The 72,089-nt window shown below is 36.8% G+C and overlaps 6 protein-coding genes across 7 annotated transcripts in view; 3 read left to right on the top strand and 3 right to left on the bottom strand.

Annotated features, from left to right (window-relative positions):
- The window catches only part of LOC140156533 (uncharacterized), a 22,627-nt gene extending 22,486 nt beyond the window's left edge, over window positions 1–141 (bottom strand). Inside the window, exon 1 of the mRNA XM_072179474.1 lies at window positions 1–141. This exon is cut by the window's left edge and continues 131 nt beyond it. The gene's annotated coding sequence lies outside the window, so the exon portion shown is untranslated.
- A 5,211-nt stretch (window positions 142–5,352) lies between these two features.
- Window positions 5,353–11,124, top strand: LOC140156600 (tubulin beta-4B chain-like). Its single transcript, XM_072179537.1, has 3 exons — window positions 5,353–5,541; window positions 8,682–9,017; window positions 9,717–11,124. Exons 1-3 carry the CDS (start codon window positions 5,485–5,487, stop codon window positions 10,674–10,676), a joined length of 1,353 nt encoding a protein of 450 aa, XP_072035638.1. The 5' UTR covers window positions 5,353–5,484; the 3' UTR covers window positions 10,677–11,124.
- A 6,601-nt stretch (window positions 11,125–17,725) lies between these two features.
- LOC140156209 (interleukin-1 receptor-associated kinase 1-binding protein 1-like) lies at window positions 17,726–22,976 on the top strand. The gene is made up of 3 exons (XM_072179214.1): window positions 17,726–18,153; window positions 20,969–21,165; window positions 22,349–22,976. The coding sequence occupies exons 1-3, from the start codon at window positions 17,884–17,886 to the stop codon at window positions 22,629–22,631; spliced, it is 750 nt and encodes a 249-aa protein (XP_072035315.1). The 5' UTR covers window positions 17,726–17,883; the 3' UTR covers window positions 22,632–22,976.
- Window positions 22,977–28,628: 5,652 nt separating this feature from the next.
- Window positions 28,629–48,997, bottom strand: LOC140156598 (pyridine nucleotide-disulfide oxidoreductase domain-containing protein 1-like). Of its 2 annotated transcripts, XM_072179536.1 has the most exons (5): window positions 48,894–48,997; window positions 33,956–34,196; window positions 32,081–32,558; window positions 31,445–31,578; window positions 28,629–30,656 (listed from the first exon to the last, which is right to left on the bottom strand). In XM_072179536.1, exons 2-5 carry the CDS (start codon window positions 34,163–34,165, stop codon window positions 29,940–29,942), a joined length of 1,539 nt encoding a protein of 512 aa, XP_072035637.1. In that variant the 5' UTR covers window positions 34,166–34,196; window positions 48,894–48,997; the 3' UTR covers window positions 28,629–29,939. The 2 variants fall into 2 exon arrangements, with proteins under 2 accessions (XP_072035637.1, XP_072035636.1); XM_072179535.1 differs by lacking the exons at window positions 28,629–30,656; window positions 31,445–31,578; window positions 32,081–32,558; window positions 33,956–34,196 and adding an exon at window positions 41,009–45,134.
- A 239-nt stretch (window positions 48,998–49,236) lies between these two features.
- LOC140156597 (uncharacterized) lies at window positions 49,237–55,483 on the top strand. The gene is made up of 5 exons (XM_072179534.1): window positions 49,237–49,418; window positions 51,140–51,348; window positions 53,001–53,182; window positions 54,407–54,558; window positions 55,240–55,483. The coding sequence occupies exons 1-5, from the start codon at window positions 49,341–49,343 to the stop codon at window positions 55,357–55,359; spliced, it is 741 nt and encodes a 246-aa protein (XP_072035635.1). The 5' UTR covers window positions 49,237–49,340; the 3' UTR covers window positions 55,360–55,483.
- An 8,325-nt stretch (window positions 55,484–63,808) lies between these two features.
- LOC140156596 (novel acetylcholine receptor chaperone-like) lies at window positions 63,809–67,837 on the bottom strand. Its single transcript, XM_072179533.1, has 3 exons — window positions 67,600–67,837; window positions 65,685–66,149; window positions 63,809–64,540 (listed from the first exon to the last, which is right to left on the bottom strand). Exons 1-2 carry the CDS (start codon window positions 67,708–67,710, stop codon window positions 65,817–65,819), a joined length of 444 nt encoding a protein of 147 aa, XP_072035634.1. The 5' UTR covers window positions 67,711–67,837; the 3' UTR covers window positions 63,809–64,540; window positions 65,685–65,816.
- Window positions 67,838–72,089: the final 4,252 nt, after the last annotated feature.

Genomic DNA, 72,089 nt, shown 5'->3' with positions numbered 1-72,089 from the left:
TTGATTTTTATCTATGATGGAGCACGTCTCATCATTCCCGTTATTTCCCTTTTGTGGTTGGCAATGTCTTCCATTTTTCATGCAAACAACAAAACAAAATATTTACAGATCGCATACATTTCTTCTTTGAACCTTAAGCAGATGTACAGATGATTACAAAACCCATACATTCCTGCTGTTGAACCCCAACCATGGGCACATATCAAATGTAATTGTCTCGTTTTTATGCTTACAGAACCCATACATTTCGTTTGTTGAACCCTGGCAATGGGCGCATATCAAACATGTCAAATGTAATTGCCTCATTTCTAAGATTGCAGAGCCCATTCCTTTAGGGGCTGTGCAATAATTATGAGCCCCCCCGGGGGGTAAAATTTCCAAACGGCTCGCCAAAAATCGCTTGCCCCCCCACTCTCGGCCTGCCAAAAATTCTTTGCCCCCCCCTCTCGCACATGTTGCGCATGCCAAATTTTTGGGATCCCAATTTGCAAACCTTAAATGGTCTATATACCTGATGCGAGCGCAGCGAGCAGGAAAATTTGCATATTTAAGCGTTTCCGTACTGTTTTCCTAAGCCTTTTTAGAGCGTTTTATTAAAAAGCGCCCCATGAATGTGTGCCAAAAATCGCTTGCCCCCCCTCTCAGCTTGCCAAAATTGCTTGCCCCCCTTTTGGCTCGCCAAAAATTTCTTGCCCCCCCCAATTTTACCCTCCCCCAGGGCTCATAATTATTGCACAGCCCCTTACGAGTGGGGCATATCAATGTATTGGTCTCATTTCTTAGATTACAGAACCCTTACATTTCTGTGGTGAAACCACAGATGGTGAAACCCTAACAATGGGCACATATTAAATACAATCATCTCATTTTGATTTCATATTTCTGGTAGACAGGTGTAATGTTACAATTTAAACACTATATATACATGATTGTCTCATTTCTATGAATACAAGTGTATTTCTTCTGTTGAACTGTAACCATGTTAACCATCCGCAAATATCAAACGTAATTGTATAATTTCTACATCTTGTTCTGCAAAGTATTACCTCGAGTATTACATGATAACCAGAATTAGTGGTATGGTTAGGATAAGTTTAGGGTTTAGCATAGAATTTGGGTTATGATTATGCTTTATGTAAGTATAATTTAATAAACTCCTTCATATATTCTGTTGCATATCAATGGATAACTACAATACTCTCCTTTACAATGGTACCCCATTTGAAACAATGACATTTTTCACGGCTGAGTACACGCCTTGTGAATGTAGTGAGGTCTCAAACAGAATTTGCCAAATTGGGAAATTGGGCATTATTCTGTGCAGCAAGCTGCAATCCCATATCTTCACAATCTGGGACCTAATGCAATCCTCCAAGATGACACCGCTCGCCCCACAGAGCCACGGTAGTCAACGACTACCTACAGATTATGGGAGTAGAACCAAATGGCCTGCCATCAGGCCAGACCAGGGGGCCAGACCTCAACCTGATTGAACACTTGTCGGACCAGCTTGATCGTGCTGTACGTGCCAGAGAAGCCTATATGCAACCACATTGAATGACTTGCGACGAATCCTTGTTGAAGGATGCCAGGTCGGTGAGCAGCATGAGGAGAAGGTGCCTGACTATTGTGGCTGCCTGTGGTTTTTCCACCCGCTATTGAGGTTAGTGGCTAGCGTTTTTTGAGCACAGAATAATGGTCAATTTGGCAGCTTCTGTTTATGACCCCACTACATTCACAAGGCGTGCACTCAGCCGTGAAAAATGTTATTGTTTCAAGTGGGGTGTCACTGTAAAGGGGAGTATTGTAGCTATCCATTAATATGCAACACAATATGATTATGTCACAAATAATTTGAGATACAGATGCTTGAAAAAACTTTCCAAACTTTTGTTGAGGAGTTTATATTGGTGTTCACTACCCAAAAAGTTAAATATAATCTCCTTACTTACGTTTCATTAGGTAGCCTTAGTTCCATCAAGTGAATCACGATCTTGGGTGAACAGGTGTACAATGTTACAAACCACTAATATATGTAATTGTCTCATTTCTATGATTACACATATATTTCTTCTGTTGAACTCTAACCATGGGCAAATATCAAACGTATTGTCTAATTTAGTATACATTTTTTCCGGAACATATTACATTATGCTTACAGTATAAAGATAATAATTAGGGGTATAGTTAGGATATGTAAATAGGGTTATGGTTAAGGCTAGATTTGGGCTACATGTTAGTATTATTGTTCATGTTAGTATTTAACAACAAGTTCAATAGTATAACCTCTTTACTTACGGTATCAAGTAGCCTTTAATTGGTTACATCAAGTGAATCACAATCTCGGGTGAACAGTTTGAACAAACCACTCTACATATGCAATATACACATGATACACGTATTGCTCGATTTTTTCAATTTATATATAGTTCAGACAAAATCGCACGGATCACAAATTTTGAGTTTTATTTCCTTATATTGTGGTTATTTACATTTCTTTGGTAAATCCCCAAAACGTGACAATACAACGTCGAATGATCAAAATTTAGTGGTAGTTAAATTTTTGTGAATTCTATTCTGCGTACTACAATTATTGTAAACTAAAAATATTGGAGTCATGAATACAACCAGTTTTGTTTTATCCATTAACACCATAAACGTTCAGTAATGTGTGAAAGATATTACTAATACTGATTTGTTTTAAATTTACAATATTTTGTGCAGATTGAATTATTTTTACTGGTTTCGAAATGGTATGGATAAGGTCAATATCAGGTTAGCATTGGTTAGCAAACAGAGAGTCCACAGTAGTACTGTAGAACGACACTCTTTGTCATCGAAATGCTTTGTCATGAATTGCTGAACCAGAACATGAATTTGCGATTTCACATGTCCCAGATTTTTACCATGCTAAAGCGCCACTGCGCACAAACAGTATACAAAAGCCATTTCTTAAAGACACTAAAACTAAATAAATTAGTCGATTTCCCTAACTAACAGTAATTTAAATGAAAAAGAGAGCTTTTCAAAAGTAACTAATATTGGCATTGACTTTTCCCTCGAAGCACGCAGATATTGAAAATAGTGGAGTGAGCGTTCATCTGTCAGGCTGTAATGAGGCGTAACAAAGGCAGCGGAAATCGCCTCAAATGAGGAAATATCCAAATTTGTCACTTTTGAAACGCTACCTGTTGATTTAAAAGGGCATTTCGGGATCCACAGCCTCATCCGTCCACTTTTCTCAAAAAAAAAAAAAGTTGAGAATTTTATACTACTGGAAACCTCTGGGTACATAATGTTTATGTACCAAATATTTCTTGATGATTAATTCTTTTAGCAAAAATATCGTCAGTTTTAAATTTCGTTCTGGTATACCAGAACGAAATTACAATACTGGCCTATGGAACAGTGTAATACACATAATCATGCCTAACTCACAAACGCAAAAATTGTGGGGAAAATGTCATAAAAAGAGGATGCTAGGATCACGAAATCCTCCTTTAAAATACGTATAGCTTAGTGGAACAAAGTCACATTGTGCCAAATGAGGTATCCAAGTAGGCAAACAACTCCATAATCTATCGACTACTTCATTTTGTAAATTAGCATCATTGAAAAATGAATTTTATTTCAAGTATTCTGATATTTTTTGTATGCAGTATTGTATCAAAGACATCTCAATGCGCTTTACAATTTACACTACCACTATTCAACTACTACACAAATCATAAAACTAGAACTTTAAAACTTCACATTTGAATAGAGTACAACTGCTGGGAAGACACTAGACAAAGTAACTGGCTTATTTATATACAGCGTTTAAACAATTATTTTGGAAACAATATTAAAATACATTTTACGTGTTTATTATTCTGATTTTAACTCAAGATACAAATATTCAAAATTAATTTATCACTGAAATTGGAAATGATACGAAATTTCGTAATGAATATTTTTAAGTGTCTGTTAACCGAAAGTGTCAAAACTAGCAACTGTTTACAGGTGCATTTTCAAGCTAATAAGTTGTCCATACAAGTTCGTCTTTTGCCGTCAATATATATTTGTATATCTTGTCTACATCCATTTCATTTTAATTAAGATATGCACCACTCAACCATGCAGCTGCCCAGAAACCACACACTTACATAATATGTAATATTTAATATTCTTAATAGCACCAATATAAAAATAAATAATTCAATAACGTCCTTGTATATAAAATAAATGTACAGCTTACTTCAGTTGCAATTCAGTCTCGACCAAGCCCACATTAAGCATAAATGCTTGTTAGGTAAGGTGTCATTTGAGATGTTTGTACTTTGTCTGAATCCTTATGACTGAGCAGAGGAGTACTTTGAGAAGCAAAATTCATTTAAATTTGAGACGCCAAAATAAACTGAAACATGATTATAGATAAAATAAAACCAAATAAATAAATAAATAAATAAATAAATAAATAAATAAATAAATAAATAAATAAATAAATAAATAAATAAATAAATAAATAAATAAATAAATAAATAAATAAATAAATAACATAAATAAAAATTAATGTACCGCGTTAAGGATCCGGATGACAATATCATTTGAAATGGTGGCTATCATGTTTTGTACTGCGTAAGACATTTTAAAAATGCATGGTAAACGTAAATACAGGCTTTGGGTTTTCAAAGACGAAATCTTTTTCTTTTTAAGCACAATATAAATATGTGCTGCATTGTATGGTTTGCTACTGACTATATACAAATTACAACTTTTACATCATATTCGATCTTAATTAATTCTCTATTAATTTGTTAGATTTAGATCCTTAAGTTGTACAACTTTGCGAACTAAACAAGTAGTTTAACAGAGTAAAGTTTCCATTTAGGGCCTATTGTTAATATTGTAAATAGGTGGCCAATCTATTATCTATACTGCTGCGTCAGAAATCACAATGTTCCAACAAATCCGAAGGTCGACTATACCCCACTTTCCCCTACTTATGTGATTTCAGAATGTAATAAGGATTTTTTTCGTTGATGAGTACAAATTATAAAAAACAAAGTATTCAACAGCCTTCAACATTACTCGAACAAATGCCTGCTAATAGCTTTCTGGTGAAATGGTCTCGTTACCATGGAAGCCGTAAATACGGTGATAATATGCAAAATAGAGTCCACTATATAAACACTGTCCACTTTTCGTACAGAAATGGAGAATGATACAAAGAAGTCCAAATGGTATGATATTATGCCTTACGATAATTACATTTTCCTCGCAATTGATGTTGACATTCATGATCGATCAATGTCTAAAAATAAATCGCGGAAGGATATGTCGGAAGGATATTATTAGTTGCTAACGGAAACCAGGTATCGTCAAAAGATACCATTTTCTTAATTTCACAAACACAATACACGATAAATATACCAGTCGAGGAACATTTTGCTGATTGGTAGATAATATTCTGCGGAACTCGTGTGGTCATTATTTTCTAGCAAAATGCGTGAAATTGTACATGTGCAAGCAGGGCAATGTGGGAATCAGATCGGAGCTAAGGTAAGAATATTTGAATTTAGATTAAAATTCATCATATTCGTTTGTTTTATAACCATTGTTTCTCAATATGATTGATAATAGTTATTGTTATATAATATTATGAATGAGGTAGTAAATACTGTTAGATCGTTCATTTGAATATGCATGTCTAATGAGCAGCCTGTTGAACAGTAACTTAGCCAGGATTTTAGTGTGAAGGGGCAAAGCCAAATTTTCGTACCAATTTGTCATTTTTTTCCATTTTTTGTCATTTTAAGGACACTTTACTCTTTGCCGTCCCCCCATTTTATACTTGAAAATTCATGAGGGTGTGTGGGTGTGTGTGGGGGGGGGGGGGGGCATTTGAAGCCGCCCCTTACCTACGCCCCTGCTGTTGAACGTATTATTGAAAGTATTTGGTCTTCCTTTTGTTGTTATTGCCTATTGGTACTGGTGTGTGTATTTTTAATGTTTTTTTCCCCTATTTATGCATAAGTTACTCAAATGTAACGAGTCATTGTTATGAGTATGATTCATACACTCAGCTGCGAAATCTAATAAAAATATACTGGCTGATGGCTGAAACAATATAAGTCATAGATGCGTAGCGCATTTACATTGCAATTCAATGTTTTCTGTTGTAAACGGTAAATACAAACCAGTTGTAAAATGTTACGATATAAAATATTTGCTGTCGCTCCCACTGCCATCCATGTATAACACTAAATCACGAGCAGCTACTGAAGATAGTACTTCGTTTTTCGTTTGGTTTTCTTTTTCTTTATTTTTGTTTATTTATTTATTTATTATTTATTATTTATTTATTTATTTATTGATTGATTGATTGATTTATTTATTTATTTATTTATTTATTTATTTATTTATTTATAAATTTATGAAGTAGTGCACTAAACCAAATATTGTATCATTTAGCTCTAGTTGTTAAAAGTATTGAGTACTATATTTATTTATATTTATTTATTTGATTATTTTACCCAATTATCGATTTATTTATTTGTAGTTTTATATTTTTCACTTGTTTATTTTTCGTTCACATTTTTTAATATGCTTTTTTTCTATTCAACTTTCATTTATATCGTTTATTTATTATCATTCTGCTAATTGTACTTCTTTACATAAAATTATAATTTGTTGTTTTGTTTTCCTCTTTATTTGAATTATTATAATATATTTACAATGCATGTAAGTGTAAGAGACAAAGGAATTGGATGTATATCCAATTCGTAAATGTGTTCCAATTGAATGAATCTGACTTATTGCACTCTTGTCTACCACATGCTAATTAGTCTGCTCTCGCTAATCAACATAAATAAGCAGGATACTTTACTTCGATTACTAAAGTTAAGATCTCAAGGTTGACAGTTCTGCTCATTTTAACAGATTAACATTATAATGTTCCATAAAGTGACTAACCGATACATCTTTAACGCTTTTAACTGAATTCGATATATTGATGGTTTGTCGACAAACTATATGAAGCGAACATAACATTTTGGCTACAGCTGTAGCCGGCCAGGAGTCATGACAAATTTATCATCCACTGTAATTTGTTCTGCTTCATAGCCCATTGCAAAGCTACAACCTGTATTGCCATGACTCAGTTACTCCGATCATTCAGGGCTTCGTAAATTAATTTATCAGAAAACATAGCGTTAAGGGGTATGATAGTGATAGTGACCAGTGTGTAACAAATCAAAACAAAATTTTGTGGGATAGGCTTTTACGACTGGAGTTCATAACAATTGATTTGCACAGCTTTGACTTCTTCAGGACAAAGTACCTTGCCTATTGGTGGCTCTGAAAAGAGACGTTCACTAAAGGCTGTCTCTTGTCAGCAGATACTCGCCTATCTACTGATGTAAAAAATGTAAAAGGGGTTTGGTGGCTCTGAAAAGAGCTGTTCACTGAAGACTGCCCTTTGTCAACAGCGAACAAGGAGACCCCGCCTATCTGCTAATGTTAAAGGTTTGGTGGCTCCGAAAAAGAGATAGACGATGTCTGCTTGTTCTCTGTTGACAAGGGGCAGTCCTCGGTGAATGGCTCTTTTCCGAGCCATCAAATCTTTAACATTAGCAAATTGGCGAGGTCTGCTTGTTCTCTGTTGACAAGAGTCAGTCTTCAGTGAACGACTCTTTTCAGAGCTACCAAACCTTTTACATCAGCAGATACGCGAGATCGGCTTGCTCTCTGTTGACAGTATTTAGTGAACGGCTCTTTTCAGAGCCACCAGTAGGCAAAGAGCGGTCTACGTGTCTCATTCTTAGATACGCTGTCCTGAAGAAGTCAGAGCTACTCTTGACGAAAGCTTGACAGTTCTAAACTTGTCCGACGGCGAATCCGCTAAAAAACTTACCAATTTCGATTTTGTTGGGCGACAAACATCGGTATATGTTCTCTTACCAGATATAAAAGTCATAAAGATAGGGGCGGTCTATATACGGTATCTTAGCAGGACGTGCATGAGTCAATAATCACAGAGGAAACATAAATAAGAAAAATATGGTAATTATAAATAAGCTCAGGCAAACTGGCACTATAATAAAGGAGAGAAGAAATCAGAACCGTTCGGATTCGAAACAGTGCGCACATACGATGACAAAAGTACATGTATATAAAAGTTCGATCGTAAACATATAACATATATTTTATTATGACATGTACTGACCCAAAGCATTTCTTATGTAAGTCATGTTTACATTTCAACAGGGGATAACCTGAAAAATCGCTATGAGACGCCTCAAGTTTACTAAATATTATAGTAATACTACTAATAGGTTTTGCTCTTTCGTGGTACTTTCGTATCCAACCATAGAACCACTTTATAAATAACATACAAAATTAATGAAAATGGTCTGTTTCACGCTAAGTTGTCTTTTGAATTTTCAAACTGATTTGTGATTTGTCTAAAAGATTTTAAAACAACTTGTTGAAGGCTTGAAATGTGGTTGCAAAATACAACAGGTTCATATAATCTTAATCTTCCTAAATAAAATTTAACTTCAAAAGCACTTTCAAGGTATATACGGCAGTAATATAGTAATAGTCGCTGCCAAGCATGCACTGCAGCAAAACACTATAAAGAGTAAGTATACTTTGAACATTTTTGAAAGCCAATTTTGTAATACTTTTTCTTTGTACAGTTCTGGGAAGTGATATGTGATGAACACGGCATCGATCCAACAGGTACCTACCATGGTGACTCTGATCTCCAACTGGAAAGGTCCAATGTTTACTTCAACGAAGCTTCAGGTGGCAAATATGTGCCTCGAGCAGTGCTCGTGGATCTGGAACCAGGGACCATGGACTCTGTCCGTTCTGGACCGTATGGTCAGTCTTTCCGGCCAGATAACTTCGTGTTTGGTCAAAGTGGAGCTGGGAATAACTGGGCTAAAGGTCATTATACTGAAGGAGCTGAATTGGTAGATTCTGTCCTTGATGTGATACGAAAAGAAGCCGAAGGATGCGATTGTCTTCAGGTATGCAAGCAATGGAAAGGGAAAGGTATTCGAAATCTCATTTAAATAGGCAATTCGGGTCCATAACCCCACTGCTCTCAAACAAAGTTGAGATTTGTATACCATTGGAAACCTCTGGCTACATAATGTTTATATACAAAACATTTCTTGCAGATTATTTCGTTTAGCAAAGATATTGTCAAATTAGTATTATATTCTGTTAGTATACCTGCAGAACGAAATTAAACACAGTGGCATGTGGAGAAGGGTAATAGTATACACAATAATCATACACAACTCGCAAACGCGAAATCGGAATCAACCGAATTTGATAAATATGCTTTTTTTCATGGATATCTATAATACTGATAAATGCCATAAAAAGAGGTTGCTAGAATCATAAAAGACCCCTTTAATGTGGGATGCGGTTGATCTGTCATCTGGAGTAGAGTACAACATGTTATCAACACAGTGTATTCCGTATTCTAAACATGAATGTCAAAAATCACATTTGTATGCCTATAGTTGCATGTTCTATTATTTAATAATAGAACATGCAACTATAGGCATACAAATATTTCCTTCACTTGTATCAATTATATTAACAAATAAAAAATTCAAATCAAACATTAATAACGTTACATGTTACTTCTACGTTTTACTCTTCCGTGCAAACACTCTTAAGTCCTAATGTTCTTTATCATCATCTTTTCCCCACAGGGATTCCAATTGACTCATTCTCTTGGAGGCGGTACAGGTTCTGGTATGGGTACTTTACTCATCAGCAAGATTCGTGAGGAATACCCAGACCGTATTATGACCACCTTCAGCGTCGTTCCATCTCCCAAAGTATCTGATACAGTTGTGGAGCCATACAATGCTACGCTGTCTGTCCATCAACTCGTAGAGAATACAGATGAAACCTTCTGCATTGATAACGAAGCTCTCTATGACATCTGCTTCCGTACATTGAAGTTAACTACACCCACTTATGGTGATCTCAACCACCTTGTGTCAGCCACCATGAGTGGAGTCACTACCTGTCTTAGGTTCCCAGGTCAGCTCAATGCCGATTTGCGTAAACTAGCTGTCAACATGGTCCCATTCCCGCGTTTGCATTTCTTTGTTCCAGGATTCGCACCCTTGACAAGTCGCGGTAGTCAGCAATATCGGGCTTTATCGGTACCTGAATTGACGCAGCAACTGTTTGACGCCAAGAATATGATGGCTGCGTGTGATCCGCGTCACGGGCGTTACCTGACGGTAGCTGTAATATTCCGTGGCAGAATGTCCATGAAAGAAGTTGATGAGCAAATGCTGAATGTTCAAAACAAGAACAGCAGTTACTTCGTGGAATGGATCCCCAACAACGTGAAGACCGCTGTCTGCGACATCCCGCCTCGTGGACTCAAAATGTCATCCACGTTTATTGGAAACAGCACAGCCATTCAAGAGCTCTTCAAACGCATCTCTGAGCAGTTTACCGCCATGTTCCGTCGTAAGGCTTTCTTGCATTGGTATACTGGTGAAGGCATGGATGAGATGGAGTTCACTGAGGCTGAGAGTAACATGAATGATCTGGTATCTGAGTATCAGCAGTATCAAGAAGCTACTGCGGAAGATGACGGCGAATATGAAGAAGAAGAAGAAGAAGACGAACAACAAGGGTATGAAGATTAAGCTTAATTATGGTGGAATTATGGAACTATTGTTAAAAATACCACTATTTTAATTTTATTTTTTAATATACTAAAGTGCAATACATTTTTTTTGTTCAATAAAATCAATGTTGATGTTTACACATTTCTATTGCGGACTAAAGCAGGTGCATGATGGGTAATGGTAACAACTATATGATATAAAACTCTGCAAACAACTTTAACGTCACAAATCATACGAACCTCTAGGTATGCAATGGAAGACTTTTTTTTATATATTTTGGTCGGTGACATATTTATCCCAGCAAAGTCATCACGACCATCATCATTATGTCACCTCTGACGACGACGTCATGACTCAACGAAAAATTGGAATATCAGCTTTATGTAACTTTTTGTACAGTATTTTCACGTTAGTCAAGCAGCAAGACAAATCGCGTGCGCTTTTTGTGATAAAGGTCCAGAGTCAGATTGTGGGATAGGCTTTTACGACGGGAATTCATAACAATTAGTAGGTTTTTAGCGGGTTCGCTTGACAGGTCTAAACTTGTCCGACGGCGAACCCGATAAAAACCCACTAATTGTCCAGAGTCAGCTTTAACATCATAAACTGACTTCAACATGCTCAAAGAATAGGAAAAACTTTGATGGCATAACTCAACAGATATAGGCCTAAATCGAAAAGTAAGCGAAAGCTGCATATGTACAAACTTGAAAACAGTTAATGAGGATTTATTTATTAATATTAAAATCATTGTCACTGAAAACAGTTTTCGTTTGCCCAGACATGAGGTAGAAAGGAGTGGGTCGGTAGGTCTGGGTGGTTTTTTTTGTCTTAGATCGTGTTGCAACAAGTGGGGTAAGAGAAAAAATACGACATTCGGCTTATACATTTTGTACTTGTATCAAACTTAAATGTATTTCAACTTTACCATAAAGTTTAATCTCTTTGGCAACAAATTCTTGATAAAGATTCGGTATAAATCACTTCAAAGTGAGTACTTACCTATAACCATTATGATCCACAGCACCACAAAGAATGAAAGCATACAAAAAGTTTGTTGTTTTAATAGCACTAGGAAATAATCATGATAATCATCTCCCTCTTTGATGTAAAACAAGAAATGCTTTACATTCTTTTAGCACAAAAAAACAAACGAACCTTGGTTCTCTGTATTGATGTTGATTGATGGTAAAATATTGTTGGGAGGGCAAAATGGGAAAAATGAAAGCTGTGGTTGCCAGGAATATTAACTTTCAAGTGTCATTTGGAAACATCATTTACTTTCTTTCTAAATCAAAAAAGAAAAACTGAGAAAATGTTTGATGTTTAAAATTTTTTTTTTTGAGTCGGTCGTGCCTTGGCAAACAAACACTTATTTTTTTTTTGCCTAATACAATACTAACGTTAGCTATCATAGGCGGCCTATGACTGTGAATAATAATATTAACTCATGAAGTTACTTCCACTATTGTGGAAGGTATCATTAAAGTCGTAAGAGTATTTTGGACTGGAACGTACAATGTGTTAGGAAAGATATTGTGAAACAGAAAAAAGGCGCGGCAGAAATATAAATCCTACAGCTTCAATTTCTCCTGAGATTAGATCAAAGTCATAATATATAACTTAAATATTAGTGTGTGTATTAATCATATTATTAATTTGTAATGTTGTAATAAAATCGATACGTAATTTCGATATGTCGTGTCTCTTATTTTTTTTGCAAATAATAATATGAAAACATTGTAAAGTCTTATTCAGATTCCCTTTTACAAATTAAGCGTACTGCTAGCCGTCCAGCGCGTATTATTTGCACAAGGTCCAATGCACACGCTTGACGTCGCGCGCGTATACGCGATGATTTGACAGCTTAAAAGCTGTCAAATGAAATCTGAATAAGACTTTACATTACACATATCAATGCTAAATAAGGTGGTGCCATTTTCAGTAGCCTTGAAAATATCTAGAAACTTTTTATCAGTGCAATAAAATATTATACAACACTTACAGGTTTGTTTGGCTATTTTTTGCCTGAGCAGGAATAAGTTCGACGCTTTTGTATTCCGAGGTTGCGATGTGTGTATTATATCGGGATGTGGTGGGGTTGGGGAGGGGGGGTGGGTGCGTGCAGAGGCCACAATCCGTCTTGAAAAGTGTGGGGTGACTGCACTTTGGCTCGACATTTGAAAGGGGCGTGAATTCATTTTTGGATACGCCCCTATTATAATTAGGTAATACTCGACTCACACACATTCCCTATATTAATATGTATACATGTACCACATGTAGTCAATCTGTCTGCTTTATCTGTATTGTGCCCCTTCTTAAGCAAATACGGTAGTTAAACACGATTTCATCAAACATTATAACAATAGCTCTTTTACAGTGTGCAATCATCCCGGGCAATAATTGGGCAATAATAGAGGATGTGCGTGAAATTATTGATTGGCTCCATACAAAGAAATTGAACCGGTGTCCTTCACCGTATAAATCATGGCACAATGCAGTGCATTCAATCAAACGTTGTCGTCAACCTATTTGATCGTATTTGTGCATTTGTTGTGTGTGTGAGACGAGCTGTCGCGGTAGATTGCAATAGCTTGTAATCATGCTTTTGTTGAATGAATTTGAGTACTCCGCCATATTTACGGTATGATACGTCATAATCTAGGTGATTATTTGCATTGGATATCTTGAATACGCTGGTGAGGTTGTGTAATAATCGGATTAATGCCATAACAGTAGGTGAATACAAGTTTTGAATATATCGCGTTGCAAAGCCCCATTCAGTGATCCCAGCGAAAGTGAAAAAAAAATCAAATTGTTACTTTTATAAAAAAATTTAATGACAAAAATTGGCACAAAACCCAAGAAAACGGCAGTATTGACGAAGTTGAAGCCCCATTCAAATACATGTAGCTAATTTATATATACTGTCAGTATATAAATTACAGATTCACGTAAATGCATTATTTTTGTCTTAAATAGGCCTACACGGCTTAGGGCTGAACCACTAGCAGAAGACACCAAGTTGATGTTTTATGACCTTTGACATTCTTTTGTGGCGAGTGACATGGTCAGTTCAATTCACGCCGAGTGTCCTTGACAGGTTTAACTCTGCTTCGGTGGTCATGAAAGAATTCAAAAGATAACCTCTGCCCCAACAATCCCAAGCAATTGTCTGAAACTGCTCTTCGGATGATGTATCATAAGAACTCAGTCGTCAAATGATGATAGTCATATACACCTATCCGACTTCGCCATTACTGCGGTGTCCCCGATGTAAAACTGCGGTGTCCCGAGGTCGGGGGTTCCATCCATTATTTATTGTGTGCTATACAGAATTGTACCCGGGAATTGTACACAACAGTGATATTCAATACACAATCATGAGTATTGAATTACGAATTAAATCTCCCGCTCTGGTACATCTGTGTTGCCGTCAATAGAGGGCCAAATGCAGTAAACGCTTCTCGGATTGGTGTATAATGACCAAAAGTTTATTACTGACTATATCATTGAAGACTGAGTTCCGCAGTCTTGTACAAAATCTGAATTTTGATGATTTTTACGATCGTCCGGATGAAAAAAAATCACTGAATGGGCCGTTAGTTCCCTCCTCTCCTTACACTGGCAATATGGATCAAAGAAAAATAAAGAAAAAAATAAAGAAAACAAGAACAAAAAAGACAAAGAAAAGAAACAATAAAAGAAAAACAAATATGAAAAGTTCGAACAATATTTGGTTTATAAAATTAATGTGACCGTGATGAGGCTCGAACGCACCACCTTCCGATTTAAAGTTCGAAGCGCTAGTGTACCAAATTCTGATGCCTTACCAAGTGAGCTGTGCTCCTGAGATACGAAATAAAAATTAAATAATACACTGTATACCTGCTTGTGTCGGTAATTGATTTGCTCAAATTCCATAATGGTACAGTGCAACAGAGCAAAAATGCCCAAAATTTAAAAGCTATATAATTTATGACCACTATTAATACACTACACATAAAAATACTAATACAAGGGAATTTCAACGTAAGAATCCAAACAATTAAGTACCAACATGCACAGCTTTGTCCTTATATCACATTTGGGTTTTAACAAAATGTTATCAAACCTCTACTGTGATTGGCAGCTGCACAAGGCATCTCTTTGATAGCTGATTATGGCCATCCATTCAGCAAGTGGCTACTAACTGACCTTGACAGGCTTGAATGAGCACTGTCATCTGCTACAAAACCATCACACTCTAGGACCTGGTCACTCCATAATGCTACAGCTACAGGGAGCACAGTACTTTGACAATGGAGTGAAAGACTATTATTATTGATTAGGCGCGGATTTTAAAAGTACAGCTCCTATGCGTGTATAGCAAAAAATTGGAATAGAATGTTTGGAATCATGTAACTAAAGTACTAAATGCATTCTGCAAAATGCGCTCTGACCAATTTATAAAGCATTTCATTAGCTTTAATTTGACATATTGTTTGACATATTTGGAATTATGGTAAATCATTAAATAAAATATTTATTAATTAATCAATTATGTCAATTAATTAAAATTTAATGAAAATATGCATATTTTCTCTGACAGAATTGTAGGATTTGACAAGAGCCATCTTTCTTGTAAGTTTGATTCTTATAACATACCGGTATCGTATTGCGTCCCGTTATAGTTGCAGAAAAAAATACGCGTGCAGGACACACATACGCACACACCCCACACACACCCCCCCAGAGGATCGTACCGTTTTACAATCTTATAACATTCATTGGCGCTAGTAGTAGTAAATTTCAATTTTCTTTGCTTTACCTCACTTGTTCTGCTCAAAATTAAAAGGGGACATATCTAGCTGACAGTAAAAATTTTATGGCAATTATGTTTAACTATTTGCTTAAACAGCACAAAACAGATAAAGCAGACAAATTTACTATACATAGGCCTATACATGTATGGTATCATGCCAGGGACTGTTTAAGAATATAACATTAGATTTATGATATTTACTTCGAGGACTGTTATTTATCAAAAATGTGAAAAATATCAAATTTTAATAATTTGTCATAAAATTTGTATTATATCGTGAATTTCAAACAATGAAATTCATTTGATATCAGAAAGACATTCTTCGTATTCAGAATGCAATTCGATATGTCTGATGTGCTCTCATATCCCACAAAAATACTATCGAAACGCTCAAAACGCTCATTCCAGATCCCTTAATTTGGTTAATTTTCTTTTCTTGTTTTCTTTCTTTATTTTTCTTTGATTTATATTGCCAGGGTAAGGAGAGGGAACTTAAGGCCCATTCAGTGATTTTTTTGATTTTTTTCATCCCGACGATCGTAAAAATCATCAAAATTCAGATTTTGGATACTAGACTGCGGAACTCAGTCTTCAATGATAGTCAGTAATTTTTATATTTTGGACATTATTATGACTATCATTTGAGGACTGAGTTCTTATGATCCGAGGAGCAGTTTCAGACAATTGCTTGGGATTATTGGGGCAGAGGTTATCTTTTGAATTCTTTCATGACCACTGAAGCATAGTCAAACCTGTCAAGGACACTCGGCGTGAATTGAAAGACCATGTCACTCGCCACAAAAGAATGTCAAAGGTCATAAAACACCACTTTTGTGTCTTCTGCTATCTAAAGGCCTATGGCTGATTTTGTACCTTTCGTCATTGTCATAGATGTGCTAACATACTAGTAGCTTGCTAGTGCAGTGGTTCAGCCGAAAACCGTGTGTCTAAGACAAAAAATAATGCATTTACTTGAGTCCGTAATTTATATACCGGTACTGACGGTATATAAATTAGCTACATGTATTTGAATGGGGCTTCAACTTCGTCAATACTGTCGTTTTCCTGTTTTGTTTTTTTGCCATTTGTTTTTCATCAAAAACTTTATAAACGTAACAATTTGATTTTTTTTTTTTTTTTCGCTGGGATCACTGAATGGGACTTTATAGCGCGGATTATTCAAAACTTGTTTTTACCTACTGCTATATAGTATTAATCCGATTATTACATAACTTTTCCAGCGTATTTAAGACATAGGTTATGTAGGGATAAACTGTACATGGGTATAGAGGCCCTGCATGCTTTTATCGATTGGCTCCAAACAAAGGATTTGAACCGGTGTCCTTCACCGTAATCACGGCGCAGTAGCCTACAGTCCATTCAATCAAATGTTGTCAGTGTGCGAGACGAACGATGTATAAATCTGGAGGTCACATCATCACTTATCAAGCTTATTGTAAAAAGTTTGTCCAATGCATATACTGTGTGTATTGTTCCCGGGTATTGTCAATACAGTCAAGCAAACAGGTATTATATTTTGAAAAGGCCGCTATAGTATATTCACAGGGGTGTCTTGAATGGCCAATCATATGGGACATAATCAAATTGCAGATCAAAAATCTCAATCTTTTTGAGAAAAGTGGGGGGGCGGGTGAGGCTGTGGATCACCAAATACCCAGGCTTTAATTAAGTAAAACACTCATCCGGATCAAGAGAAATGTCAGTCCTTTTAAGGTCATATGGTGAATTCCGAAAACATGGACATTTTTGATATTTTAATCGTTATTTATGCTTACTCCAATAGAATTGCATAAAAATTTCAATTACCTTAGATCGACCTAGTTTTTGACTGTATATTTGCTCAAACTGTTTTTCAAACTGTTCCAAATCAACTTATAATGATTTTGTAACAATCACCTTCCCCACCTCCCTCATAAAAGAAAATCAACATTTGGGAGCCTCGCCGTTTGAGTTTTAGAGCCAAAAGAGTGAAAAGACCAAACGTGCGAAGTCTGCAAACTACTAAAATCCAATACACAATGTACTATGTAAATGTAAATACTTAGTTGAGGAACTACGACAGTACTCAAACAAACGGACAAGAGCGTTTCTCTTATTTGTAAAGTGTTTCCTAATATAGCCGAATAATGACTGGATAAAAACATTTTTGACAGAAAAAAAGGGTAATTTTTATTAGAAGGTGGTATGAAACAAACTCGGTTACAATATGTAATTTGAAAGTTTAAAAGAAATTCTATAATTATTAAATTATACAAGTCTAATATTTCTAGAAACACCAGGCGCGCTATTTTTAGAATCAAAACACGAAAACCTGAGAATTAGAGTTTGCTGGTGATGGAAGCTTAAATATTAATCATGTTTTTTGTATAAATCGACCTGTAGAACATCATTTTAATCATGTCATTCCACCCTTCCCATGTTTTGGCTTCTACCGGAACTCAGTGTACTGACAATAAGGACAAGATATCTACGAATCGGGCAAATTTGTCAGTGCCTAAATTGCGAGAAATTCAAGTGTGGGCTACGGGAGAGGCCGTGTTAACACCGGACAGAGCTAGTGTACGAATTGTGGTATCAAGCAAGAAAGAACAGGCCGGTGAAGCAAAAAGCAGTGTTGCTAGAAGATTAGATTACATTGTGCAGACGTTGCACACACACAGTGTTAAGGTAAAATGAAAATTACTTAGAATATATAGAGCAGCGGCCAGGGCATCAATCCGAAGTTCGCGGCGAATCTTTTCCTTCTTAAAGGTCCGTGACCCGATCGACAGCATCATCCCCCCGATATTTTTCATTGTTGATGAGGTTTTGGTATCACATGATAGATACTATTTTTCTCATTACTATCCTGAAATTTGAGTTGACGCTCCAAGTCGATGTATTTCCGGAGAAATCATGAATCACAGCGGTTTTTACAGGTTACCAGTTTGTAAATACTAAAACTTCGTCGGAATTGTGGGGACGGAATTATTGCGAATCATCAGTCTCCTCAACAGCTACTTTGGTTTCGCGTCATACACATTCTGTGAAAAAAGCGAACCACACTAACTGCTGAGGAGACGGTACGCCGTATATAATTATACAATTCCAAGTCAAGATGGACGATGTGGACGATTTAGCTCAATCGACTAGCGCGTTGTGTTTTACCCGAAAGATTCCCGGTTCAAAATACGGTATCGGAAGTTTTTTTTTCCTCTCCATTGTTAACCCAAAGTTTTTTATATTCATTTGAAATGTACATATTGCAAGGGGAAATATATTTTGTTTCCTTTTTTTCTGAAACGGAACGAAAAAAACAAATATTTTCCGTTCAATACGGGCCGGGCATTGTACAGCATTGTCGTCATACGAACGGGAATTGTTGTTGTTGCTTGCCTGCCCATAATGCACTTCACGTATACCAAGTTATTGGATTGCAAATTTGGCTATTTATTCACATTTACGCTGAAAATGCTCTCGTTTTTCACAAAGCAGCATAAAGGGGCAATATTTGATATTATTATGTAATTTTAAAGACAATCCATATCCAAAACCAATAGGGTTACCCCCTTTAAGTTTAGACCACCCTCGCTATTCTCTTGGTCGGGCTGACGTTACAAAGGGGAAATAGCCTTGTAAAACCAGTGTGCGCATGTGCAGTTCCCCTTTCTCGAGCTGGTTATGCGCACGCTTGTGCAAAGGCCAAAGCTAAAGGGACGAAGGGGACAATTATGTTCCCGGATGTCCGACTGAGTGAATATTATAGGGACTAAAATAATTATTACTTTTGCATCAAGGTTTACTTTTGCATCAAGGTTAAACAGTTGCCAAACACTTTGAAGTCAAGGTTTAATGTATTGGAAGGCATGAAGGAGGGCTGGCTTCGATAAATGAGGGAAATTATGGGGATGGGGTAAAAAACAAGATTAAAACAACTTTTGAAAATAGGTGAAAATGGCTATTCTGCTGGGAAGTTTTTGTCTCAAAAAATAGTTAAAAAATTATCGGAAAAGCAAGAAACATACCTTCATAAAAATCAGCATCACTTCCGTCACATAAAAAGATGATCAGATGAGTGGAAAGTGGCAAAGAATAATGTGAAAAGAGGGAATTTTTTAAAGAAAAATACATCATGTTTTATGAGAAATTCGCCATCTTTATGCAAAATTGCGTCATGCAGTAAAGTACTGTCAAACACGCTTGAAAATGCTTGATACGCGAGTGTAAATCACTGTCAAAGTGAGCGTACATCAAGCGCTCGTGCGACGCGAAAGTTTTGGAGTTTGCATCACCGGTTTTGCATTCAGCTTTTTTACATCAAAAGTTGCGATAAAAACATGGATTTTGGAACAAAATAAAGCTTGTTTGATGAAATTAAAGGTATGTTTGTATAGCTAAGAACATGTTTAACCTTGATGCGAAAGTTAAATTTGATAAATTCGTAATTTTAACCTTATATATCTCGGGTGGTCTAAAAGAAAAGAATCAAAAGATCTCCCTGAAATTAATTGTCAGTCGTTGGAAAATGTTACAAAATGGGTGCCAAATGAAAGCATTTGGTGGACACTTTTTAAAAATTTTTTACAATATTAAATTTTTGTATTAAAAATGTTTAGAAAAATTGAAAAATGTATAAATGTTCAATGAAGGCCCAATTGCATGATTGAAGCAGAAGTTCTAGTCACGTGCCTGTACTTTTTGTCAAGGGAGGGGAGCAAAGAAAACAAAATTACCCAGTGAGCATTATTAGAAATTTAAAAAAATCTTTATGCAAATCGCACCACAATATCTGTGATCGCAATTAAATTACCATCATGAATGTTTTTCCCCAATTTCCCTCATTCAAAGACTTTCCAACATGTCATGCCGTAAAACCTTGTCTATATCATATAGCCTCTATAGAAAAATTATCAAATTCGTGGACATCGTGGAACATTCAACTACGCTTGTTACTCCGCGACTAATCATGCTAACTACACGCGCGTACAACGCTACTCTACGCGTCCATATTAGCGAGGCTATAGATCTGCGTACAACTGCTTACTACGCACAGCCACGCAAAGAGTATGTTCCACGATGTCCACGAATTTGATAATTTTTCTACATGTATAGTGTTTTTGATGAACAGTAAATTAATCCGAGACAGCCGTAAACAAGCCAATCAATAGATTGGTCTTACAATAGTATTGTTTGCATGCTTGTATCGGTAATTAATTTGCTCAAAGTCCATAATATAATTTTGTCGATGGATGGCGTCTGGATTAATTTAGCTTTCATCAAAAGCACTCTACTTGTAGACGAAGTTTTACAGTACCGGTACCTGTATTTTAAACGTTTTTGGCAAGAAAATGCTGATACAAAAATTAATTTAACTAGTCTACATGTAGATTCAAAAAACTAAGTACATATAGCCTTAGAACAGTTTAATTGAATGCCACTAATTTATTGTTTTGCATTTCAATTTTTTAATGTTAAATTGCTTTATAATTTGTGTGCCACGCAGGAAGGTGACGTGACAATTACCAAGTTCATCCAGCGGCTAGAGGGCGTTTACAACATGGAAGCAGAAGTGGGTGTGGTCTTTGTAGACTTTGACAAGTGTCAGGCTGTGTGTAATTTTCTGGTGGAAAAGCTTGATGAATCAGTGCTGGTGTCACAACCAAATTACTTTCATAGCTCTCATGGTCTAGAAGGGGTTAGGTAGGTTTAAATGACATAGGTTTACGAATTGGGGGGGGGGGGGCTCAGCTCCCTCAATAATTTTTGTGCGGGGGCTGGAGTACCTTTCAGCCCTCCCCACAATAATCCTAGGTGAAGTTAAAAATTGTGATAAAATAAAGGGAAAATGGTGTATATTTTGCCAAATTTTCTGACTGCAAGGGGACAAACCCACCTCGCACACACACCCCAGTGTGCCCCACAATCTTCCTAAGCATGCGCCAATGCATGTCCAGCATTATATAATTTTAGAGGATATTACTACAATTCAGTGGAATTCTCATTACCAGTCCAGTACTTATATCAACACCAAATACCATGCTCTAAAAGGCTTTTGTTACTACATGAAAATTGCACCCACCTTTTGAATAATAATTGAAAAGCATGATGTTGAAAATTAACTGAAGGGTGGACTTCGACTTGCATCATGGACTGAATGTGACGAATTATGCACATGACATCCACAGTCACATTCCTTCTTTGAAGCTGCATGTATTTTGTTTTTTTATCACAGGCGTGTCACAAGCGGGGGGCCCTTACAGCTTTGCTCACTCTGATTTCTGGGATCGTAACTTTTTTTGGGTGCCCCATTTTGTGTTACCTAACCTCTAAACACCAAGGCAGATGCTATCATTTTACTCATATCCGGTATAAAACCCAATAGGTTTTGCTGTGAACACAGTGAACAGGAATTTGTCATTTTATCTATTACCGATTCTATTTCTATTTTAAAAACAACTTAAGGGGGTACTACACCCCTGCCCAATTTTGTGCTTATTTTTACATTTTTCTCAAAAATTATAGCGCATTGGTGACAAGTAAGATGTATATTATAGGGGCAAGGACTACAACTGCTGCACTGGAAATTTTATTTCAGCATAGACAACAGTTGTGGAGTTACAGTCAAAAATGAGGGATCAATAAATCAATAACTACTTGCCTTGAGTTGCTGAATTTTCAGTGCAGTAGTTGTAGTCCTTGCCTCTATAATATACATATCTTACTTGTCACCATTGCGCTATAATTTTTGAAAAAAAAAAAAAAATAGGCACAAAATTGGCCAGGGGTGTAGTACCTCCTTAAGTTTTAGATCATTCCAAAGTATAACATTTATTTGGCACATGCTTAATGTTGTTGTATTCCAACTCTTTTCTGTTTTCTACAGGAGACAAGCATGTCTCAATGCAGTACAGAATGCCAGACAAAAAGCCCTGGAGGTTGCCAGACTTCTACGTCAGGGTCTCGGAAGACCCCTCACCATACGAGAAGACCAGTCACATGAGTGGGAAGGACCTACCCCATCGCAGCAAGACTCGGCGGCAGGCAATGAGGGGCCCATGACATTACAACAAAAAATTGCCAATGCCACTGTGACTGTTAGTGCAAAAGTATTCGCTAGTTTTGAACTTGTTTCTCGAGATAAGAGCAAACAACAGCAAAGAACTTGATGAAAAATGAATGCCCTGCTATGTATATATCAGGCATGAGAATGTTCCTGCCCAAGCAGGAATTCCTCAGTGCTTTTTTGTTGTCAAAATTTCCGCATTTTTATTTATTTTTAGCCCGTTTTGGAAAGTTTTGCCACATTTTACGCACTATTTCCTGCTTTTTCAGAATTTTCCTGTTTTGTTATGGAAATCTATTCTCATGCCTGATATATGATTTTAAGTATTTTTATTATTTAAAGAAATTATATTTATTTTAATATCATGACGATGTGATGCAATTAAGCTAAGCAAGCTAGATATTGATCACATATTCAATTTTGACTTTCCTTAAGGGATGGGGTATGAGCGTTTGACAGTATTTATTGTGGGACATTAGAGCACATCAGACATATCAAATTGCATTCTGAATACGAAGAATGTCCTTCTGATATCAAATAATTTTGATTTTTTGAAATTCCCAATGTAATATACGTTTTATGGCAAATGATTAGAAATTGATATTTTTGATATTTAACACAGTGTTCTTAATTAACCGGTTAATTATAAATGGCGGTTAATTAACCGGTTAATTAACCGGTTAATTAAAGTTAATTAACCGGTAAGATTGCTTAATTATGGTTGGAAATATAAATCCGAGCTTGGAATTCAATATGCCATCATACTGAAGAACATTGTGCAAGCATTTAACATGAGCAGATGAAGTGTGCTTGTCCACCTTTAGCTTTAAAACATTCCATTTTAAAATTTTAAAATTATTTTCATATAAACTTGTAACGTCAGTTCACCCGGTTAAAAAAAATTCATTCATTGACACAGGTGCACAATGACACTGTAAGTCTGTAACTCACATAAATTTTTTATTTTATCAACTTTTTATTTATTGGTTGAAACAATCCTGGGCAAAAATGGTATAATCTGCTCACTCTGCTGTGGATTTTTGGGTACTTGTACAACAGGTGGTGGGGTGGCGTTCTGCCTGGTTGAATGTGTACGGGGATGTGCCACAGTTTTGGAATACCTTTTCAGCAATTTTGGTATATCTATGGGTAAGGTGCAAAAAGCGCCGAAAATGTGCGCATTTTGGGTCATATCAATTTGTAAGTGCTCTTTAGCAATGTCATATTTCATTGAACCGTATGACAAAACAGGCAAAACTAGTAACTTTTTGCACAAGATTTAGAGAATTGGCCATTGTATGACAAAAAATTTGAAGAATATTGTAAGGAACACTTGAAGTTTTGACTTTTAAAACCTACAATTTGGTCAAAAAATGTGCTTGGATAGGTAGTTTTCAACAGATTTACAACATTCGCCTTGCTATAACAAACATTGAATTGTGTTATCTGTTGACCTAAATGGGGAAAAGAAGACAAAAAGTAAAATTGAAAAAAAAAATATTAATAATGCAAATCCAAACTTTTTGGGGAGAGAATTCATGCATTTTGGAAAAAAAGGGCAAATTACGCATTTTAGAAAACTGGCGCGCGTATTTTGCTCTCAAAAAATCGCACACTTTCCCTATGCTTATCTATGGGTGGGTTTTCAGTGGAGACCAATGCTCCTAAAAGTGCCCAATTAGAGCAAATGTGGGTGCTTTTTGTGAAATATTGGTACACTGAAGCAAAGAATAGGTTTCGAGAAAGTTAGCATCCAAAAGTCTGCATGGCACATCCCCTTACCAAATTTGTCAAAGAACCATCCCCCATGGATTTGTACATGTGCTGATTTGTGCTCATGCCTCATAGACCATGATATAGTCTGCATACAGTCTATGATGTGCTGCATGACACTCTAGGACTAGAGAACAAGAAGAAGAATACTATTTTAATATTTCCAGGTATTTTAATAATTGAGGTTAATTAACCGACTAAGAACACTGATTTAACAGTACTCGAAGTAAACTTTATAAATCTGATGATTTATACTTAAAGTGTATGTAGGTGGGATGAAAAGCCGACGATCAACTTTGAAAATTTTGACCTTTCGTATTGAAGATATGGATTTTTTCCCCCAAAACACCAAAAAAAATTACACTTTAAGAATACATGTATATCATTAGATTTATAAAATTTACTTCGAGGACTATTATATATCAAAAATGTGAAAAATATCAAATTTTAATAATTTGTCATAAAATTTGTATTATATCGTGAATTTCAAAAATGAAAATTATTTGATATCAGAAAGACATTCTTCGTATTCAGAATGCAATTCGATATGTCTGATGTGCTCTCATGTCCCACAAAAATACTGTCGAAATGCTCATTCCAAATCCCTTAAGTACCGTACATAATTATGTGTGAGATGTTGTATTCATTGTGCATCCCGGTGGTGTAGCGTTAGTCATCCTATTGGGGGCATGTGACAAAATAGTTCACACACATAGCGTGATTTTGCACTGCATAAATTGGTTGGTTAAATTTAAGGGTGGTCTTAACCCTGGCATTATGGAAACTTTTGAGCCTCAACTGCTAAATTATTGGTCTAAAGTATATAAAAGTATACATTTTTAGAATGGCAAAGACTTGATGAATTATTCTTTGCTCAAGGTCAAATTTGGGCAAAAAATGCTCATTTTTGGAGAAATTACCCCAAAATACATCAGACCAACAATTTAGCAGAATGAGCCAAAAAGTTTCCATAATTTCAGGGTTAAGACCACCCAAGAGAATAGAATCTTGTTATACTTGTAAAATGAGGAGCTCAATTGTGATGGAGGTACTACACCCCTGATAAATTTTGTGACTAATTTTGCATTTCTCAAAAAATAACAACACACTGTTTACACATTCCTGCCCAAAACTGTCTCTTCTTGTTGTCCACATTGTTGTGATTGCAACAGGATAAGCATCATTCTGATGACAGAAGACATATATTTGGCAGGTGAATCTTGATGGGAGTGTAATATTCTTTTGAGAACAAAAGAAACAGAAAACAATTATTAGGTATTAAAATGAATCTGATAAGCTTTATTGGACACTATAATACAAATCACATTAGAATGTATTTTCCCAGAAAAAGTAATATAATAGACAACTTTGTGATTGTGGTCTTTTGTGCAAAACATTCCCACTTCAGTCAAGCAGTAGATTCTAATCACATCAGATTTGTACTACCATATATATGTATTCTTTTGTATGGCTTTTAAATATATGTGTAAATAAACTTTCATACCATAATAATATTATGTATTGTGATACAGATTGTGTTAGTGTAATTAGTAGTTATGTCTGCCTTTGGGGACATATGTAACATGATCAGGGGGAATGAGAAACTGAAAACCCCATGTTGATATGACTTTTCTTTGTGAAGTTACATCAATCGCTGAAAACAATATAAAACAAAAGAATTTTAATACTTTCTTTGCCAATATCTCAAAATCAATATTAGCGACATCCAACTCATTTCCCTTGATCGTGTCACATATTAGAACTAAAAATAATTAAATAATTATAATTTTATCTGGATAGTCTATTACTTTATTAGAATGTTTACATTGTTAATTGGTCTGCATCAGGTGTTTTTCAAAGGGTCGATGGTCAGTTCTAACTTCTAGACAGGACGTTTTGGCCAATATGTTCCCAGCGTGACTAGGTCTAATAACACTCTCATACAACAATGTTTTGTAATGTCCTACAAATGACCTAATTTAAAGGATACCGCCAATATCAGGTCTCACACAGTATAAGTTCCCGTAGCAACAGTGGCGTAGCTGCCGGGGAGGGGCCCTGGGAAAAATTGCCTATTTGGGCCCCCGCCCCTAGTGCAAGGAAAAAGGAGGAGAGAGAGAAAAAAAGAGAGGAGAGGAGGGGCAGAGAGATGGGGAATCCATACGATATGCAATACCATACGATTATTATAAATAAGCCTGGTAAAAATTGTCTATTTGGGCCCTGCCCCCCCCCAAGCGCAGGGAAATTTGGTGGGCTTGCCCCCTGGAAAAAATCCCGTAGCAACCAATACTAGAGCGGTTCTCGACTTGCGCGGTTCTCGACGCAAAGCGTCGGCCGCAATGCCTCCACCTTGAGGCGTATCATTTTAACCGGTGATGACCCCTGGGTGACCTTGGGTGACCTTGGATGACCCTCGAATGACCTTCTAAAAATTTGACTCTAAATGTTGACTGTACCCACCAAGTTTCATGCCCATATGACAGTTTTTAGTAACTTGACCTCGGATGACCCAAAAATGACCTTCCAAAATTTTGGCTCTAAATGTTGACTGTACCCACCAAGTTTTATGCCCATATGACAATTTTTAGTAATTTGACCTCAGATGACCCCTGGGTGACCTTGGCTGACCCTGAAATGACCTTCAAAAAATTGGCACTAAATGTTGACTGTACTCACCCAGTTTCATGCCCATATGGCAGTTTTTGCTAATTTGACCTCAGATGACCCCTGGATGACCTCGGGTGACCTTGAACCACTGACCAATACAAACTTGTTCTGTCTAGGGTCAAGATGCACCCACCCACCAAGTTTGAGGAACGTGCGACCCCTAGTCTCCGAGAAAATGGTATTTTGATTCTTACGCATAAATTATGCAAATTAGGTACTTAATTACCATATTTTGTGCTGAAAATCTAATCAGGTCAAGAACCTCTGGCCCCGCTACTCCCCACCAAGTTACGTCACTGTAACCCATACGGATCTCCAGATAATCTGTTCACAAGGTTTTTTTGCTTGATACGCATCAAATATGCATAAATTATGCAAATTAGGTACTTAATTAGCATATTTTGCGCTGAAAATCTAATCAGTTTGAGAACATCTGGCCACACTACTTCCCACCAAGTTACGCCACTGTACCCCATACGGATCTCCAGATAATCTGTTCACAAAGTATTTTGCTTATTACGCATATTACGCATAAATTATGCAAATTAGGTACTTAATTACCATATTTTGCGACGAAAACCTCCTATAATTTGAAGACCCCCAATGACCATCCCTCCACCAACTTGCATCACTGTACGTCTTACCAGTTCTGAGAAATTGCACTCGCAAGCTCGGACGGACAGAGAGACAGACAGAGAGACAGACGGACAACCAGGAAACATAATACCTCCGGTGGAGGCATAAAAATCAAAATGCATGATACCGCACTTGTTTCAAAAGAAATCGAATTACCTAGCCATGTTGAGATTCAGCAACATTTTAATGGCCAAATACTCCCCAGATTAAGTAGTAGACAGCAGTCTGGTCAGTTACCGATTGATGAACTATGTAATTTCACACCAAATAATTTGCAACTTTTCAAATCGCACCAAATTCAAAATTAATTTGGTATCATAGTGTAGCTGACCGTATTTGGTATCATAGTGTAGCTGACCGTATTTGGTATCATAGTGTAGCTGACCGTATTTGGTATCATAGTGTAGCTGACCGTTTTCCTCGCGTTATCACTATAGTATCAGTTTTGCTTGACCACACAATCAAGTGAGAACTTTCTTTTTTTGATTTTTGATGTATATCCATTTCTGACATTTCATAGCTCCGACCTATTCGGCAGAGGCTCAGTTTACAAACACTTAAAATTAATGAATGTTACATTTGATTCTTCACATAAAGCCAGATTTAGGGGTGTGACCTAAATGACGACCTTATCTTCCCACTTTACCATGTCAAAATGCAGATTTGGTATTAGGTGAAAGTTCAAAAATATTGTACTTTGGTGGTTACCATCCCAGAAGTCATCTACTGTGGGATACTCTTTTGCTTTGGGAATCTAAACTGCATGCTGGAAGAATTAAGCTCAAAACTTGGAACAGAATGCATACCTGCCAACTGTCCCTATTTAATAGGGGTTGTCCCTATTTTTATGGAAACAAAGCATAAAAGAGAGCGATTTTACCATGTGTCCCTATTTTTGCAAAACTGACTATAGAAATGTACAGGAAATTCGGGAATGTCCATATTTTCCAGGAATTTCTCCCATTTGTCCCTATTTGCGAGGTTTTAGGGTTGGCAGGTATGAGAATATACGAGTGGTATGAGAATGTTTGGGCGATTGGTCTCAAAGTGAGCTAAAAAACACTGTGTGTGCTCTTAATGTGAGGTAGAAAACACTGTGTTTCAGACCAGCCTCCTTTAAAATCAAACATGTTGAAAAAACGTCCTCGTGAAACAAGCCTGTGCTAAATTCCATATACTGCTCCAAAAAAGTATCCTTACACTTGGAAAAATAATCACAATTTCAAAACTGAACCATATTGGAGTAAATTTTGTTTTTAATAGATGCACTATCTATAGAGGCTGTCAGCCTTTCGTCATCTTGTGGGTACAAATGATACGTGTGTGCATGCGTCGGACACTGCGCGCAGGCGCAGGGCGCAGCTTGCCACGCAGCTGTTATCGCGCATCGACACGGTGATTTTGCTGTTCACGCATGGAGATCGAACGACCATCGCAGCGTGTATCCACAAGATGGCGGCATATGACGTCACGCTGACGGCCTCTATTCCGGCACATTATGACACCCCATTGAATCCAATAAGACTTCAAGAAGCAAAGTTACAAGCATTTGATTAGACAAAGGTCCAGTTTTAAAAGTGACAAACTGGCCTATTCAAAACTCCACGGACTAGACATCTGGTATGAGAGTGGTAAATGGCTAATTTGTGTGTGCCTTTAACCCGGGGGGCCTTTAATTTAAAACACAAGGAACAAAAGAAAAATGAACCAAAAGAGCTGACAAATAAAGCTTCATTGAACTTTAAAGAAACTGTGTTGTCTCTTTAAATTTGTTGCGCTTGATGGAATCTTTTTGCACCTTGTATACATGTAGGTCCTTTTGTCACTTTTAAAACTGGACCTTCATCTATTCAATTGCTTGTCTATTTACTTCAGTCTATTGCTCGTCTACTTCCTGTAAGGTCACATTGGATTCAATGTGGTGTCATAATGTGCCGGATTAGATAGTGCATTTACCCCAATATGGTTCAGTTTTGAAATTGTGATTATTTTTCCAGGTGTAAGGATAATTTTTCTGGTGAAACATCTAGCCAAAATCAGCAACCCAAAACTTGCATTTTCATGTTACTTCATTCAGATGGTTATTTCAAAAACCATTTCTTCCTATGGTAGACAATGGACTGTAATCTGAACATTTCTGTTGTAAAAGAGAGGCTTCCGATCATATAAGGTATGATTTCTTGGGCTGTTTCATGATTTTTTAGTCTCCCTGTAGAAAAGTATGGGATTTTTTTTCATTATTGTTAACCATTCATTTATTTTTGTAATCACACACCTGAAATTAATGGAGTGGTGGCAAGGCCATCATCACCTAGAAAATTATATGGGAAGCTTAATCGAAGTAATCTTCAATCTCAATATTTGGATCCAGCAGATCTTCCCCGTACCTACTCAGATCTAGTCCATTTAGTATTAGATTTTCAAATGTCTCTTCAAGATCCGTATCCCCAATTAATATTGCTCCATACATTTTACCATTACACAGTATCACTTTGACGAATTCTCTATCGTCACTGACCCTAAGAAGTATTTCATACTCGTTTCCTAAGTCTTGTGCATTGTATTTCCCAAGAAGCACAACTTTGTACCCAAAAAACTTTGTAACATGTGCAAAAAGTTCAAAACAAAAATCCTGTGATATCGATTCGCCAGTAGCATCTGCAACCATACATTTAGCAGCATACGCCCCCATTTGCCGTGCCTGGGACCAGAGGCGCATTTGCATCCAGTGTGTGGCGGGTTCCCACGATGCAGTGCATACATCGCCAGCTGCGTATATGTGTTCAATATTAGTCCTCATGTGATCGTCCACTTTCATACCCTTATCATCTGCGAGGTCCAAGTTAATTTGGTTTTGAAACAATGCTGTGTTGGGAGTGACACCAGTTGCGCTGACCACAAAGTCACATCCGTATGTTTTCCCATTGGTAAGATGCACATAAACTGGCCATTCTGTTGCAGGTTTTTCAGATGAGGTTGTGCTAGAAGGGACACAATCTGCTGTTTTGTTGCTTGATTTGAATTCACTTGGTGTCCACACACTTTTAACCTGTTGAAATAAAAGACACAAAAGAAAAACAATTTGCCGAGTTAAGAATGAGAACATGCTGTAATTGTTCTCTTAACATGATATGATGAGCCTTGCTCATTTTCCCTGAACAAAATATGTTCAATATCAACCCATGCTTAGCCAGTCTATTCCCACAAGGAAAACAAACAAAACCTGTACAAAGCAATAGAAAGCCATTTGCTTTAATGAGGTGATGCATCATGTTACAAATGATTCTAGGATTCTTCTCTGGGTCTTGGGTTCCCTGGTGACCAGCTGGTACTAGCCGATGGACATGGGGGAAAAGTTGACTTGTGCATGTACAGGTTTCTGCCAGCCAGGACTTTGAAAAAGGCTTGACATTGGCAACATTCGCCGTTTGTGGAACCATGGGCAGGGAAATGTACCTCGGAATGAACAGTGTTTTGGATGGAAGGAAAAGAAATGGCTCCTCACCACAAAATTCACTACCATGGATGATACAGATAATACACTATATAGGCCCTGACCAAATTAATCTTATAGGTGACGTAAAAACAACCACCTTGTTTCACACATGAACAGACCTTTTAAGAAGAGCTGCTCGGTCAATACTATTTCGTGGTTTGGTTTTTGTGTTGCAAATGGCCCTAAAAAATTTCAAAATCTGTTCAAAAGTTGCCAAGCCTTTCACTTATTCACACATGTTGTTTTAATCAAAATCAATCCACTTTTGCCATAAAATACATTAAAAAAATATCCCCATGCAAAATCGGGATCATTCCGGCGCAACGGTTTTATCGCCTTACCTCGGATTGATATTCCACATGGACTTGATGTGAACCCCGTGCTTGACCCTTCATGTCAAGCCCAGTATTCCAATCGGGACCAAGAGCACCGCCTTTTGTTGGCTGTGTCCTTCTTGCTGCCTCCAAATCTGCAACTGTATACAAAAAATATATGCCCAAGTTGTCAATCATCTACAATGAAAGATTCTGAAACCACTTATATTTCAAATTCGTTCTCAAAAATGGAAATAATTTGGATACAATTCACTAAAATCTATTCAATTTGGGACAATTGATAAAATATATTCCAACACCATTATGCCCTGGTACCAAGTGCCTTTGTTGTACCAAATGCACAACTTACATCAAAATTTATTTTTAAAATTCATTGTTGCTGCAAAAAAGGAGGATTTCAGTAAACCAGATAAGAATGCAAAAACATTTCTTTCACATATAGGTTAATTAATCAAATAAATTGCGACACCAAATGTGTACCAGGTACCTCTGTTGTAAGTACAGTAAATGCATATGGACACATAAATTCACAATCTCAATTCAAGGTAAGTGTAATATACAAGTTAAATTTATTAAGAAATTTATAGTTACTGCAAAAAATGAGGAAATATTTTAGTATTAACAAGAATAAAAACCACAAACCTTCATATTTATGTCTCTTTAGAGGTCCTTGAGCAGGCTCTTTATCTTTCACAAGATGTGGTAAGAAGAACTCAGCAGCACCAGCATCTACAAATGTACTGCTAATTGATGTGTCTTTGATGACCCATACCACCTCACAGCCTTCAATCTCATACACCAGCTCTGTTGCTATGCCGCCATTGCCAACGACCACCACCCGCTTGGCTCCTGTTAATTTCTTCTGAAAAGTGGCAACACTTTCAGTGTCTCGTATACCCAATACAAGTGGATTATCTTTGCAAATGAGTTTCGGGATGCCACCTGTACATACACAAAGCTTTTTATATTGGATTTTCAAACCACTTTGCGTTGTTATTTTGCAATTTGTTGAATCTATTTCTGTCACCATATCCTGGACCACTCTGACATTTTGACATCGTGTCTGAAGGGCAGCAGCTGGTCTTTCTTCAACCTCAAACTCTTCCAAAACATAGGAGATCTAAAATAATGATAGATGAGGATCATGAGGTATGAATTAATTAAGATATGAACAAGTTTTAAAATCACAATTTTTGACAGTTGGACAATTTCTGTCCAAATTGAAAGGTTCAGACAGAAATCTTCAGAATCCATGCAGTGTACACAGTAAAGTAGGTTGCATCATGAGCCCCCTATTTTTCAAAAGCATCCATGATTTTTGTGCCTAGCATAGTTAGTAGTGTTCCGCGATCTCATTGAATTTTGGTGAAATCCAACATCATTCTATCTTGGTCCACCTCAAGCTTGAGGCATAAAAACAAATTCAGAATTCAAATTTGACTAGTGCAGTTGGCACACATGAAGACTAGGTAAAAATTTAAGTGCTGACTATGTGGGCTTACGATGTACTAGTGTGTTACACTACAGAAGCTAATTATCCCTTAAAAATGGAACTTTATGATAAAAATTTGTGATAAATCATCCATAATCAAGCCATGATCTAACCATAAGACTTCCCAGTGACCGGGATGTTACCTATTGCCGAGTACCCCTGACAAAACATGAAAGAAAAACGTGCCCGTCTGACAAAAAAAATGAAAGAGAAAATCAGGAGGGCAAAGGAAAAGAAAAGGAGCCCCTTTTCTACCAAACTTCAGCCCGATCATGGGCCAAAATAGTGTAAAATACCAAATTTGTCCATGCTACGCGTGCACATCATCCCAATAAAGACTTTTTTGGAAGCTCGAAGACATACAGTCTCTATGTATTCTATGATTTTTCATCTGTGCCCCCGAAATGTTATTTTGCTATGCCCCTGAGCCATCTGGATATGCTGAAAAGGAAAAGACACTCTGAATAAGGACGAGGGGCCTATTCACTCAACAACATCTTTGACCAACTCATCACACCCTCTACGGTGCATCCTGTTGCCTATAAAAGGAAGCAGTCAGATGTGATGAGTTGCCAGTCTGATGAAACCACTAGTGCAGTGGTGAAATGTCACCAACATGTGAGTAGTCAACATCATTTTTCACTGGAATTGTTCAAAAAGAACCATACTTAAAGCCATAATGTAGGACTTTTTGGCACATTTGTAATGTTTACACAATGTCCAAACTTACACCTACCATTAACAATAGGAATTAGCCAAATTTGTTGTGTTTGCAACAGAAAAAGCTATGTATAAATCCCTATAGAGCTACAGTTAGCAGCCAAGATAGTGAGGTTTCTTTCATTTTTACCCCCTTATTTGGCTTAAATAACCAGAAAACCTTCCTGACAATATGTTACTAATATTATTTCATTATGTTTGGCAACAAATAAATTTTTTTTGAAATTTGACTTAAATCATACATTATGGCTTTAATCACTTGTAGCAGATAGTGCACCCATTGATACATTTGTGTACATACATACCTGATTAAAATTCGTCACTGTCTTGATAAGTGGTGATGCCGATATTAATGTAATCTCTTCTTCAGGACATAAATCTGACAAAGTCTCTGTACATGTCACACCAGCTATGCCCCCTCCCACTACTATGAGGCCTGGTGGGGAGTCTAATCTTGCCATTTGTGCTTCGGCTGGCTTCTCAACTCCTGCGGTGGTTGAATCTGCAGTTGCCATTTTACAGTTTTTCAAGGTTCAGTTCACGGATCTGTAATGTACAAAATATCATACATATTGTTAGAAATAAGACAGGTCCTTATGTCAATAGCCACCAAAATTGATAACAACGTGTCCATAGATTTACAGACCTAATTTTCCTAAAATTCACCATTTCCCCCGAATAGTGGGATTTTTGATGAGGGAGGAGCAAAGCCAAAGTATGCTACATTCCTTTTTGTTTGGGCTTGTACAAATTGATGAGAGCCCATAGATTGTCAGACCGAAGGCAGGGTTCCCACGTTCCTTGAATTTGAAAACACCTTTTCAAGGCCTTAAAAAAGTCCTGAAAATTTGCACAAGGTCCTTGAAAGTCCTTGAAAATTGGAATGTTACCGGAAGTATAATTTTGATAAAATTTGGGAAGTGGAGAGGAGCTGTTACTGTCGTTAATATGTGTCGCATGGAGAGCCGCATCGTGATTTGTGTGTTGCGGCAAGTCTTTAAAAATCATGCTTTTGGACCTTGAAAAGACCTTGAATTTTAAAGGCTTCAAGGTGCGGGAACCCTGTTAAGGGCCTTGACCATAATTTCTGGGTTATTCTAACATTAATCATTATGTACACAGTTGTACAGCCCACAGCCCAATTTACCAAAAACAAAAAATGTTGATTGGATTTTTTTAATCCCAATTTTTGACAAATTCTCTGACTCAGTGGGGGGGGCGGTACACACCCAAAAATTACCAAAGAGTTGTACTTGCCTTAAAGCAGGCCATAATTTGTTTTTATGAGCGGCCCTCTTTTAAAAACTGGATCTGTCCCTGTCTTGAAGAGAGTGAAGACAAGTCCTGACAAGGTCCTACATGCATATCGGGCCGAGTAATATTGCTTTTGTGTTAAACTGGTGTGCTCAGATTAGACTATGAAAATGGATCATTAGCTTCCAATTGGACACCTCAAAAAAGGACAAGGTTGTTTTTCATTATTATTATTATATCATTATTCAATATTCATTATTTCATACCTTCTTAGATAGCAAGAACCGATCAGAGCAAGCATTAGAAAAATGCAAACCATCATTGATTGTGTATGCAGGGGCGTGTACTACGCACAATGCTTTCGGACGCATTAATTTTTCTTGCGGTTTGGTGTGTTACATTAATATTTGCTTGTATTTTCCAAAACTTTAGTGACAATTTTGTTCAAAATATCAAAAATCCTTGCATTTTTTGCTTGTGTGTGAAATATGTTAATATACGTATTACTTTTTGCTGAGAAACTGTACAAAATAATGCACTTGTACTGAGATATTGCTGCGCTGGGGCTCGTGCATTAGAAGCATCAACAGCGCATACAATTTCACTCCCAACAAATGTACACATTTATTAAAAACCTATTTAAACCATTTAATTTGCACACAAGTCCAAGTTGTTGTATTTCTTAAAACATACTTTGATCTGAAGTATTTAAAAATCATGTTGGATTATTTAATAAAAGAAGTCAAGTATTATTAGGATTTTGTAAATGAGAATATGATGAGAGAATACTTCATTATTGAGTCTACTACCCTGTTTTCCTGTCTTATTTCTTTATTTACTTCATGCCTCATACATGTACATGTATGAAACAACACAATGGCACCTGTTACATAAACACATCAAAAGAAATAAGTCCCCCTCTGAAAATTTCGTCATAACATCGTAAAGTAAAACTTTGTACCAATAAAATTTACTTAGAAATAATTATAAGATTATTTACTAAATGTTTTGTGAAAATGAAAGATGTCCATGACTTCATGGCTGAATGAACCCAAATTGAAGACAAAAACTGCCCTTTCCAAAAGTCACAAAGTAGGCCTATGCTTGTTAACTGCAAGGCGTATTGGGACAAGGAATGGAACTGGCCATCTTACAACTCACTGTGCTGAACTCTGCACCAAGGGGATTTGCATGGCTGAATGATCAAGAATCGATACACATTACAGTAAATGTTCACTGGTGAGAATTTTAAACTGCACTCAAACACATGGGGTTTTCCATTAGTAACAAGCCATGAATCAACTTTTGTGACAAGCATATAGGCCTACTTTGTGACTTTTGAAAAGGGCAGTTTTTGCCTTCAATTTAGGCTCATTCAGCCCTGAAGTCATGGAAATCTCTCATTTTCACACAGCACTTAGTAAACAGTCATATAATTATTTCAAAGTTAGTTTTATTGGTACAAAATGAAAACCTTATAATGTTATTACGACATATTCAGAGGGGGACTTATTTCTTTTGATGTGTTTATACAATGTACAAGTTTACAAACAACATATCAAAAGCCTGTGAATGAAAACAAAAGCAGTACCTTAAGGTGGTACTACAGTACACCCCCTGATAAATTTTGTGAATAATTTTGCATTTTTCTCAAAACATAACTGGTCGCATGTCATAAGTTGGGTATGCTAAAAGGGTGGAGGGATTACACTTTTCTGAAAATTGCGATACAAATTTGATTGGCTTTCCGCAACCCCATATCCTACAACAGTGGTTGATACCTCATTTTAAGCCTAATTTTATACTCTTTCAGTCTACTGAAGCATATAATTATACATTATTCAGTAAAAATATCACATCAGTTGAAATGAAAAATGCCAGGGGTGGAGGAGCAGGCGGATGTGGAGCAGGCGGATGCGGGAGTGTGCAATAGGGCCTATATGTGAAAATTCACATGTCAGCATGTCAAAACTACTGGTTACTTTTTCAAATCTAGTGAGGGTATGATGTATTGACAGCTTTGCATGTTGAATTTGTACAACTAGAACAATTACTGACTACTTAAGGTGGTACTACACCCCCTGATCAATTTTGTGACTAATTTTGCATTTTTCTCAAAAAACACACTGGTAAAAAAAGTAATGTACAGGGGCAAGGAATCCAATTACTTCACTGAAATTTCAGTGATTCAAGACAAGTGGTTCATTATAAATGTTAAGAAATGAGGTACATTCTAGCGGTACCTCTTTTCTTATCATAAAAAATGTACCGCTAATGTGTTGAGTCACTGAAATTCCAGTGTAGTAACTGGATTCCTTGCTCCTATAATATGTATAACTTTTGTTACCATCAGTTTGTTATTATTTTTTGAGAAAAATGCAAAAATAGTTACAAATTTATCAAGGGGTGTAGTACCACCTTAAAGGGTTATATGTTCCATTTTTTCATTTTTATTTTCATTTTTATTTTCATTTTTAATGAAATCCTAGTTGAATTTCAGTATTTTTAGCAACATGCTAATGTACATTTCTCTTCTTGATATTCATTTCCTCAATAATAGAATAACCGTCTTGCTAATTACTTGTAAAAAGGTCATTGACCTTTACAATTTAAATAAAATACGTACAATTATTTTAATTAGTTAATTTGAAGCATTGATGTATTGAGAACATATCCTCCAAATCTGATGACATTCTTGCATAACATAAAAATTTTACAGTCATTTTTGTAATTGAGGTCCGATTTGAGAAAATTGCATTTGAAAATTGAGATTTACATAGAAGCCTGTGTATTAATTAATTAGTAATTAAGCATTATCTCAAAAATTAAGCATGTGTTATGGTTAAAAATGGTGTTAATTATTAGAGGTTGTCAATACATACAACATATCAAAAAATACATTTTTTGTCATTTTTGACCATGTAATGGAAATTGTACCCAACTTATGACATGCGACCAACTACACACTAGTAACAAAAGTTATGTGTATAGGGGCAAAGAATCCAATTACTTCACTGAAATTTCAGTGATTCAAGACAAGTGGTATAAAAATGAGGTACATTCTAGCGGTACCTCTTTTCTCATCATAAATAACATACCGCTTGTCTTGAGTCACTGAAATTGCAGTGTAGAAACTGGATTCCTTGCCCCTATAATATACATAACTGTTGTTAGCAGAGTGTTATTATTTTTTGTGAAAAATGCAAAAATAGTCACAAATTTATCATGGGGTGTAGTACCACCTTAACATTGTGTCTGACAGATTTACAAGTTTACTTATGATTTGATTTTAAGTCTGATCATGTGGACTCATAACATTTTGCAAATATCCTTTTACAAATTAAGCATACTGATGACCATCCAGCGCATATTATTTTCTACAAGGGCCTCTGCACAAGCTTGACGTAGCGCGCATACATGTGCGCGATGGTTTAGGTTAGCATTTAAAAAAAAAGGAACCTTGCAACAGATTATTCTTCAGAAAATGACACATATATTGAGACATTCTCCTTTCCTTTGTCAACAGATGCAAGCCATTCGACATTCAGGAAGGTACCAAGTAAAATAGGCTTAGTTACAGGATCTGGGGTCCATTTCACTAAACTTTACGAAGCTTTGCGAGACAAAAATTGGTCGTAACTTAAGACGAGTCGTAACATCCATTTCACTGAACTTACTTACGAACGGTACCCTTCGTAAGTAATATGAATTTACTACAGGGACCCTTCGTAAAGTTACCTCTAGTATTGGGTATTCGTAACTTTACGAATGGTTACTTGAGTTACGAAGTCGAAGGGTTAAAAGTTTAGTGAAATGGACCCCAAGAATACTAAACATGAGATGGCCTTAGGCTCCAAAGATAAGCCCTAGGTACAATATCAGTATATGATCACAGCCACTGCCTAATGGGAAATATATTCTCTTGTATTTTAAATGTTTGTTTTTTTTGTCTGTTTTCCAGATTTTGTCCTTAGGGTTTATTTGTTCTTTAAAAGTGTATTACATGTACTTGATGTCGCTGATATGCTAATTTCCTGAATAAACGTTGACAAGGGAAGGTGTCCAATTGGGTGTCTTCTGAACAGTAAAATCTCATTAGGTCTCCAATTAAAACATTATTGTTCGCAACATGCACCCATATATCTTCAGAAGTTTTAATCTAAAAGTTGTTACTAAGGTGCCTACTCCATCTTGACTTCACTTTTCTTCACATGTGATTCACAATCACAAGGCGTCTGAACTAACCCAAGTTTGCGCTTGTCAAAAGTAAATTCTGGAAACTGTAAAGCTCGGGTATCTAATGTATCGAATGTCTTGTCTTCATCCACATGTCCAATTACCATTGTAGGCCTATCACTATCAAAGTCACAGATAACACTGTATACTTGACCATATCTATTAATCAGGTACCAGTTATTATCATTCTCAACAAAGAATGAATCTTCATCTAATGTGGTATCAACCAAGATATCTATTAATTCATTGGTAGCTGGTTTATACAGAGCAACTACAACATCCACGTATCCATGATGACCATGATGACTGCCATCAGGATTGGGACCTGCTTTGTATTGCTTCGCTTTGACGAATATCTGTCCTGTTGGTAGTAAAATAATATATGGTGAATAAAGCAACATGTCCTCTACAAGAATTTCCCATGATTTGCTGCGAATACCGAATCGCTGAATCATACTCTTGGGCGTATCAATTTCAACTTCACCAATCAAATATATGTATTCTTTTATTTGCACCATTCTAGGATAGGTCAATAATTCAGGCATTGGTTGAAGCAAGATCCATTCATTCGTCTCAGACTTGTACCAGAAAAAGTTATTTTTCTTAACCCATTTCTGATTTTCACTTTCTTCACCATCTGGCGCATCATATTCAACATCAACTGCAGCATACAATTGATTCTCATTGCTGACAAACAAACTTAAATTCTCGTCTAAATACGGAGTGGGAACAGTAATATCAGCCAACTTAGTCATCTTATAACATGCTGTTTTAGTTTCGCATTTTAATAAAATTATGGGAGCAATGCTGCTGATAACATCATAGTCTTTTGCCAATCTAGCTGTGATAGTGTTTCTAGTAGCAAACAACTCTGGATGACTTTTGATCAATGGTGGTGAAGCCGTATCCATGGTAACACTCAACTTGATAACCTCCTCCACCATCACCTTACACTGGGGTATGGCTAGCAACTCATCACCAAGGATACTGTGGAGTCTGTCAACTGGTACCAGACCAAGATGTATCTTCTTCAGGAGGTCAACTACATGGACTTTGCGCTGCTCCCAATCATACTTGAGCCATGTTACTGTTCCTTGCAGAATCTGTTCTTCAGTCATGTTGTCTGTCTCGATTTCTTCATCACTCAGAATCTCTTGTATGACACTTTCTGAACAATGTTCCAAAAACTCTTTGGATTGAACACACTTGGAGAAGTTCTGTATAAGGTAACTTCTATACAATTGTGCAACATCTGTAAGACTGCCATGATTACTTGTAATCGACCATATCTCATAACAGTCTTCAATTGTGAAACTATCCTTGACTTCTCTCAGATATTCAGCACATAAATCCATTGCTTCAGGTATCACCATGTAACAAGCCATTTGGAGAATACCTGTGACAGTTTGTAAGGAGAGAATGAAGTATCCTGTATAAGCAAAGTCCAAGATTTGGGCAAAGCTTTCTTCAGTTCCAGGAACAGTTATCTCGCTCAATGTACTTTCTTGAAACCCTGATGAGAACATTCCTTGGAAGTAGTCACTTGTACAGCTTAGAACTGCTTTGTGAGCAGGAAATCTTTGATCACCAACAATGATGTTGACATCACAGAAGGCTGCCTGATGTCTCAACTGGTTAAGTCCTGATGACAGACGAGACAAGTGTGACTGATTCCCCACACGTTGTACACACTGATATTGCTTGAATGCGGCCATCTTGTTCTCTCAAAGTCAAATTGGTAGCAGCACAATATACATGTACAGTGTAGGACTTGGCAAACTAAAATCAGATATAGGCTGTAACAAAAAAGAAATTACAATTTGGACAAAATATTTCAAAAAGTGTTACTTGTTTGGTGTTTATTTTTTTTCTTCCCATACAGAGATAAATTCTTTAGTACTATAGTAAGAATTCCAATTGAATGAACGCAGCTTTTAACAGCTGCACTCGATCCAACCGCGATCGTATATTGCGTATTTCAAACTACAACGCGAACGCACGACCTTGGATACAATGCTATCCAATCACGAGTGCGTTGGCATGGTTGGATTCACTTCCGCGTTACTCACGCACAATCGCACACGCTGGCGTACATCGCGCAGTGTACGCAAAAATTTGTCACGCTATTGAAAGCTGCGTTCATTCAATTGGAATTCCCACTATAAATACATGTAAGCTTTCTTCTTGATGTTCTATTATATCACTAGTACGTATGTACATTCTAGTTTGTTCGCGTTATAATTGGTGGATGCATGATTAACCATATAAAGCTAACATACATTTTTAAGAGTGTATACCAACTACAATTCATAACATTATTGAGCCCCTCCATTCCACTAGTAACACCTGCACAAAAGTAAGGGTCGCTCCAAAGTCCAGATAGATGGAACGTAAATAATATATAGGCCTATGCATGTATGTTAATTTTCTTACATTTTTTTAATTGTCTTTTTCTTTGTGCCTTTTTTTTGCCTATATACATAAAGATTATACCTCAATATCATAATTGCCAGCTTTGGTCTAAGTGTGCAGATCATGCCCCATACATGTATAAAACAACACCAATGTTACATGCTATACAAAGTTTACAAACAATAAAAGCTTGGTGATGGAAATTTCGGAAAACCAGTGATTTGACCTTGTGTCTGACAAATGTTACTTGTGATTTGATTTGAAGTCTGATCATGCGGACTCATTATAATATTTTGCAGATTTCAATTTACAAATTAAGTGCACTGCTAACCATCCAGTGCATATTATTTTCCACAAGGTCCTATTCACAAGCTTGACGTTGCGCATATTATCGTATATACATGTATGTGATTGTTATACCGCTTCAAAGGAACCTTGCAACAGATTATACCTCAGAAAATGGCACATTGACAAGACATTCTCCTCTCATTTGTTAACAGATGCAAGCAATTAGACATTCAGGAAGGAACTCTAGACAGGAGCTAGCCTTGGGCTCCAAAGATAAGCCCTACATCAGTTTGTGATCGCACCCACTGCCCTGCCATTTTGATGGGTTATTCAGTCCTTCTCAGTAATTCTGGTTTATTTTGTTTGTTATATATCCTCTTATATTTTGCTAATGTGTTTTTCTTTGTGTGTGTTACGGTACCCAGTATTAATGAGAGAATGATTTCAATCTATTCAACCAGATTAATCCACATACCTTGGAGCAACCAACGTTGCGGTCAGTACCACTGACCTTCAGCTGGGTTGCGATGACGTCACCCTGTGATGTCATTGGGTGAGGTAGAGTTTGGATGGTTCTGTCCCAGGCGTGTGAGAGGTTGTTTCTGAGTCCTCCACCACGGTTGAAGGATCGTTGTTCTGCTCGCACCCAGATGGCTTCTTTAACTCCCTGTTCGTACCACCGTGCTTCGCAGTCGAGGACTTCGACGTCCTCTAGGTCCACCTTGTGTTTGCTGGCTTTTAGGTGTGTGTAAACTGCTGACTCTGCAGGCCCGAACTAGAGCCTTGATGTTAATGTAGCCATTTCTTAAGTGGCTGGGATGTTTCTCCAATGTAAGTGTCAGTACAGTTGAAACTCTCCGCGCACTGAATACCATACACAAGTCCTGGGACAGAACCATCCAAACTCTACCTCGCCAAATGATGTCACAGGGTGACGTCATCAGGACTCAAGGTGTTTATTAACATCACAACCCAGCTCAAGGTCAGTGGTACTGACCGCAACGTTGGTTGCTCCAAGGTATGTGGATTAATATGGTTGAATAGATTGAAATCATTCTCTCATTGTATGATTCCCAGATGATTGAGAGTATTCACAAAAAGTTACCCAGTATTAATCTGGACAACTCTGTTATCTAGATTTTGTCCTCAGGGTTTAGTTTACTTTATGTTGCTGGTATACTTTGTAATTTGCTGAATAAAGTTTGATAAGGGAAGGCGCCCAATTGGGTACGATAAGTGTTATTAGTGCACCGCTTAGGGTGGGGGTAATAATTTTTAATTGGGGACCTAGCAAAACAAAAGTGTTCAAAATGTCTTCTGAACAGTAAAATCTCATATATATCTTTATCGTAAGTAATTGGATGCCTTGCCTAACATTCATAAGTTTTAATCTAAATGGCTGTACTGCTACTGAGGTGCCTACTCCAGCTTTACTTCTCTTTTCTTCACATGTGATTCACAACCACAAGGCACTTGAATCAACCCAAGTTTGCGCTTGTCAAAAGTAAATTCTGGATTAAACTGCTCTCTCATATCTAATTTCTCAAACATGTCTTCAACAACATCATCTCCAATTACAATTGCAGGCTTATCACCATCAAGCTCATCACAGATAACTATATTTACTTTGTCTTTGCCTTCACCTCTAGTAACCAGGTAGCAGTTATTATCATGCTCCACAAAGAATGAATCTTCATCTAATGTGGTATCAACTGAGACCTCCAGTAATTCATTGGTAGCTGGTTTATACAGAGCAACTACAACAGCCCAGTATCCATATCCATAATGCCTGCCATCAGTATTATTGGGACCTGATCTATAATATTTCTGCGCTTTGACTAATATCTGTCCCGTTGGTAGTGAAATAGCATACGGTGTAAGAAGCAATGAGTCCTCTACAAGAATTTCCCATGATTTGCTGCGAATATTGAATCGTTGAATCATACTCTTGGACGTGTCAATTTTAACTTCACCGATCAAATATATGTATTCTTTTATTTGCACCATTCTAGGATAGGTCAATAATTCAGGCATTGGTGGAAGCAAGATCCATTCATTTGTCTCAGACTTGTACTGGAAAAAGTTATTTTCCTTATTCCATTTCTGATTTCCACTTTCTTCACCACCTGGTTCATCAAAATACTCAACATCAATTGCAGCATACAGCTGATTTTCATTGCTGACAAATACCCTATACACACTTAATTTCTCGGCAGAATATGGAAATCGATTAGGAATATCAGCCACCTTAGTCATCTTATAACATGCTGTTTCAGTTTCACATTTTAATAAAACTATGGTACCAGTGCTGGCATCATCATAGTCTTCTTCCAATCTAGCTGTGATAGTGTTTCTAGTAGCAAACAACTCTGAGTGACTTTTGATCAATGGCGGTGAAGCCGTATCCATAGTAACACTCAACTTGACAACCTCCTCCACCATCACCTTACACTCGGGTATGGCTAGTAACTCATCACCAAGGATACTGTGGAGTCTGTCAACTGGTACCAGACCAAGACGTATCTTCTTCAGGAGGTCAACTACATTGACTTTGCGCTGCTCCCAATCATGCTTCAGCCATGTTGCTGTTCCTTGCAGAATCTGTTCTTCAGTCGTGTCGTCTGTCTCGATATCTTCATCACTGAGAATCTCGAGTATCATACTTTCTGAACAATGTTCCAGAAACTCTTTGGATTGAACACACTTGGAGAAGTTCTGTATAAGGTAACGTCTATACAATCGTGCAACATCTGTAAGACTGCTATGATTGCTTGTAATGGTCCATATCTCATAACAGTCTTCAATTGTGAAACTATCTTTGACTTCTCTCAGATATTCAGCACATAAATCCATTGCTTCAGGTATCACCATGTAACAAGCCATTTGGAGAATACCTGTGACAGTTCGTAAGGAGAGAGTGAAGTATCCTGTATAAGCAAAGTCCAAGATTTGGGCGAAGCTTTCTTCTGTTCCAGGAACAGTTATCTCACTCATTGTGCTTTCTTGAAACCCTGAAGAGAACATTCCTTGGAAGTAGTCACTTGCACAGCTTAGGACTGCTTTGTGAGCAGGAAATCTTTGATTGCCAACAATGATGTTGACATCACAGAATGCTGCCTGTTGTCTCAACTGGTTAAGTCCTGAAGATAGACGAGACAAGTGTGACTGATTCCCCATACGTTGTACACACTGATCTTGCTTGAATGCGGCCATCTTGTTCTCTCAAAGTCAAATTGGTAGCAGCACAATATACATGTACAGTGTAGGACTTGGCAAACTAAAATCAGATATAGGCTGTAACAAAAAAGAAATTAAAATTTGGAAAAAATATTTCAAAAAGTGAATTGTTTGACCAGTGTTTATTTTTACTTCCTATACAGACTTACAGATAGAGGTAAATTCTTTTTTACATTTTACATGTAGATCATCATACATGTAAGTAGGGATGTCCAATTCGCTGTCAACACATTTGTGCTGCTAGAACAGTTTACAATACAATACAATACAACTGAAATTTATAAAGCGCCTAAAACCAAACAATTGATAAACACTTAAATCAAATAAAATTACAGTCCATAGGCAACATTAAACAAATGGCATTTCAAGAGTCTTTTTGAAAATGAGAAGAGAGTTTGCATTTAAAGCACGGTCTGCAAATGAACTGCACTGTATGGCGAGTTCTAGGTTCGAACAGTAATGGTGCAGAGGAGGAACGTAACGGCCTGCGGTCAGTCTGTATTTGGAGCATGCTAGGAAGATATTCTGGAGCCTGTTGGTGGAGAGATTTGTATGTTAGAACCATGATCTTAAAGTCAATTCTTTGCTTTTCCAGGCAACCAATGCAAGTTGATGAGATCGTCAGAGATGGGGTCGTATTTTCGCTTTCTGGTGATCAACCTACATTGTAGCTGCAGTGCGTTGAATGTTCTGGAATCTTTTGAGGAGATTGTTGTTGATACCTGCTAATAAACTGTTGCAATAATCAAGTCTAGATGTGACTAAGGTGTGAACAGCTAATTTGGTACTACATCCCTAGCCAATTTTTTGCTTATTTTTGCATTTTTCTCCAAAATTATAGCGCATTGGTGACGAGTAAGATATGTATTACAGGAGCAAGGACTACAACTACTGCACTGAAAATTCAGCAACTCAAGGCAAGTAGTTATTGATTTATTGATCAAATATTGGTTTTCCCTCATTTTTGACTGTAACTCCACAACTGTTGTCTGTGCTGAAATAAAAATTTCCAGTGTAGCAGTTGTAGTCCTTGCCCCTAATATACATGTATCTTACTTGTCACCAATGCTCTATAATTTTTGAGAAAAATGCAAAAATAGGCACGAAATTGGGCAGGGGTGTAGTACCCCCTTAAGGGTGTAAATCCTATTGACACGGCATAAGGCTAAGCCAGTCTCTGTGTACAAACGGCGTACACACAAGACTGGCAAGCGAGTCTAGTTTTCAAATGATAGTAATAACATATAGGGCATTTCGTCATCAAAAGAGGAAATACTCCTTTAAAAATGATGCATGACAATGACATGAAATTGATGAATGATCTAGACCGAATAAGGGGCTGTGCAATAATTATTAGCCCCCCGCTAAACGGCTCGCGCAAAAATCGCTTGCCCCCCCCTCTCGCCCGCCAAAAATTCTTTGCCCCCCCCCCTTGAACATGCCAAATTGCAAAGCTTAAATGGTCTAGATGTATGATGCGAGCGCAACGAGCAGGAAAATTTGCACATTTAATTAGCCATATTACAAGTATATTAAACATTTAACTGTAAAAATAGATTAGTACCGTATTTATTTTCCATAAAATGTTAGCTTTTACTATCAGATATGTCCCCTTTTAATTTTGAGCCGAACAAGTGAGGTACGGTAATAGAAAATTGGAATTTACTACTACTAGCACCCATGCATGTTACTCTCGCGGTTGTATGTAATACGGTAGGCCCAGGGGTGTAGCCAGCTTTCTTGGTCAGGGGGGGCATAATAAAATTTTGGGGGAACAGACGAAAAAAATGGCAGTTGCATCATACAATACATAGACACTGTATGTCTTCGAGCTTCCCGAAAAGGGCCTTATTGGGATGATGTGCGCGCGTAGCGCGAAAAAAAATGGTATTTTACACTATATTCGACCATTATCCGGCTAAAAAAAGGGCTTTATTGTTACAATGTGCGCGCGTAGCGCGGAAAACTTTTGTATTTTACACTATTTTGGCCCTGAATTTTGCTAGAAAAGGGCTCCTTGCCCTTTTCTTTTCCTTTGACCTCCTGATTTTCTCTTTCATTTTTTTTGTCAGAGGGGCACTTTTTCTCTCATTTTTGTCAGGACTCTGCCCCCCTGCCCCCCCCCCCGCTGGCTACGCTACTGGGTAGGCCCTACTATCCTCTGGGTGTGTTTGTATGCATATCCCGCACGCCGTGTACGTAGGCCCCCTACTGTGCATGCGTGTTCGACTAATATTTCCATCGTAATAATAAAACAGATATTGACAAAACTGCAGCACCCAAACATCAAAAGTCTTGATTTTTGCAGAGTATCTTTAAAAACTAAAGTACATAATACAATCGTGTAAAAACCAGAATTTAAAAAAAAAAAGGGCGTTCTCCTCAGCAAATGTTATAATATGGCTTTAAGCTTTTCCGTACTGTTTTCCTAAGCCTTTTAGAGCGTTTTATTAAAAGGTGCCTCATGAATGCGTGCCAAAATCGCTTGTTCTCTCGGCTTGCCAAAAATGGCTTGCCCCACCCCCCCCCCTTTGGGCTCGCCAAAAATTTCTTGCCCCCCCCCCCCATTTTACCCTCCCCCGGCTCATAATTATTGCACAGCCCTAATCAGTCACAAATCCTGACATTCAATCATCATCTAGGTAACCTAGGCAAACCTTAGTTAACACATTTACTAGTCAGCGAATTCGCCGAGACCGGGGCCCCAACTAGCTCGAGATACTCTAGCTAAAATACAGGTTTACATTTACTATCTTACATTATCTTGCTGTATTTCAGCTAGAGCTCCAAACGACAAGCTTCCGGGTTTTTTGGAGAACAGTACGTAAGATGAAGAAGAAACCCGCCTCGGAGCCCGCCCTACTCATTATTTCATTGTACTTATTGCAATTTGCCTCCACATTACGTAATCAACACAAAGCTTTTGTGAGGATTATGAGTTGATAAGAAATTGACAGTGGAGGATACGAAGGACACGCCGATTGTTAGTTGTCAATCATGAAATGCCGCAACGTATTAAAATTTTACTGCATGGCATTCCGCAAACACCAAGACAAATTATGCCGTATTTTTCCAAAGATCATCTCATATGAAGTAAGCTGAATGCGATCTGTAAACATTCTGATCGCTTTTGATCACCTATTATCGGCGAATTTGCTTGAAAACACGTGAGTTCATGTTGTGTAAACATAATTAGCATAGACACAAATGAAATTACGATGCAATACAATGCAATTTGAATGCGCAGTAGATCTATAGAAATAACGTTGCCCGGTTTTATGCAGAATTAGACCCTGTCTGGCCCCAACACAATGCATATTACATAGAAATTTGAATTTTTTTCGAGAATAGGTGGGTGAAGGAAACCTACATACATATGTTTTCTATACTTCACTTGACCCAAATATATGATTTTTATGGTGATAATCAAGTCGCACATGGAATTTTAGAGGGATTTTGATAGAAGTTCCATTAAAAAAAGCTGCCAGCGCCATGAGACTAAGATCTAGAAACACCCCCGAAATGCCGTTTTGGGGAATTTTGCTAGCTGAATCTTTTTGATGAAAGTCAATCTTTGACAAGATGTAACTTTGCTACGGAAAGTGCTATGAAAAAAAGGTTTTCAGTTTTGGCTTAGTTTACTCAAGGGCTTTAATTTGATATATAAAACGATGCAATTTGATGGCAAATTTGAATTCACCTAGTATACCTACATCATCATGATGCATGATCAATTTGAATCCAGAGAAGACTGAGTTCCGCCGTCTAGTCATGCTACTTGCTAGTCGACATTGCCAAACACTTAATTTTACTTACATTTAATTCTTCTATTCAACCTCATGTAACAGACCAAATAATGCTGTATATTTAATATGACGGTATTAGTATCAAAACCACTAGCACTTGCATCATTTTCTTCCCATGTACTGATGTAGGCTACCATTTTGTTTCTGCATAAATGTTTTTGTTGCAAATTTGTAAGAAAGCTACTAAGATTAACAACATAGCTTTTAATGCACGAAAATTAATTATTTTAGCTTTAGTAAAATATTTTATGTATATTATACTCTGCTAAAATATTTAAAATATTCATTAAATTAAATTTTAGTGCCTTGATTGAAAGAGCCTACAAGTTTGTCCTACGAGCTGTGTTTACCAATCGCAACGAACGATCGCGATTTCACACTTTTTACATGGTCGTTTTTAGTTCTAAGCCGTTTTGATACTTTTAAATATAATTACAATAAAGTATCGCGTGTAATAATGGTTACAGTTTCAACAGAAGATTTGCTGCATCCAGAAATTCTCAGTAGAGAAACACTGGTAACCATTCTTTCACAGGTAAGCTTAACATACAAAATTACAACTTGCATGCTTTTAAATTAAAACTCATCATCGAATTATTCTCATCATCATGTATGTTTTGTATTCATGGCAACATGCATTGAAATTTGAATCAGGAATGATAATAAAGAATAAATCTTATTGCATGTCCATTCCCTGATACCTGATTCAGACTGTGATAATAATGTATGCGCTTTCACTTTCAGTATCACTTTCAATTTGGCCATGCGTTTGAATTCTGTCTGTCAACATGTAGCCTATTGTAGGTATGCCAGGCAAACCTTAATTAACACATATATGTGACCGTACACCACGAATGAGCCGTAAATGTCCTCAATTGTATTCTGAGTTACAGTGTAAAATGGGCATGAAGGTCATATTCATAGGTATTTCAATTTGGTGCTACGTGTATCTCATTAAATGAGGTACACGTAGCACCAAATTGAGTACTGTTCAATATAATGAAGCAATTTTGTTTTGGCTTTCTTAGTTAATTAGCTACAGAAATTAGAAACGAGCGTTACGGACGTTACGCGAAAGTGCCTGCCATTTTGACAGATGGTACATATCCTTAAATTGCCAGTCATTTCTGTGTCTTATTTTTTTCTGTTAACTATATTGAGCAAGCCCTGACTCCATTCTATGTAAACATGAAAAGCAAGTTTGAAATTAATACTCCTGTACCGTCCTACACTGTTGATTTAGTGTTACGGACGTTACATTTTATCTCAAATGTAACGTCCGTAACGTTTTTCATAATGAAAAAAAACTGTCAAGGTGCTTCCTCAGATTTTTTTCTTTACTATCTTGAAGTAGGTCTGACATCAATCTATGGAGGCATGATTAGCAAATTTGAAATAAATGCTCCTGTTTTGAGCAATAATGTTCTAAAATTTTGTTACGGACGTTACAAAAGGCACTTTTGGCATGGAATTGGCCAAATATGTTTTCTATACTTCACTTGACCCAAATATATGATTTTTTACGGTGATAAGACAATCGCTCATGGAATTTTAGAGGGATTTTGATATCAGTTCCATTCAAAAAAGCTGCTATCATCATGAGACTAAGATCTAGAAACACCACCGAAATGCTGTTTTGGGGAATTTGCTAGCAGAATCTTTTTGATGAAAGTCAATCTTTCACAAGATGTAACTTTGTTACGGAAAGTGCTATGACAAAAGGTTTTCATTTTTGGCTTTCTTTACTCAAGGGCTTTAATTTGATATATAAAATGATGCAGTTTGATGGCAAATTTGAATTCACCTAGCATACCTACAAATTTAACAAAAGTGACTCCCAGGGCTCCACCATTTCCCATTCCCCACCACAGTGTTAATCATGATGGAATGTTACATGGGTGTTAATCATGTTGGAATGGTGATGTGGGGCCGTAGTGGTCAGCGACAACCTGTAAAGTGTGCTGAGGCTTGTTGATCGACGTCTAGGCATTGTGTCTGTTCGTAGCGCACTATAAACCACTGCGCTTTTATTTATGAGCATTGAGCAATTAAATGCTTCATACTCTGACCCATGGCATTAGCGGCTTAGCGTAGCGCCAATCCAGCTTGAAATGTGGGGGGGACAATCAATGAATTGTCAAAAAGTGGCTGAAAAGAACAAAAAATGCACCATTTTGCCAAAAGGTAGGGCCAGGGGACATGCCCCCCCCAGAATTGACACCCATGCTCTCACCAACATGTTTGTATTATTTCCAGAGACAAATAAAATTGGATCATTCTCAGAGACTCAACAAAGAAGTGTTAGTGGAAATATTCCATCGTACAGTGACACCACTAGCGCAGAGAGAGCCAAGGGGTAACAGGCGAGGTAAAGCCACAGCTAAGAAAATCAAAAGGCTTTATGGAAAGAAAACATTTAAATTAGACGATAACAAAGGAGAGGCAGATGGGAAATCATTAAATAGGTATGTCAGTGGATGGGGGCATGCATGTTTGTCTGAATGTTTTTAAAGCTTAATTTACTCTTTTTGTGAATTGTGTATAGGGCTGTCAAATAGTGTGCGTATAACTACAAATGAAGAGTTCAAAATACACCATTTTCATCTATACTCTTCTAAATTGACCTGCGAAAATACGGTAGTATTTTAAAACAGTAGTATTTTTGAAAACGGCGCAACCCAAGAACAGCAAAATCTACTTACAGTAATAATAAACTTGCGAATTTTTAATGTATTTTAAAAATGATGATGGGTACTTTTTAAATTGAATACCTGAGTGGAAGAAGGGCCCAACTCCAATTTTTTACAAAAATGAGTTAGACCCAGCATTTTATTGCCAGCAGACTGTTCTACCTTGTGTGTGAAAGATGAGCCAAAATCCACTCTCTAAATAGTCTTCCACGTACACTTAATCCTGGTTTTCATGGAAGAAAGGCCCAACTCCATGGAGTTGGGCCCTTCTTCCACAAATATTGGGTTAAAGAGGAAGTTTGTTCATCCGTGAAATCTGCTTTTCACTGCAATAAACTTTCTTGCAAACATATTACATGCTTCTACTTGTGCAATTAATGGATAATTTTCAAATTTATGTAGCTATTTGTAACACATCTGCTTACGGAACTGGCACTTGCCATATATTAGTGGAAGAAGGGCCCAACTCCAGCTCGTATTAAGACCTGTACCGTTGCCATGGAAACATCATATATGATTTAGAATCTGTGTAATACTGTATGTTCATGTATTAAAGGTCCCCTGAAGATGAAAACATTCTGTCTATAAAACTTTTCCAAATATTTAGTTTTTTCTTAATATCTCAAAAACAGTTTTGATGGAGTTGGGCCCTTCTTCCACTCAGGTATTCAATTGTAAAAGGATGTCAGAAATATTTTGTGTAAAAAAATGGAATCTTTCTTTCTTTGTGTCTGTCTGTCAGTTATTTTTGTTCTTTATTTCTTAAGTTCTTTTTTCTTTCTTTAGCCTAAAAGGACCCAGTGATGGATTTAATTAATATAAATACGATGTTGATAAATATGAAAGATACTTTTCATTGGTGAACTAGCCCCAGCAGTTTGAGATTTATTATAGCCGAGATAGAGATTAATGAAAATGGTTCACATTTTTATTATAATTTTGAGAGTTGGAGATTCTAAGTTTGTGTTGCATCCATTGGATCTGCAATGGAAATAAAAGAAAAATCAATGTGACACAATTCAGGTTTGAATAGCATTGTGTCTTACATGTAGTCCTTAACCAGGGCTGTCAACTTTTTGGAATTACAAGGAGTGAGATATTGTCGAGGGCCGTACTGAGAGAATATTGTATACTGACTAAAATTTTGAATTGGTGATCCATCAATTTTAAGCCGCAGTGCTCAAGAATCTGAAAGTGGGAGAGTAGAAAAGTAGGTATACATGTAGGGATAAAAAAATTTCATCAATAATAATTTGATGATGTGTGAGATTTTACTACCTCGGTGTGTGATTACTGTCTTGGCATGTGATTTCAATACATTGGAATGGGGGCGTGAGAAAGTGCCCTAATGTATGCAACTCACACCAAATGTGTGAGAGTTGACAGCCCTGTTTTTTAAAACTAGTCTACTTTTTCTTAATTTCCAGGTCACAGGATACACAAAGTCAACAAGGAGGTCTTCTTATCTCTGCCAATATTCCATCATCAAAAGCCAGATTAAAACCTCCACCGGTAGTGAAGAACCGTGGCATTATCAGACTCAACTCTTCTTCAAAGCCAGCTTCATCATCTTCACCTCTAGCAAAGAGTACTAAAACTGAGGATGGAGGTAAAGTGTAATAGTTTCTTTTTGGGGGCAGTGCTCAACTTGACTGAGGGGCATTCTCTGTTTGTTTACTGGCAATTTCCATAAAACACTTAAAAGGGATTCAACAATAATATCGTAAACTTCTTTCCCTGCTTTGGTTTAGGGAACAACCCAAAAGTTCGATGAAGCCCTATAAACGAAAGTCCTTTCGTTAGAGGGCTAACCCCCTCCCCCCTCCCCTCTAATGTAAGTGTCAAATATCGAAAATTCCAACCCGTATTCATTGGGCACAGGGGTGCGACATTGCTAGGATGTTGATCACCTTTAAGAAACAATAATACTATTTTATTTTGAAATATTTTTGAAAAATTAGGACTTGCTGAATTTTCAAATAAAAAAGAATCAAAGTCGGTACAGATGCTTTAAAAATGAACTTACAAGTTGCAGGTTATGCGAGTACTGCACTCTATTTATTTGAAATCATTTTGAAGCAACCACTGTAAAATGTCAATATCGCAGTTCAGAAAATACTAAAATTTTACAATTATATATTAAATCCTTAAAAAAAGATCAACTTTGACCTATGTTTTAACTACTTCTTTACAAACGTAATCAGACTTTTTGACCCCCTCCCTCCCTAACGAAAGGACTTTCATTTAAAGGGCTTCATCAAACTTTTGGGTTTTTCCCTTAAACAAGATCTGTACAATCCCCATAATGGGCAGTGAAAAAAGAATTAGTCTAAAAATCAATCACTGCCACCACCCTGAGGGATTAGGGATAGGATAGGGGGTTAGGGTTAGAATATGGGTAAGGTATATCAATTGAAATGGCAGCCATGTTGGTAACCAGGGCATGTCTCTAGATCAATTCCACAATCATTCATACCTACATGTACATATATGTTTTAATGTATTATTATGTGCAATTTGCAATTGTACCATGGAATCTTCCTGGAGGACAGAATTTTGACGATGAGACAGTTAAGTGACATCATTTCCCATACCATCTATAACTGAGACGATTATTTAGGTATATTCGTCTCAGATCTATAACAGACTGATGCATCAGCAAAAATCTTACCCAAATGTTGAACCACTGTCAAATGAAGATGTTGGGCATCAGGGGGAGAGATAAATGTTCCCATCTTATACTAGTACCTTTGTTCTTATCAATATATTTGCATAAATAGAGGCCTATTAACAATAGCAGCCATGAACTGAAAATTGCCATCCTCTTTTGCAGGTGAAAAGACAAATACCTTGACACCAATCAAAGTGATAAGACTAGGTGAATCCAAGTCATCACTTGAAGGAGATGTAGCCAAGATATCACTCAAATCACCGGCAGTAATCTCACAATCACAGAAGATATCACTCAAGAGACCATCAGCAGAGGTAAGGCATCTATCTAAGATTGCTGAGGGCCTGTATGTAGGGCTAACTGTTGCTCAATAACCTTAACTGTTTATCAAAACCCATGCTCCGTCACCCAAAGACCCATTATTTTTCCATTTGATCTGTCACCTAGAGGCCCGTATTTTTCAATTTCAACTTTCATTGATCACTGATTTCATTACTTTTTTTAAACAACAAAGCCATTTGAATCCATTTGGAAGTATTTGCACCTGCTAAGTGGCCTTAGTCACAGGCATAATAATACAGTATAATTATCAAAATGTTCTTCTTGCCGAAACCAATTCTATTTACTGAACGGACTGTTTCAGTCATCTTGGTTGAAGGTCATCATCGGAGTGATGATACTTGATCTTTCCTTGGTTGGTCACCAACAGAGGTCCAATCAACTAGAAGGAAAGATCAAATACCATCAGTCTATGATGACATTCGACCAAGATGGCCAAAACTCAGTTCAGTAAATAGAATTGGTTTGGATAAGAAGAACATTGTTATAATTGTATCAAACAAACCTAATGAACTTCTTCAAGAACACAGTATAGTTTCACACAACGGCCATTTAGTACATAGTGGTAGAATTTTGCCCCTCGATGGCTTGTGATTTGGTATCTGCATAACTAATAATCATCGTTTTGCTTTCTTGTTTTATTCCATTTGCTTTAGTTATCTGGTGACACATCGTCATCTGAAGATAGCAAACCTGCCTCAACCACATCACCTACACAGTCAGGAGAGGGTTCAACATCACCAAAGAAGAAAATTAAGAAGATAACATGGCCTTAATGTCAATATTGAAGGAAATAATTATAAAACAATTGAAATATCATCTGTTGCAATCAGTGGCGTAACTAGGGTTGGTAGCGCCTGGGGCAATAAACAAAATTGGCGCCCCCACCCACCCACTCGAGAATATCTTAGACACGGGGGTGTATTTTAATAATAAGACGACATGAAATTGTAATCATGCTCATGCATGGCAAATGGTAGGTTCAATATTTTTTTAAGTGACGCCGATTTGGTGCCCCCTAGTGGTAGCGCCTGGGGCATGTTGCCCCTCTTGTCCCCCCTAGCTGCGCCACTGGTCGCAATGAGGATTATTAGTAGTGCCCTGTTTGACATGCTATATGTCAATATGCTTTATGTCAACATACCATTTTTCACCTTGATGTGGCAGTGATGTTTTAAACGTGTGGAAGCAGCTGTTTTGCTTATGCATCTATGCGGCATCTTTAAGCATGTGCGTGTACACCAGCTCTTTGAGCGAACTCGAGTGATTTGAGGCTGCGCCCAATGAATTACACACTGATGTCACTGCCAATATTATGGTTATGAATGAAATGGTACGATATGAACAGACACACACACAAATTGGAAAATCCCATAAAATTGTGGGCATAACAAGGTGTGAGATTTAATTCATTCAGAAATTGTACCAAAAAGAGTAAGGTTTAGTAGCAAAATTTGAGATATTGGTGGTTATATAAAGCAGAAAGTTTTCAGAAACTGCTGCCAAGAGACAGATTCAAGCCAGTAATACCCAAGTTTTTTGGTTTTTTTGCCAGTGAGCTAAAGTACAGCTCTGTGTACTATTATAACAAAGAGGGATTTTTTACATGTTAATTTGTCATATATACAGGATGTCTCTGACAGAACAGAATCATCAGAAACTTTTAGGTCATGTTTCACTATAGGCTATAGAAACGCTAAATACTCATTCATGTTTTCCATTTATGAGCATTTGAAATCCAGTATATGAAAGAGAACACAAAAATATAGCTGTTGCTATCCCTTGAGTTTGATTTTTAAATTGAAGGTATTACAAGCAGCACTGAATTCTGAATCATGAACTAATACCAGATAGATATATTTTGTACAAATGTCAAGTGATATTTATGGTGGTGAATAAAATGGATTTCTTCATTTGAAGGCTTTTAAATGCGATGTTTACATAATTTTATGTTTGTATTCAGGGTGCCTCTACTCCCAAAAGCTACATGTAGAAACAACATGTGGGTAACTGACCAGTAGATACCAGTTGCAGTCCTACTAATTCATGGCACATTAGATGACCCAGGGGGAAGTTGGCCCATATTTGCAAGACTATCTATGCCTTTAAGGCGAAATAAACCTGCTCATGTTACCATATGGCCATGGTCTGGCCTGCTGTCTGATCTTTAATAATGGAAATGTTTTCCAATTTGGACCTTTAACACCAGCGTGTCCAGGATCTTTTCCTGAGGGGGGGGGGGGGGCTCAGAGGGACTTTCAGAATTATGAGGGGGGGCTTAATGGCTAAAATTGCCAAAAAATGGCTGATTTTACATGATTTTTAACAATGTGCGGGGTTTCAGCACCCAAACGCCAACGCCCCGACAGGCCACTGTTTAATTAAGATGGCTATAGAAATTGCATCTTAAATTTTTGAAAATTGAGCTACTTTTATTATTACCACAAACATTAAGCTGTCATATACTGAAAACACCAAAGGTCTAGCATACTTGGTTCTAAAGTTTTGAGGTTTTATGATGTGTATTTTATATTTATTTCATTGTTTTTACTCCATATTTCTGCCTTTATCAATATTTCAAATTTGCCGCCTTTGGTCGTGTCACAAATATTGTCTGCTAATTGGACCATCCTTTTTAGAAGTACACCACAAGATTTCTATTGGGGCCAGGAGCCTGCACAGGTACACCATCATACTTTGCCAAGGTACCCGACTTGTACATAGGGAGTTATCTCCACAGTACCTATGGTGCTACTGCACATGACCCACCAGCAGTGGCACTGCACTGATACTACACTGGTACTCACCTGGCCTTGGTGTACCTGTGCAGGTGGCTCCAATAGGAATATTGTAGTGTAGAATCTGTAAAGATATCTTCAGATAACAGATAATAAGGCCAAAAAAAGCTAGCGCGCGCATTTGTAAAATCGTGAGATTTGGAAAAAAAGAAATGCGGAATTTTATTTTATTTCAAAAAAATTTAAAATTCTGCGAAATTCAGATTTTTTTCTCCAAATACCATGAAAAAGGTCGGAAATAATATTTTTTTTAAATCGCATTTCGCATTTGTTTTCAAACCACTCGTGAGCTTTGAGACAAACCATTATTTTTTTTGGCCTAATTGTTTTTGATGGTGTAGCTGATCCAGACATGACATGCAATAATTAAATGAGAAAAGATTCACACCTACTTCCAAATTGAAGAAGAGTTGTTCAAATTTAATTTGGTCCAACATTATATTCACATCAAGTACAAAATATCACTGTTCACCACATAATTATTTCACATACACTTACATCGGTTCCATTGTGAGTTTACTTCCAATTCCACATTATTATTCGCTGTAGAAGTGACGTAATAATCGGATTAATACCATAGCAATAGATGAATACAATTTTTGAATATATTGCCCTGCACTACAAGCAGGTCATAGTTGGCAGTGGTGATACAAACTCGCCCTTTTGATTTCAAACCCACCCTTTTATTTTATACCCTTTATACCAAAACTCTGAAACCCACCCTTTCTAAGCGTGGTTACTGATTAAGTGATCATAGACAAGTGGTTAATTAGATGACCAAACAGAATGGGATTTTAATATTTTTGTGTGTTTCATTTAGTGTCATTCAATCGGAAATTACAGAAAGATTTGAGATTGCAATTGTTGACTTCTAAACCCACCCCTTTTATCAGTGACCACGCTTTATATTTGGACACGCATTTTAACCAGAAATTTTTCAAACCCACCCTCTTAAGCATTTTGTGGTCCCTTCAAACCCACCCTTTCTAAAGCGTGGGTTACCAACTTTGCAGGTTGTACTCATCACATGTGTCTGTCTGTAATCATAAATTGAATACAATACCACTCTTTTCAAAGATACTAATCTTACAGTTGTGAGTGATCAGCATTTCTTTGACATCTATGGTTCAATGCATAGGTTTTAATGCATAGGTACCGTGTTAACATTGTAGTGCAGGGCGATATATTCAAAATTGTATTCATCTATTGCTATGGTAGTTAATCCAACTAACTACGTCACTTCTACGACGAATAGAACTTTGTTAAGTTGTGATACATGTTTCCCATACAAGGTAAGACTTGTCTAAAAAGTGGACGTACCAAAAACCCTCACTGTCCAATGAATAGGCTCTTCAAAGTCCATACTCAGTGGATATATTAACATGGTTTACAGATTTCCTTTTACAAATTAAGCGTATTGCTAACCGTCCAGCACATAATTAGTTTGCACAAGGTCCTGCATGTGTATGCACACGCTTGACGAACATATATATGGGCAATTCCACGGTAACTCGTGCTACACTTTATGGCGTCCTTTTACATACTTTGTGCTCCAGCTTTTTAAAATCATTTGATTGGAATCTGTATTTTTTGTATTTTAATACCCAACATTCAAGGCTAGATCCTCATAGTATTGCTAAATGAATATATCAACTTTTGTACGTATGGGACAGCTGCGAAAAACGGTAACTCGTGCTACGAGCAGAGGACATGCTAAAAAATCACTCATTTTTATTTTGATCGTGTCCTAAAACAAAAAGCATTAAAGCCTAATTGATTATATGATAAGTAACTGCTATGCTAAGGTTTATCTTGGTATAACTTAAAAAGTTTTGTCCCTCATAGTTTTACATTGACTGGCAAAAACATGGTAACTCGTACTACGGTAACTCGTGCTACAGTTTGTCCGCCATATACAAAATGGTTAATGTTCTTTTAAATGTCAAAGTTTCTTGATAAAAATTCCTCAATGACTGGTATATGATCAAATAACCCAATCTATGTACATATAACCATGGTATACTTTGATATAACCATGATAACCCCCCAAATAACCCAATTTATGTACAAATAACACCAACACACGTACAGTGCATGTATCAGCATACAATGTACCACACACATTACATCCCAGCATTACATATGTACATGTATAATGTACTTAATCCCTTGCTCCATCCTGTTTGGATATTTCATACATTGCAGGGCTTAAATTTCAACAGTTAAATTGAACAGTCAACAATTGATAGATTGATAGGTTATTTCACCCTAAATTAGTTCACAAAACTTGTAATGTTTGTGGTTCTTTACAATGATCGGCTCTGCAAGTTTCTTTAAATTTAAAAATTGCTTTCTGAGGTACCAGTATAGAATGGTTGGTCATCTTTTGGTTGAGATCATTTCCAGTGATTTCCTGCTTGGTGCATTACTGAATACAGTTTGCACAATTTCAATCACTTCACCTGGAAAATGAGACCCATCATACATGTACTCAACAACATGAACAAATTTTGTATCAATAATACAAATCTCAGTATCAACTTAAAATGTCACTGTGGCTGTTAGCTAGTCTCAGGATTTCCAGTATCTATATTTCTTGGGCTGGGGGGGGGACTAAAATTTTGGTTGCATCATTTTGACCATGCATTAGTAATGGGATATATATATACTAGAGCATTTTTTTAGAGAGACTGTACAAGTTTAAGTCTTCGAGATTCAAAAAAGGGACTTTATTTTGGTAAAAATTTGGTATATTTACACTATTTTGGTGCATGATCAGGTGGAACTGGCTCCTTGAACCTTTTCTCTATCTTTGCCTTCCATATTTTTACTTTCATTTTTCTGTTAGAAGGGCACTTTTATCTTTAATTTTGGGCCCCCACACATGTGTGTTTGCCTGGTTGTTTCTTTGTTTGTTTCTTTGTTCGGCTGCTCGGGCGGAAGCAAATTGATTAATCCACTGTGCAGCTTCAACACAATAATCGATCAACTACATACTTGGTATACTATGCCAGATAGATAGATAGGTATGGTGATAGGATATGGTGGCTTGATGTGCTGTATAGTTTTGTGTTATGTTATTTGCATATTTATGAATATTAATGAGCTTATTTGCATATTTTGCCTACATTTTCATTAATCCACTCTGCAGCTTAAATGCATTAATAACCAATCAACTTCAAACTTGGTTTGGTGATTGGATATTGTGACCTGTTTGTCATGTTATTTGCATATTTATGAATATTAATGAGCTTATTTGCATATTGCATATCATTTGTATTTACAAAACATTGTTATTTACACACTTTTGAGTGAGTGCCACCTTAATTACGAACCGCGTAATTCTAGTTTGCCAGGGGGAAGTCTGCCCCACCTGCCCCCCCACTGGCTATACTACTGCTAGAAAGTTGTTACCATGGTTACATAAATGCATATTCATGCAGTTGGGAGATACCTCTATTGCTACCAAGTGGTATTTTGCATTACCTTTGCTGGTACAGGGGAAGTGGGCTATGGTAACTCGTGCTACATTGGTAACTCGTGCTACTGGTAACTCGTGCTACAGTTTTTAAGGGGTCATTATTATGTGGTGGATAGTGTTTTGTATTTCAATTTCTTATTTATATTCAAGGTACTACTAGTAGAAGGAAAATAATAAGTGGCATCAATTAAATTGCCAATATTTTGTAAATATATTTAAAAATGCATCTCTCGGTAACTCGTGCTACACCAGATTTAGTGTTATGAAAACACAATGAAAGGAAAAAAAATTAGCAGGGGTTATTTAAAATGTGATGGATATTTCTTGAAGATCATATTTCATAGATATAAAATGTATCAAATTAAAAGAAAAGTGCCCTGTTTAATAAAATAGGCCCACTTAGAAAATATCTAAGTTGAACAGGATTTTTCCACTAAAAATACACTCTCCGAAGAAATTATTTTTTTTGAACAAAATATTAGAAAAATGCAGAAAAAAGTTTAGAACTTGAACATTACATCTGTTTGGAATAATATGAAAGTTAAAAGAAACACATAGAGGCAATTTTATTTTTTTGAGTCATGTCCACTTTTGCTTGGAATTGCCATATGCAATGGTAAAGGAACCTTAAAAAAAGAGTACATATACACCAATTTTTTTTTTTTTCAAGAGCCATTCTACTTCTAAAACAAAATAAGTTGAATGTTGTGGACCCTCATCAATTTTTACAGACCCAAAGTCAAATTTTAAAATTAGCACATAATGCGTGTTTGAAAGCTCAATTTAAAAAAAAAATACACCTTATGATGTATTTCATTGATGAGTCCTTTTCAAGCTTGAATTTAGATACCATATTTTTAAAGATTTTAATGTTAAACTGGTTCACATTTGTGACACTTTCTAAGACCTTACACTCACAAATCGACAAATACAGTAAAGATTCGTCTAATGGCTCACATAGGCTCTTTGCCGTAAGGGTAAAAAATAGCGAGCTCTCTCCTCTGAAATCCCAACAAGAATTACAGATTTGTGCCCTTATTTGCTGGTGGGGTTTTAACAGGAGGGCACTTCAGTTTGTGTCTAAAATTGTCAAGGGAGCCCATATGGTCCATTAGGTACTTATTATGGTATGCTGTTAGCGTTAGCAGCAAGGATTTAGTCTGCATGGGAGTCTTGTGGTCTTGCTGATTTTTTATTTTATATAACAAATTTTACAAGCCCTGGCCCACAGGAGAGTGTACAGATGGACCACAGTGATTTGATTTTCACAGGCTCTAGACTGTATGTAGCCACTAGCCACCCTTCCAAGGGCTTACACAGCCAGCCATGTACATTGTAGGGAGTGTTTTACACACCAAAATTTGTAAATGCACCCCCAGTTTTTGCCCACATGGCCTACATGTATACTTTATAGTAGACAAATCTTAAATTTACACACCCAGGTTTTTGAATTTACACACGCAAACCTTCAAATCCTACTTAAGACCTTGCTCTGCCCATTATTTTTGATGATGATTTTGCTACGGAGCCGAAGCCTCGGACAAATTTAATGCCTTTGATAGTTAGTTTAAAAATTAAAGGCAAGAAAGTTTGCTGAGCTGTTTAACAAATCGTATTTACCAAATTAAAACAACATACATGTAGCACTCCTTGAACTATTGAGGCAATACAAGCACATCCTTGCATTGGGCTGTGTAATATCAATGGTACCCCTTTGTCAAGTGGTGTGCTTACACATGACTTTGTTGTGGTCACTTATTGATACCCGCCTGCTGTTTCAGTGATTTACATCAAGAGGATCGTAAAAATCATCAAAATTTTGATCAAGATTTTGGCACCTTTGTTTTAAGGGGGTACATGTACTACACCCCTGCCCAATTTTGTGCTTATTTTTGCATTTTTCTCAAAAATTATAGTGCATTGGTGACAAGTAAGATACATTGTATGTATATTATAGGGGCAAAGACTACAACTACTGCACTGGAAAAATTTTTATTTCAGCACAGACAACAGTTGTGGAGTTACAGTAAAAAATGAGGGAAAACCAATATTTGATCAATAAATCAATAACTACTTATTAGTGCAGTAGTTGTAGTCTTTTCCCCTATAGATAACATATCTTACCTGTCACCCAAATAATTGGGTTTTTTTTAAATGCAAAAATAGGCACAAAATTGGCCAGGGGTGTTATAGATATACATGTACATGTATGCCAAGCCCAACATACACTGCTAATTAAATGGAAAAGCTGAAAGCTGTGTATTAAAGACAAAATGAGACATTTTACACGAGCTATGTGTACAAATGGGGCTTCAACTTTGTCAATACTGCTGTTTTCCTGATTTTTTTGCCAATTTTTTATAGCAAAAAAATTACAATTTTAATGACTTATCCTTCACTCTTAGGCAATTTATAATATTTTTTTATAAACAATTTTATTTTTACACCTTTGCTGGGATCACTGAATAGGCCTTCAATATGCTGTTGTGTCAGTTACAAAAAATGTACCAAATAGCAGAACCCTTCTGTTCGAACAATTGTACCACTTTCAAAAATAGCCTGTTGGCGAATCAAATTGGCATCAAAGGAACAGTGTGTTAATGTTACGCAATCTATTACCTTTCCATGTTTATACATACATGTATATAACCTCCCTGCAAGCAACAACAACTCAACATGCCCCCGTGCGTTTTTTTTACTTTAATTTAATGTACACTTTATTGCATTTTCCCATATAAATCAAGAACACAAAACAATTAAAGATAATGAATGAATTATGCAATAAGTAAGGTACCAGTATTTTTATATGACCTCACAAAGATTTCAAAACCAAGGTAACTAGTGTTGTGATTAATGGGCTGTAAGGTCATATTCAAAACTGGTAACTTATTTATTGTACCTACTGAATACCATACCAACAATACAATACATTGATGCATCTACATCTACATACAAAAGAGCATTTATTTATTTCATAAAAGGTACAGTAATTGCATAAGGCATTTAGGTTCAAAAACAGGTAGGATTGTAGGAAGATGTATAAATGGTAATTGCAAAATGATGTTTGCATCGCAATAGTCATCCTTATTAGGAAGAATTACATTCTTCAAAAGTTCCATGATGATGATAAATTGTTGATTATTACATTTTAACCCCTGATACTCAAGAGTTCAATCATCATATGATTAGACACAAAATATCATGATCAAAAAGTGAATTGTCTATGTTGATGTTCTCAGGATTTTCCCATGATTTAAAGAATAAGCCCAATCGCCATTCTAACTTTCGGTTTTTTGAGAGCAGTTTTGAGACACTTTGACTGCTGGCATATCGGGGAAATTGCTGTAATTATTAAATAATTTATTCAATAATGTTTTTTGGGTTTGTTTTCATTCTTGTAAAACATTTTAGATTATATCTTGTACGCACAAAAACCCAATTTTTCTGAATTTTCCCAATAGGTCAGAGGGCAAAGTGTCCCAAAACTGCAAAAACTGTCCCACAATGCATTGCTAACTTCCAAAGCCAATTTGGCTAAATACTGAATTTAAAAGAAAAATGTGCTATTCCACTTGGAAGACATCAATGACCTTAATCTACTACACAGGGGGTGTGAAATTCAAATGGGATTACCTGAATGTGGGACTCAATTTGAAATCTACACTCCTGTGTAAGAGACTAAGGGCGCGTTCTCACTATGCCTGTTTGATACCAGGACGTGGACTCGATCCTACATCGAGTCCACTTCCAAGCATAGTGAGAACGCGCAATAAGTGGTCTCGATCCTCCATCCAGGATGTAGCATCGAGACCACCTCATTGAGGTAGTCTCGCACTCTGGGGCGTGGTATCAAACAGCATAGTGAGAACGCGTTTACAAGTGGACTCGATCCACTTATACCGGAAATGTTGTGTGCACAACCTTGATGGCCGTCGTTGTACTATAGGTCTAAATAATATACATGTCTACATTATATAATTTTCCATGATACAATTTAAACATGCATTTTCAACTTAGAAATTCGTAGCTGGTATTATAGAACAAATTTATACATGCTTTATTTCATGTAATTTACAATATTTATTTTTTATGCGGAAAAGTCGAGGGCCTGATGATATACATGGACATTAGTTCGTTCGAGATGCTTGTCGTAGTTTGATGAGCAGCATGCTTCTCGTGCAGTGTGAAAACAATGGCATCGCGGCAAGATACAGATTTTATCCAGTTTCAGAATTAAACAAAACAACATTGGGCTTAACAGTATAATACAAAAAAATATTCAGGTGTAATATTCGTTTTTGAGGTGTACATTTTGCTAGAATGAGTTAAAATTACCAATCAAAATTAGTATTTTGATGGTGATTTAGAGGTTGTGTTGCGTGTGAATCGGCGTGCTTGACCAAAATCAGAAATAACAACCCAATGTATTTCTGTCATTTTACACGTATAGGCCTATATAAAATAACAGTTTTTAGAGCTGTTTATTTAAGATCTTTCCAAATGCATGCATATCACAAAATAACATATCCATAGATTGAAGGAATATATCAGGGGCCCTGGAAATAAAACATGATCTTTCCAAATTGATAGTCTAGTAAAGTTTGATTTGTGCTGTGAGTTCGCTCAAAACATGCATTGGAACAGAATTCGTGACGTCATGGTCATGCATTGAAGCGCTTGATATTATAACATCCGGGTAAGTGGAGTCGATCCACATCACATTTTGGTGTTAGTGAGAACGCGAAATCAATGTGGACTCAATCCACTTGTATGTGGACTCGGACCTAGGTACGAGACCTCATGTCTGTAGTGAGAACACAACCTAAGGGCATGTTTGGATTTCAACTGGAATAGCCCATTCTCCCAACATGCCCAAGCATCACCTGCTCCGTGCTCAAAAACGTCAATAAAGCACAAAAAATCACATAAATTTATGAACCAATGTAGAACTAAATCAGCTGCTCTTCTCTTTCTCCTGTTTGGGTTGACTTCCCACTCTCCTTTCTATTATCATTTGCACTATTATCACAGCTCCGGATGCTAGGAGTGTGTAGACTTTAGTTATTGGGTCACCAAGAGTCTGGTAGGTGTGTAGCATAGCTCCAACACAAAACAAGAGTAGAATGTAAGATACAGTCCTTGATCGATGGCTTGTTGTCACCAGAAGACCTGCACCTCCAGTGATTTCTAGACCAGCAACAAATTTACGATAGTTCATCCCTTTCCATTTGAGGTTGTAATGGGTACGAAGCGGAGCCACTCTGGCGTAGTTCACAAAGTGTTTTTTCTGTAGTAAAACAAAAAAAGATTGTTGGGCGATTAAAAATCTGTATCATAGTGGGAATAAAAGTACCCTGGTATTCGCCCTTCGCACAGATCCGCCACCTTCCTACCGCATGTATACAACAGGTTCTCCCTACAAGCACATACTGTGCAAAATGTGCATTTTGTTTCTTGTGCTTTTTTATCAACATGCCAGAATCTTGCTTTTGCGAGCGTACGTCAGCACTTGGCGTACCGTGGCCGCCCCTACCCAGGGGGCGGAAGAAAATTCAATTTTGCCGCCCCTTCCTCGACAACTAGAAAAGGTTGACCCAATTTTTTTTCCCGGTGGTTTGAAAAAGTGAAGAGCAAAAAAAAAAAGGAAGGATTAGGCCTATAGGCGCTAGCGCCTAAAAGCAGCACATTCTATAATTGACACAGATAAAGAAAGTTATATTCTATACAAGCACCTGGATCTTAACTGAATGAGCTAAATGTGTTCCTTTATTGTAATTCTCAAAATTAAATATATCACAATTTTTACGGCGATCTAAAAATCTTTACGGATAAAATGCAGTAAAATATACACAACAATCAGCAGTCGCTGCTAATTAGTGTACCGGTATTGCATTTCAACTTAGTGTACAAAACCTGGGTTTTACCTGAAAACAAATCAAATTTTCATATTAAAGGTGTACTCTTGAGCATGCACAAATCGTAACAATGTGTAGAATAGAAACTCTGGCACATGATAGGCTTCATAATGGTGTAAATGGTAGGCCTATAGGCTATGCTTAGCCCGAGTCGCTTGGCCTATCTCGAACAAAATCGCCATTGAAAAACGAGAGGATTCGCTGTACTATCACTGCAATTTTTGACACAAAGATTATAGGGATGATGACGATGTGCGGGGCTAGTACCCGAGGTACTCACACCTCCGTCACTACGATTTCCACTGTCCTTCTCCGTACGAAGGTCTGAGACTCCTGAGCATATCTGGTCCAGGGTACACATAAAATACCACTTTTTCTCATAAATACCACTTCCTACCATTCCTCACGTGAAGATGAGACTTAAACAAAACATATTTGGTGCATGTTCGTAAATGTTGAGCACATTTGAGGATGTAAAAGACCAGACTTGTGACTGTTATCGTCGCCGTGTTTTGAATTCTTCCTATAATAGATGCCGTCAGTGTGACGTCATCACCGCGACGTGATTTCTCAGTGCCCCGTTTTTACGTACGTACATTGTAGGGCATTCATGGCCCTAGTGAGGAATGAACAGGGGCTCAGGGCCATGATGTGTCGGGCTAGGGCTAGTCGGACCAAAAATACTTAGTTTGATTGTACCAAGTACATCAATGAAAGGTAAATCATAATTAATATAATAAGCAGGTAAGCACTGTGAATGTTGGTTTGTATACATGCCAGACCTACAATTCGTAGAGTTATTTTTAAAGTAAGCTTACTCACCATTGAATTGTGTAGATTTTCGTTGACACCTGGACTCATTTTACAGAAACCCGTATACATGAAATACAACCCAATACACGCTGAAAAAGCTATCAAAATTGACTTCGCCATCTTGCATAGAGACTGTGTAGTTTGACCAGTATTGATGTGACAAGGAAACGGAATTTACTAATTAATTAAAAGCTGACGAGCTAAAAACATGACAAAGCAAATGCATGCTTTCCGGAAATCTGCAGAATTTTTTTTGTTTACTATCGCGCGCCCTCTCTTGGTCATGAATGGGGTACTCTGTAAACAAGAAGTGTCTTTAAACAGCAATGTGGAAAGTGGAAACATAGACTGTAAAAAGTTACGGTCTACGGTGGAAAACACTGAACACTAATCTATCCGACGCATCCCTTCTTATAGGGTCTGTGGACGCACCAATATTTTTTCTCACTAGGATATTTAATTGAGCATTTTTTAGACAACAATCTTTATCGACTTTCATACGTCATCTCACTGTAGTACGGTAGTATAACAGTAGGCCTATAACAAATATATCAATGCGACTTTTAAACACTTATAGAAAATTTATTAACTCCTACATTGAATAAGCTAAACATGGTGCTTTTATGACAAGAGAGACCATTATATTAATTCTTTTTGTCAAAAATTCAGTGTAAACTGCATTTATCCATCAAGGATGGACAAAAAAGTGGCAGTTTTATTCTGACTAGCAGGATGCCCACGCTCCGCGCAGTGCCCCCTGCAAGCTGAGTAAAAGGGAGTAAGAGTAGATGTGAGCATTGTAGGCCTACTATCTGGTATTGATAAACTACCCGGTACCTGATATCAGCAGTAGGCCTAGATGTGAAACTACCTGATATCAGCAGCAGTAGGCCTAGATGTGAGCACTGGTATTAGGTATGTCACAGTGGCTGCACAATAATTCTGCTACACTGTGCATGCAAGCATAACAGTGAATTGAAAAGGCGCGCTTCAAATTTGGCCAATTTTAGAAAACATCCATGTCGATAAATGAATTTCTTCATATGCTTCATTTATCCAAATTGTTTGAATTTTTAATATATTTTCTGTGAAGCCTTCCCAAGGCTACCATCGGGTCCCCCAAAATTACAAAATTGTTTTGTTTAAGAACTACTGCCTGTTTTTATGGATTTTTGAAGATCACTCATAAATCAGTAAATATAGGCCTACTGAAGTAAAGGAACTACCACCATTTAGCTGAAATACTAATCTTTCTTAGCATGTAAATTAATTCCGTCGACAACAAATGAAACACTTCCCTAAAACCAGTTGAAGCAAAACATTAATCAATGTTTTTTTAGGGAGTTATTTTCCAAACCACAATAGCTCTAAGCCATTGTGTGTGTCCAAGGCCATACTATTTTTGTATACGCTGTACAGTAAAATTGCTGTTCATTTTACCGATTATCCTCCCATGTTAATCCAGATGACAAAATGTTAATTTAAAGTCTCATTGCAACTGAATTTTAATTTTTAATTTTCGGACTTGGCTTTGAGTAATGGTGACACATACCATGTTTACAGTAAAAATGAAAATTATATTCCAGACACCGTCAAAATGTCAAACTTTTAAGTTTTTTGTATTGTTTTTAAATAATTAACTGCAGTTCATTTATTCAACCTCATAACAGGATCATACTTAAAGATTTATGATGAATGAACAGACGTTCATTAAATATTGAAAAAAAAACCAAAATTACTCATGCCTAATTTGCATAATAATATCATAAATGCATAATTAGCTGTAATTACCTAATTTGCATAATTAATTACTGTTTGTGTATTTTTTTGTCATCAATTGAAAGAACTTTGTATACATATGTGTGCAAAAAAACCGCACCTTTATATCATGTACGGTTTCAATTTTGCATATTAATAAGCTGAACTTAGTCATTTTTTGAGATTTAATTTGTCTGCAGATTGGCCGAAATGGCTAAAATAGTATATTTGATTAATTTATTATAATTATTCAATGATGGATTTTTTAATTTTGTTTTCTGTAACGAAGTCAGGAAAGATAGGCATTTAACATGTGCTATTAAAATTAACGCTGTTTTTCCAAGCAAGCGTCCAAATAAACCTTCAAAATCTCGAAATGTGCCAATTTTGTCATTACAGCCATTTGTGGCAGGATTTCATTCCATCTACGAGCATCTTTAAATTGACATTACATCACAATGCATTGACCGATTTCAATTCTGTTTTTTGATTTTTGATGCTTTAATAAAGCTTAATAATGTAGGAACATTAAATAACGCGTTTCTGCTGCGATTATTTTTGAGGTGATATACCTACTACTATATCAGCAGTGCAGTATAGACCTGATATCAGCATGCTGTTAGATGTCAGCATTGATAAACTACCAGGCTGATATCAACAGTAGGCCTAGATGTGAGCAGTGGTAAATTACATGATATCAGCAGTAGATGTAAGCATTGATATGTATCTGGTATTTCAGCACTGAGTAGGCCTAGATGTGAGCATTATGATAAATTACCTGTGATATCAGCAGTATCATTGTAGGCCTAGATGTGAGCATTGATAAACTACCGTACCTGATATCAGCAGTAGATGTGAGCATTAATTAACTACCTGATATCAGCAGTAGATGTGAGCATTGATAAACTACCTGATATCAGCAGCAGATGTGAGCATTGGTAAACTACCTGATATCAGCAGTATAGATGTGAGCATTGATAAACTACCTGATATCAGCAGTAGATGTGAGCATTGGTAAACTACCTGATATCAGCAGTATATGTGAGCATTGATAAACTACCTGATATCAGCAGTAGATGTGAGCATTGATAAAATATCTGATATCAGTAGTCCGCTGCTAGCTGAGTAAAAGGGAGTAAGATATCAGCAGTAGATGTAAGCATTGATATAGGCCTACTATCTGGTATGTCAGCAGTAGATGTGATCGTGAGCATTAATCAATTACCTGATATCAGCAGTATTGTAGATGTGTGGATCCCCTGCTGATATCAGGTAGTTTATCAATAGCAGTATTGTAGATGTGACCATTAATAAACTACCTGATATATTAGCAGTAGATGAGCATTGATAAACTATCTGATACCAGTAGTAGATGTCAGCATTAATTAACTACCTGATATCAGCAGTAGATCTGAGTATTGATAGGCTTCCTTATATCAGCAGTATAATTATATATATACCGGTATGCATATACCTGAAAGAGTCATTGAAACGTTTTAAAACGTTCGGTATTATGAAGACTATTATGAAGTTGATGTTTGCATTGATCAACCACAGCAGTAGATGCGTAGTATTGATAAACTACCTGGTATCAGCAGTAGATGCGAGCAATGAAAAACTACCTGATATCAGTAGTAGATGTGACCGTGGATAAACTACTTGATATCAGCAATAGATGTGAGTATTGATAACCTAACTGATATCAGCAGTAGATATGTGTATTGATAAAATAGGCTACCCTATATCAGCAGTAGATTTGAGCATTGATGATCTACCTGATATCAGCAGTAGATGTGAGTATTGATAAACTACCTGATATCAGCAGTTGATATGAGCATTGATACACTACCCGATATCAGTAGTAGATGTTAACGTTGATAAACTACCTTATATCAGTATGGTGTGAGCAATGATAAACTACCTTTAAAGGATCATTAACTTTGTCGAGAAACATGACATTCTTACCAGTGACCAATTTGGTTTTAGGCCAAAACTTTCAACCTATATGGCCATTAATAAATTATATGATAAAATTGTCACATCTCTCGACAAAAAGCTTTGCACAGTAGGAATTTTCTTAGACTTAAGCAAAGCATTTGACACGTTAAATCACCAAATTCTTATTAACAAGCTTGATAATTATGGTATTAGGGGAATTGCCAATCTTTGGATTCAAAATTACCTGAATGATAGGAAGCAGTTTGTTGTTTTTAATCAACATCGCTCTTCCACCTTACCAATTGAGTGCGGGGTTCCCCAAGGTTCGATCTTAGGCCCCCTACTCTTTTTATTGTATATTAATGCGCTCCAAATCTCCTTTTTATCATGTTTGCAGACGATACTAATATAATTTAGTCGGATAAAGACCAAAAATCACTGGAGTCTAAGCTGAATAAAGAACTTAATGTTATATCTGACTGGTTTAAACTAAACATATTAAAAAAACTAATTTCATGTTATTTAAAAATAAACATACCCGCTTTCCCCCGTCAACTATTAAAATTTGCATTGATGATAAATTAATTGAACAAGTTAATGTAACTAAATGTCTTGGCATTCTAATAGACGACGACCTGTCATGGAAATCACACACATCCCATGTTACAAAAATTGTCTCGAAATACAATGGTATCATTAGGAAGGTTAGACCCTTTCTCCCCCCTGATTCTTTGATCACTCTCTACAATACTCTTGTTTTCCCCTATCTTAATTACTGTGCCATGATCTGGGCAGACAAAAAC

Source organism: Amphiura filiformis, chromosome 7, assembly GCF_039555335.1.
Source record: "Amphiura filiformis chromosome 7, Afil_fr2py, whole genome shotgun sequence".
NCBI lineage: Eukaryota > Metazoa > Echinodermata > Ophiuroidea > Amphilepidida > Amphiuridae > Amphiura > Amphiura filiformis.
The sequence above is the reverse complement of the archived record's forward strand: the minus strand, read 5'-3'. Positions and strand labels throughout refer to the sequence as shown.

Coding starts and splice junctions, on each gene's coding strand:
- LOC140156209 (XM_072179214.1), top strand. CDS start 17,884: ATGTCATTCCACCCTTCCCATGTTTTGGCTTCTACCGGAACTCAGTGT. Junction 18,154..20,968: donor TGCACACACACAGTGTTAAG/GTAAAATGAAAA, acceptor TGTGCCACGCAG/GAAGGTGACGTGACAATTAC. Junction 21,166..22,348: donor CATGGTCTAGAAGGGGTTAG/GTAGGTTTAAAT, acceptor TGTTTTCTACAG/GAGACAAGCATGTCTCAATG.
- LOC140156598 (XM_072179535.1), bottom strand. CDS start 45,053: ATGGCCGCATTCAAGCAAGATCAGTGTGTACAACGTATGGGGAATCAG.
- LOC140156596 (XM_072179533.1), bottom strand. CDS start 67,710: ATGGCGAAGTCAATTTTGATAGCTTTTTCAGCGTGTATTGGGTTGTAT. Junction 66,150..67,599: donor AAAATCTACACAATTCAATG/GTGAGTAAGCTT, acceptor GTTTTACTACAG/AAAAAACACTTTGTGAACTA.
- LOC140156597 (XM_072179534.1), top strand. CDS start 49,341: ATGGTTACAGTTTCAACAGAAGATTTGCTGCATCCAGAAATTCTCAGT. Junction 49,419..51,139: donor TGGTAACCATTCTTTCACAG/GTAAGCTTAACA, acceptor TATTATTTCCAG/AGACAAATAAAATTGGATCA. Junction 51,349..53,000: donor GATGGGAAATCATTAAATAG/GTATGTCAGTGG, acceptor CTTAATTTCCAG/GTCACAGGATACACAAAGTC.
- LOC140156600 (XM_072179537.1), top strand. CDS start 5,485: ATGCGTGAAATTGTACATGTGCAAGCAGGGCAATGTGGGAATCAGATC. Junction 5,542..8,681: donor GGAATCAGATCGGAGCTAAG/GTAAGAATATTT, acceptor TTCTTTGTACAG/TTCTGGGAAGTGATATGTGA. Junction 9,018..9,716: donor AAGGATGCGATTGTCTTCAG/GTATGCAAGCAA, acceptor TTTTCCCCACAG/GGATTCCAATTGACTCATTC.